The sequence below is a fragment of the Dipteris shenzhenensis genome, chromosome 12 (genome assembly GCF_047967505.1).
Source record: "Dipteris shenzhenensis isolate YYH24624 ecotype China chromosome 12, Dip_SZ_1.0, whole genome shotgun sequence".
In the NCBI taxonomy this organism is placed as follows: Eukaryota; Viridiplantae; Streptophyta; class Polypodiopsida; order Gleicheniales; family Dipteridaceae; genus Dipteris; species Dipteris shenzhenensis.
The window spans coordinates 9030523-9102611 of NC_141607.1; the positions used below are offsets into that span (position 1 = coordinate 9030523).

The 72089-nt window shown below is 40.3% G+C and overlaps 1 protein-coding gene across 1 annotated transcript; it reads right to left on the reverse strand.

Moving 5' to 3' along the window:
• Nucleotides 1-14484: 14484 nt before the first annotated feature.
• Nucleotides 14485-41360, reverse strand: LOC147895775 ((DL)-glycerol-3-phosphatase 2-like). Its single transcript, XM_087382625.1, has 6 exons — nucleotides 41239-41360; nucleotides 40840-41064; nucleotides 40699-40759; nucleotides 40467-40614; nucleotides 39369-39448; nucleotides 14485-14876 (listed from the first exon to the last, which is right to left on the reverse strand). Exons 1-6 carry the CDS (start codon nucleotides 41291-41293, stop codon nucleotides 14741-14743), a joined length of 705 nt encoding a protein of 234 aa, XP_087238751.1. The 5' UTR covers nucleotides 41294-41360; the 3' UTR covers nucleotides 14485-14740.
• Between the last annotated feature and the right edge of the window lie 30729 nt (nucleotides 41361-72089).

A 72089-nucleotide genomic window follows, 5' to 3' on the forward strand; every position in this document is an offset into this window, starting at 1 on the left:
TTTCTATTGTGGAAACTCTAATTAATCTAGTTTCAAGTGTCAAAATTATGGTCTCCATTTTGATAATTCCTAGAATGGTCTCAATCTAATGCTTCCAAGTACCATAGCTCGAGTTATCTAGCTTGGTAAAGGTCTCCCATTTGTCTTGTGGAACAAGAATGGTATCCATTTGATATTTCCATGTACCATAGTTTAAGCTATATGGCTTGGTAAATGCCTCAAGGTTGAGGTTTCTAGGTATAGATATGTTGCAAGCGTGCTCAATAATACCTATAAAAATGATGCCCTTGTAAAAAATGCATCGACTTTGTGAAGATAGAAACTACAATCTAATCCAAATTAATACAAGGATTGGTACATCAAAAGATGCCAGGAATATCTAAAAGATTTAAAAGGCTAAAAATGTGCGCAATATGCTATAAAATAGCCAATTAGGCTTTATAATAAGGCATCTCTAGTGCAATATGAACAATCTACAATCACACACTCATGCTATGACAAAATCTATGCTTGTTGTGAGGTCTCCTCACTTTCCTATAGGTGCTCAAGTTTCAAGATATATGATGAGTGTGAAACCGCATGTGAGCAAAAGCACTAGTGTCGATAGGAACCAATTGGGTGACTTTAGGCAAGGGACTACATAGCTTTGTGGAGTGAATTCCCTCTAGAGATATGCTAATCTATGCTATAATGTCCTTTGTAATAGCTATGAAAAACAACAAATCATTTGTTTTCTTGATTCCTTTTAAAGGGATCAGTTGTGTTGATGAAGAGGCTTCAATATGCAAAGGAAGTGGACCCAATGTAGAGTCTCAAAAGAAAAAGGCATGTCAAGACTCAGTGCAATCCATGTAGGGCTTGAGAAACCAATCACTTTGCCTTTTTTAGACCAATAGATTCCTCGCACATCAAAAGTTATGGCATTTTAGACTTTAATGCCAAACTTTGATCAAAAGAGTGTCCAAAAGAATGATGTGGCAAATTAGGTGCTCATGCAAAGTGTGTGTTTATGAAGAATTATGCTAGTGGAGCACAATTGTGACATAGCAATGGCTAGCCACATGTAGAAAATAATGGAGAATACTATGCTTTTGTGCATTATTGATGATATGGCATTTTGTGTCACATGGACTATCACAAGTCAATCATGATATGGCTTGGTGACATGGGTATGCTTGCGTGTATAATATCACAAGTCACCTTGTTTTCTCTAAAACATTGTAGAATCTTAGGCTCTACCTTATTTTCTCAATGGCAGTATCTAATCGGTGGATTATTTAGCATGTGACCATTTCCATGTGGCCTCCTTCTCTAGAAACTCTATGCTGTGCTGGTATTTATGCTTTTGCATCACTCCATTTTATGTCTATTATTGCATTGGTCATGGTGTGTCTCAAATTACGATGCATGGAAATATTGAATGGGAGACCATTCTTGTACTCTAAGACAATGGGAGTACGTCGATGGGCCGACATCTTGATAGTGCACTAGCAACAACTCCCATCATTGCTACAACTCAAGCAAAAGGGTCTACACCTACAACAACAATATCCATACTAGTAGTAGATCTTTCCATTGCCCACGCATAAGCAGAATGGAATAATAAAGATAAATATGCATATCATTTGGTCAAATAGAACGTGCAAGATGTCATGCTTGGATAGCTCAACACATTGAAAACATATAAAGAAGCATGGATTATGTTCATTGCTCTTTATGAGTCTAAGAACATTTCCAAGATTCTCACCCTGAGAAACCAAATCAACCGGATTTTTTGCAATAGCAATGAAACTTGTCATGCTTATTATAAGTACTCAGAATCAAGGATTGCAACAAACAACTCACTAGTAGGATGAGAGACTAAAAATCTTACAGAGATTGAATGGGCTAGGAGAGGGATACGAGAATCTATTTTGAGTATTGCCATTTAATGGAAAATTCCAACACTAGAAGAATTACAAACATTGTTACTTGGTGAAGAACTTAGAACTCAGGCCATTCAGGAATGCAAAGGTCATTCCAATGATCAAGCATTCATAGCCTCAGACAAAGGCATAGGCAGAGGCCATTCCAATGATCAAGCATTCACAGCCTTATACAAAGGTACAGGTAGAGGTCGAGCATCTCAAAGAAGTGGTCATCCATGTCAAAATCAGTATCAACAACATCAACATCAACATCCATAGCAATATTAGCATCAACATCCAAGAGGAATCGTTCCAACCAAGGAAGATTTCAAGGAAGAGGGAATGCACCATCAACGTGTCAAACATTCAATGCAACTACTATGATAAGTTTGGACACGATGAAAGAGATTGCCACAAGAAGCAGTACGACTAAGGATGTCAATCTAGCAGTAGCAATCAAGGGAATTTTTGTGGAAGAGGAAATCACCATGGTGGATATTCAAGCCATAGTCATTATGCCAATGAACCTCAGAATATGTACCTTGCAAGTGAGGATATGCAAAATACTGACATAGTGTACATCGACATAGATTGTAATTCCAAAGGAGAATGTAGTTATCAAGTTGATCAAGCTGATCAAGATCTCAGGTACATCAACAACAGTGCATTATCACATATGACAATGCATCAAGAATGGTTCACGGAGATGCAACCATTAGAAGGACCCAAGAATGTTATCTACATGGCAGACAACACATCGAAAGACATTATCCCTATGAACAATTTCATTTTGGTATGAAAGGATTGGTGAAAGATGTACTCGATGTTCCAAAGCTCAGCGACGAGAAACCCTTGTCAATTGGACAAATGATAGAACATAGCTATTAAGTTATCTTTGATGGATATGAATACCAATAAAAGACAAATTCAAAGGATATTAGCTGGTAGGAAAAGCAATCAAGGAAGGACTCTTGTTTAGAATGCTATCTTCAATACCGAATTTGCATGGCATGTCATCTCAGCAGCAGCTACCAATGCCACTTTTCGTAGGATGGCACAAGAGATATGGACATGTCAATTTCAAAAGCTTGATGCAGTTACAAAATCAAAATATGGCAATTGGTATTCCAAAACTACTATTTCTTGGAAAATTTTAAACAAGAGAGAACTCTCGAGCAAGAGGTATTCTTGATTTGATACACACAGATGTATGGGGTGCACAAACCCCCACTACTCCATCAACGACTACAGCAAATATTGTTATGTCTATTATGGATTACCAAAGATTATAGTATTAGATTGAGATTCCAAGTTTTGCAGTACCTTTTGGAGGACTTTATTAAAAAATATTGGCAACTAAAGTGGATTTTACTTCAACTTTCCATCCTGAGGCAAATGAACAAACAAAAGTAACCAATAATACTATCTTGGATATGTAGCCATTAAGAGAGCTCAAGAAAAGTATACTAAACAAGCAAATAAGGAAAGACAACATATGATGTATAATTTTGTCCTTCTAGAATTGAAAAGAGGTGTTTATAGAGTGTTGATAAATGCCCTATAGTAAAATTAGCACCAAGGTTTTATGGACCTTTCAAGGTTATCTCTAAGGTAAATTATTTGACTTATTGTTTGGAATTACCCAATCATTGGAAAATTCATAACGCCTTTCACATTCATCTCTTGAAACCTTTAAAAGGAGAATTATCAATGCCTCTTGTTTATGAAAAGCCACCTTTAATTGTGGATGAAGCTGAAGTCCTTGAGCCTAATTGTATTCTAGATGATTAGCAAAGAACAACGCTCAAAGGAAAGACTTATAACTCCTGAAGTTTAAAAAGAAAATGCACAATGGTTTCTTGAGTAGTTTTTCCGAGACCATCCTGATATCCTTAACTCATATAAACAAAATCACAACTGAGGTCAATTGCACCTTAAGCAAGAGGGAATGTTATGAGGAAGTATTTCTCAAAGCTCTTGTTCGAAATGATGTAAAGCATTTATAGGATCGCACCAGACGTGGTGGGGGTTCTATTTAATACTTTGGTTTAGTCAGGGACGCCTAACTAAACATGTGCCATTAATAAAGTATCATGGGTGATGCCATTTAGAAATACTCACATTAATGGATAGTCATTTGTAAAGACCATTACTTAGCATGATTGGCTAATCATTTGATGTATATCATTGCGCTCAGTATTTGACTAATGGTGGATTGGTTTATTGAGTACAGGAAATAACATGGACGGATGGGAGTAAACAAGCTCAAGGGAATAAAGGCTAAATGCCATGGTTTTATGCTAGCACTATGTAATGTATTTGATGGCCAAGGGTCATTACATTTTTTATAAGGGAGAGTGCTTAAAAGCCTTCCACTTTTGGCATGTAATTTTGGATGAGTACGTGAGTAAAGGAGTGACCAAGAAAAAATTATGGTAAAAGGATGCTCAAGAGAAAAGTATGGACAAGGGATGATCAAGAGATGAATACGTGACTTTGTATCAATGTCTCATGCTCTTATTTCAATATTATAAATACTCTTGGTGTGTAATCACAAGCCACAGACCTCGAGAGGGGAGATTGTACCCAGTGATTGCCTCGTCTTTTCTTGCATTTCCATGCATATTTGATTTTGGGTGCTATTGTATGTATTAGAATTATTATTCATGTTTCAGATCATTATCACTTGATAAAATTTGCACCTATGATAGACACCTCTATATGAGCATTTCATGACATGACAAGTGGGCCTAGGAAGAACCACCACTGGTCCTTTTAAAACATTATGTTATAAATTTTTATGCAAGTCTTTACCAAATGCCAACATCTATTAGGATATCTAGAACCCTTGGCTCTCATAAAAGGAGGGATGCTTTCTAATTCTTACATTTCATTGAATGCTAAAAAGAGGGATGCTAGCTAATTTTTATATTACATTGACTACTATAATTTGATACCCTTGCTACAAAAGGAGGGAGGCTAACATTTAGTGGGATCTAGTTAATTTTGGCCTTGATCTCGAGTCCTTTGCGAGATGTCAAGTTTTAATCTCGGCAAAGGAAGCACAACTTGAGATTTTCAAGCATGCTATTGTCCAACCTGTATTAAGAGATGTGTCAGCTTCACACCGAATTGTGAAACCATCTCATTCGGGAGTTGACTTAAAGCCTGCAACTATGGGAGGCCCAACTCACATAAAGTGTAAAGTTTAACAAATTAATAGTTCTACCACTAGGAATTCCCCATCAAAGGGTTAGATAATCCCATAGCAATATGCAATGTGGGATAATTGTGTTTATTTTTTTATTAGAAAGGGTTAGTCATTGTACTTTAAAGAGATTTTAAACTAAAAAGTGTTAACATACTTACTTTTAAAAAGGTCAACAAATAAAAGGGTTAACATACTTACTTTTAATAAAATTGTGATGTTCATGAAGTATTATGTTTGCCAAGCATACATTTTGTAATATTTTAAGTTTATTGACTCCCTAGTTACATGTAATATAAGTGATGAATGAGTTAAGAAAAGACTTTTGGTTGGATATTGATGCTAAATTATTTTTAATATTGACTCCCTAGTTACATGTAATATCAACAGGAAACAAATACTTTTAGTTAGAGATTGATGCTAAATTATTTTTAAAAGTAAAACAATAAAACAATGAGGGGCTTGTGTGTGATAACAAAATGGGAAGGGTGAATGGAACAATATCAATTAGACCCACCATGTGACAAATCCATGGAATACTAGCAATGTAGTGTAGGTGCAACTTCATGCTCTAAACACACCAATACCTACTATGACAACATCTTATGAACATAATACATGTTCTATTTATTCAATGCAACAAGATTGTTTTCCAATTCACACTTGAAACAAATTTCAAATTAGCCTTATTCACAATTTATTTAGTACACACTAATAAAATGGATTTAAAAAAAACAAAGGGGTATTTTGGGGTAACAAGAGGATATTTTGAGTCCCCATGAAAATTGGCCAATAGTCCATCCATTAGGGGCCTTGAGTTTCTTCATCTAAATTATTTCTCAAGTCCAAGTCTATTTTTCAAAACTTGGCTGTCTTTTGCGGCCTTAGGTATTTATGAGAGGCATGACTCTTCTTGGCCTCTTTTGGTTTCATGACATCTAGTTGAGTCATGCTCCCTAGATGATGCTCTAGACTCTCGTTTTACAGACATACACATACCTCATTGGAAAGTTTCTGGGAGATTTTGGTGAGCATTTTAGTAGTGGCATATTTGGAGATCCAGATGCATAGAGGCTTTGATGGCTCCGAAATCCTCTCTTCACACACATTGGCTAGTATTTGGACAAATACTATACCCACCATAATGGCCTTTGGGTGAGCATGCAAGTGTCTTCTTAGGTGGATTTTACCATGAGGTCTATTTTGTCTTAGGGAGTGGAGTGGCTCCCCATTTTTGTCAGAGTCCTCTGTAGGGTCGAGGTGGCACTTTTAGCCTCAACTTTGGGGTTTCTATAGCTCTCTTTGATGAGCATGACTTTTACCCTACTAGGGTGTTTGGCTTCTCATGCTTTGCATGATGTCGTTCTTCCATGAGCTTTGCTCTTGGAGTTTCTTTCATACTTAATAGAAGTTTTATCCTTGGGGGGGGGAAAAGTCCACTTTTAAAATCGCAAGTATCTTTGATCCATTTAGGGCTATCCTCCATTTCTATATCCAAGTCCATGCTTAGATGTTTGAGAATATGGAGAACATGGTGAAGGAGTAGGTTAGTGGAGGGGATCAAGAAAGTGAGCAAACCCCAAGGGGGAGGGGAAATCCTTTACACACCCCTCGCTTGTATTTCCTAAGGCTAAAAATATGACACGACCCAACTACACTATCTTCTGTAAATGTGCTTCGTAACAACTTTTTCTAGATTTCAAGGAGATGGAGGTCGACTCAAGTGGAAAAGCTCACCCACTCCATTCTCTTTCCACTAGTGATCTCTTCCAGGCCATCATGGCCAAGTTTTCTCATATCATTGAAAAGGAAAGAGAGTCTAACAATGAAGTGACACTCCCCTATCAAGATCATGCAAGTCACATCAAAGGATTTACCTCGACTAGGATGAATGGAGAAGACCGTCTTCTTGCAACACCACTTTCTTGGGATAAAGGAGTTGGTTCGCCTGTCAGCTATCCGCCATGACCGTTCAAATTTGTTGAGCTGAGCCATGGACCCAAGGGCCCCTCTTCAAGAACAAACCTTGGGCTACAAAAGGTATTGTACATGAGCATCCTCAAGGCATTCAAGGGTGGATTTCCTGCATTTTCCAATCAGAGAATTCGAGGTGGTAATAGCCTTGGAGTTGCAGCCCAAAGAGGCTCTCCCTAAGGAGGGCATAAGGCTCACTACAAGGAGCAGAGGAGGGTGACAAGGGTTCATACTTGCCTTGAATGGTGAAGCCGCCTTTGTAGGTTTTGTAAGAGAAGAGCATGCAAGCTTCAAGCTTGCCTCAAACAGTGAAGCCACCTTCGTAGGTTTTGGAGAGGTTTTGAAGATGCACAAGATGTGCATGGTTCACTAGTAAGAGAAGCGGAAGTCTTGAAGGCAAAGGAAGACATATTGAAAAAGGAAAAGGCCCCATAGGAAGCAATGGAGAAAAAGGTGCACACGGGCACATGGACCATCATGAAATGCATCTCAACTTTTAGCAAAGGGCCGACAACTTGAGGAGGATGAGCATACAAAAATCTTCCTTACTCTTCTTTTCTCTATGGGCTTTCCACACATACTACCAAGAATTGTTCCAAGAGAAAGGGAAGGCTAAGCCTACTCTAGACACCCCCCTCCACCTACCTCCTCCAAAATGAAATGGGTACACAAAAGTAATAAGGTGAGGATGCAATCTAGATGTTCAAGGGGTAAAGGACATGCAAACTAAAACATCTCCTCCTCCCATGCCTAAGTAGAGCCAATGGTTACAAAGAATGCCTTTGATGCATTGGTAGATCAGGAAACAAAGGACTAGATTGTTGAAAACTCAGATGAGATTGAGGAAATGCAATTCGATCACGTTGTTCTCAAGATTTCAAAGCAGAGCTAAACCAGAGCGATGCAATGGTAACACATTTAGGTGAAAATGATTCTAAAGAACAACTGCCTCAACTTGAGGAGATAGAAAAAGACTCCACTCTCAAATCCATACAAAACAAAAGACTATATAAAGGGAGGTACCCCAGCCCCCAAGAGCCCTACCCCCAAGGCTATAAAGTGAAAAAATAAGAATAGTAAGTAAACCCATGTCTTTCCTCACACTAAATGTGTGTGGGTTGTGACTGGCCCTAACAGAGAGTAGAACTAGCTAGTTGGTTGAGGAGCAATTCTCTTTCTTCAACTTTTCTTGTCTTGTAGAAAGTAAAGGTTATTGGTCAAGTCTTGGAACACAGATTGAGGTCAATTGATAGATGAAGAGTTTCATTTTCTACAACTCATGAGGAGGGTAGAGGAGGTACTACCTTAGGAATCCTTTCCCATTACCAAGAAGGTATCATTAAGGTGATCAAATATAGCAATGCTAAGTGGACAGTGTTCAATGCAAGATGAAAGGAGTGGCATTCTCAATCATCTCTATTTATGCCCCCACTAGTGTACAAAATAGAAAGCAAATGTGGGAATCACTCACAGTTAGATAGCAATGTAATTCTCTTAGGTGATTTTAATATGGTGGAGAACCCTAAGGATAAATGGCTAAAGAAAGGTTTAGTACTATGGGAATCTAAACTACAAACTTGGGATTATCTCAAAGAGAAGTTGTAGCTTATTGACACTGGCAATTTAGTTGTTTTCACTTAGTGTAAGAGATAGTTTAGAGATAACAAATAGAGGCCAGGATGGACATGTGTTACATTTCTCAACGTATGCTGGAGAAAACTATTTCTTGCTCTACTCAGACTTTCTCTAACCTCTTTCTCTCTGATTACAAGCCTGTTCTAATAGTTTGTGATTTTGGTAGAGCAAGAGACCCTCCTCTTATTCAAGGATTACCGATCTCTATTCCAATTGAGGACTGTATAGGAGAAAGTAAAGGGCAGTTGTGTTGCTACTTTTACTGATTCTCTCCCTCCTTCTAAAGCCTGGAAACAGGTAGTGGAAAAATCGCAGAGTGCTCTTCAAGCTGCCTGAGAAAATAGAGCTACAATTAGAGCAAAGAGAAAGGACAACATCAAGCTAGTTATTCAAGATGTTGAATTCAAAGCTAGACAAGGAGATGTGGCAGCACAAGAGGAACTTAGTATAGCCAGAAAGGACTTTCGAAAACAAGAGCAAATCATTCTAGAAGAGGCTAAAATCTACTTCAGGGAATGGTGGGCAGGGAAAATAGATAGGCCAACCAAAAAGACATTCAAGCTTTTTAGGGAAAAGAAAGCTAAGGAATAAGTCCCTCTTCTTTAAAAAGAAGAAAATTACTTCACAAGGTCCACTTAAGAAAACCTCCAGATAGTCCATTCTCATTATTAGTAGAGTTGTCTTTCCACATCTCGTGAAGCAATTAGACTGCTTTAAATGTTATGAGGAAGTGTCGGTAGGTCAGATAGAGATTTGTCCAAATTTTTAATCAAATGCACTTAGAAAAACCACTCTCTCTAGAGGAGCTAAAGGTGGATGTGGAAACTATGGCCAATTGCAAGACCTAGGAGAGGATGGACTCCCAATTGAGTTTTATAAAGCCCATTGGGAATTTGCTAGTCCTTGTCTTCTAAAGGTGTGCTCAGAGAGCTTGAGGAAGCCTGACACATAAATGGAGGTGTTATACAACTCATTCCCAAGGCAAGGACACCCTCCAAAATTGGGCTTGACAAATTCACTAAGATATGTAGATCTTTTTTGTGGGGAGGCACCGATACAAAAAGAAGGATCTTCAAAGTCAAATGGTCTTCTATACCAGACCTAAAGAGGAAGGGGGTCTTGGTGTGGTTGACATGGACAGTTAGGATATAAAACCATCTTGGATAATCAAGGCCATCCTTAACCCTGAAATGGATTGGTCCATTCTCCTCCTCAGAAATTTCTCCTCAGGTAGGCATGTGAGAGTTCTTAAGTGGAAATAGTACCCCAAACTATCAACTCTTTGTAACCCTGAACCTTGTAGTACAAAAGGAAGCCAGCTGTGGAAACCTTTGGGGCATCCTTTGAGGCCCTTAAAAGTTAAATTATTTTCTTAGGTTAAGGAGCCATCATGGTTTTAGATTCCATCAAGGCCTTAGCCATCTTGAAAAACACTCCCTTGGAAGATGATGATTTCCTCAAAGCCAATAGACTCTTGAAAAAAGGATTGTAGACTCCGAGTCAACTTTTGGTCAAAGAGGAGTTTAGATGGAAGTCTTGGCCAAAGATTAGAAGAGAATTCACATAATCGAACTAGGAACAAACACGTGTGATGTCTAGGGTAAGGCTATGGCCAGAAGAGGTGCAGTGGAAAGGAGGCAGCTCCTTAGTGTTGTCGAAGAAATTCAAATAGGTGGGTTGCAATCATATCTTCCCATTCCTACCCCCCCAAATGACATAGAGAAAGTTTTTAGGATTCTTAATAAAAGGTGGAGAACAACTGACAATAGACACAAATGCAAGAATAGTTTTATACACATCTAGAATAAGGAGATCCCCAAAAAAATATCCAAGCTGCTTTGGTTGATTTTACCTAAGGCTGTCTGGACCAACTACAAGGGCCAAATGGTTGGCAAAAGTGATGGCATTTGTAAAACGTGCCCAGGTCTCAAGGAGGATGTCTTTCATCTTTTTGTGTCGTGGCCAAATGCAAGGAAGGTATGGAAGAATATCCAATTCTAGTTAGCGAAACTAGTGAATTGGAAAGCCATTCTACTTGGTGATGCTACCAAAGTCAAAGTCAATTTGTGGTCTAAAGTTAGAGCTCATGCATTGTGGTCCATATGGATTTCCAGAAACAGTCTTCAGTTTAGTGATGCAATCAACAACCTTCAAGAGGATTACGTGAAATGGTATAGTAAAGATAGATTTGCAAGTAAGTTATAATTTGATGTTACTCATCCTTTGTCTCAATTCACTCTGCTAGTGCTATAGGCCCAGAGGTTGGTTGATCAACAACAGAACTTTAACTTCACATTAGGAGAAAAGAAAGCTCATTTTGGGACCTTGAGAGAAAACGATTTCTTCATTTTTCTTTCCTCTAAAACAATAAAATATGACATAACCCCATTGATGTACGATGCAGAATTTGGTATTTCTGACATGACCGACATGTTCGGAGCGGGCCAAAACTCTCGAACAGGCTTTTGAAACGTCGAAAACAGACCGCCGGAGGCCTGAAAAGAAACCTGTACAAATAAAAGCGATTTGACACGGACTGACGTTTCAAAAGACTTTTCGAGGGTTTTGGCCCGCTCCGGACATGCCAGTCATGTCAGAAATACCAAATTCTACATCGTACGTCAGAGATAATAAAGTAGCTCAAGTGTCCTCATTGAATGCAAACTTGGCCGCATTTCTTTTGTTTTCCTTTTTTTAAATTTTCAACATTAAGTTAGCCCTCCTTTGATTGGTGTAGGGCTATTTTATTTCTTGGCTAAAAGGCCCCAATATGGGCTCCCTTTTTTCCTAATGTGATGCCCTCAAATAAGTCCAAAATGAAATTTTGGTGCATGATTAATATTTTGGCACTTGTAATGTTTAGCAGAAGGTTTTGCAGCTTCCAAGGTCACCCATTCTGCACAAGGTCAAGGATAAAGAGAGTTAGTTTGATTCTCCTCCTGCTGCTAGGAACCGAAATTTTCCATATGGCTGTCAAAGAAAGAATGCTTATGCAATGGATCTCAGTTTTCTATAGAGGTATTCTTTTTGGGCTTTCTGATGTTAATATACTATACAAAAAATTTTTTGCCAAAAAGAACATAATGTGTTTTTCTTTTGAGATAAGGTTGTCTTCTTGTAACATTCGCCTTACTTTCCTCACCTCACCAAGCTTCATCATGCACATTAGCTATAGTCAAAGTGAACCCAAGTAGAGGTGGCAAAACAACTTAGTAAGTAGCTGAAGCACAAGGTCCATGTATCTTACTTATGAGTCACTATTCCAAATAAATGTTAGGTGAGAGGTAGTAAAACTTGATCTTCACACCTTGGCATTGGCCTCCAATCATATCAATTGTTCTTCATTTGATGAGAACTTGGTTTTTGAAATAACACCGTTGCACACAAGCATGTGTATGTGTATGTGTATGTGTACGTGTACGTGTATGGGAATGTTTATGCACGTGTGTGTGTGCGTGTGCGTGAAGGGGTGGGTAGCAAAAGCAATTCTTATATATAATACAAATTATCAACTAGAGAAAACAGAGTCCATTTGCATCTCATCACAAGCCATGCTTGGCGACTAAAGCAAGAACCAAATGAACACTTCAATAAATGTTTTAAATAACACACAAAATGCAAATGTGCTCCTTTCAAATGCAACGTATAAGGTCAAGAGAAGCCTTTTATTCTAATTGCAATCCGTCCTTATTTCACAAAAACAAAGATGCTACAAGCAATAGTTCCAAGAACATTGGTCTTTTTAAAGTAAGTGCAATTTCAAGTGTTGCTAATTAAGCTTGGCTCATCAAGCTACTGATCAACTATGTAGTAGTAGTGCCCTCAAACAAAGTTTTGTTCTCATATGAAGCCCTCTAATGAGCTTGTATCCAACACTCGTCTCTTCCAATTATAGATGTACAGACTTTGGAGGAATTCTTGCAAAAAACATGAAACATTGTACTTCCTTAAAGACTTACTACACAGCGCTTTCCATGGTCCATTTGCACATTGACATTGGATCTAAGTAAGTGATAGTTCTTGAGTGGTCGAGTTTTTGACTTTCATTTTGTGACTCATTCCCTTTTATGTGGTATGTGATTTTAATTATTGGCCTATTTGATATGTGGTCTCATATATGATCATAGATATATTTGATTTGTATTGTGCACTAACTATAATGATTTAAACCTTTAATTCCCAGGTTCAAGTGGCAAGACTCATGTTCAAGTATAGGATGGCTCTAGGCACTTCTATTAGATAGCTCTTTTTCCTACGAGTATATCTCCATGTCTTCTAGTATTTTTCAAGTTAAGCCCCCCCCCCCCCCCCCCCAAAAAAAAAAAAGAGGAGTCTCTTGGACCTCTAAAAGTTAAAATTTATTTAGCCTCATATATACCCGCATGTTAAAGCTCGCCTCTTATGCCATATCACTATGGCTACAATGCCATTTTTCCCTTGAAAGTGTTTTTTCACAGACACAATAAAGCAATATTGCTTATGATCATTGTTGCTTTTAATGAGATGCACATTGGCACATTATGAAAAGTCATCTTTCTTGTTGCAAGCAAAGGCTCACTTCGATGGCTATACCTACTATACTTGAGTAAAACTTTTTGAACTTGCCCCGTAGCTTTCATTTCTTTTGCTTGATTTCTTAAATCTTCAAAAGTAGTCTCTACACCCTTCAAGACTAGGTGGTCCATTGCCTCTCCAAAGAAGGTCCCTCTAACGTGTCTTCACTTGAATTGTGTGTTAAAAAGGAATATATTATCACTCTTCTCAAGAAGATTGTTTTTCAACAAAACAAATCTAGCTCCTAGCCTTTTGCATTGCTGTAAAACATTCACTCTGATGGGTGGTGAGTAGCTATGCAAGTTGAATATTTGTGCATTTCTCGAAGAATGATTTCTATTGCATTAGGGATACATATATACTGTTTATCTAGAATATAGTTTCTCATTAAAATTGCACATCTATAATTTACAATGGCTAAAAGAAGGAATGAAAACCATGACAAGGTAAAAGTAATATCATGATCTATAAGATTTACATCAAGGTGGGAAAAGAGGGATCCTTATCAGACTACTTTGTGTGCAACAAAAAAAAGAGAATCAACAGATACTTTAGGATGCCACTTATGTCCACTAAGTCTCCAAAAGTTATAAATCACAAAAGGGAAGAGGAGGGAGAGGGGGCAGTCGGGTAGTGTTGTGCAATTGTAGTGTCTTTGGAGAGGGGCTCCTCACCTTCCCCTAAGTTAAATGTTAAGTATTAAAAGCCCCAACTTAATTGGTGCCTTGTTCCCATGTGTGAAGAAGGTGGTTCTAACTCCACAAACTTTTGTAAGCATCTAAGTGGAAGCAGAGAGCGTTGGTCAAAAGCTAGGTATTTTTAATGGACAATTGCAAGGAACGAAGTAGGAGCTAGGCGTGTTGATTGAGAGCCAAACATCTCCCATGGGGCAAGAGAAGTTTGTTATCTTCCTCACAAACTCGATAGACAACAGGTTTTTGTAAAAGAGATAGGCACAGGTTTAGCAACATATTTTACAGAAAACCTACTTCCACCAACTGATCTGCTGCTTTCACACTGGTTCTCAAGAATGAGTTCCCAAGGAGGAAGCGCCTTATATCTACATACACTGTGAAACTAATTCGTATGGCTTAAATTTACCAATGCTCTGGCAGAAGAGTGATCTTTACAAGCCAGAGATACAATAGGCAACATAATCATTTGCTAAGATTTAAAGTTCCGTTGACCTTGATGGTTTTAGACAAATGAATGCGAGTTAAAGCATAGAGTTCCCATTATGTAAGTTAATTCAAAACAAAAATTTCCATAATCCCATTGTTATAAATGTTTAAAGAGGATGATGTCCTCATTGGATGTATTCTAAGCAGAGACAAATTTCCCCTACCCTCAAAGCCAGAGGGATCGATGATATACATTGTATCAATTGAATATTTCATTTAAGTGACACTTGTTCATTGGCTCCACTAATTGAAAAGTAAATCAAAAGTAGATTCCAATGTGTTCATGATTCTACAGAGGATTCAAAGCAAGGCAGACCCCAATAGGATGGTTCAAAAGACAAAAGTGAACTGAGAGTCTGATGTGCACCTTGACAAAGTGAAGGGTCCAAGTTAGGATCTGGAACCATCACCACAGACCTGCATGTGACACATGATGTAAATCAGAACACAGACTTTAAGAATGGGATTAGGGAATACAATATCCACTCCAAATCAAGGCATCCAAGGCAAGCGGTTAATATCGGAGATAACAGCTATCTCTGAGAGCTGCTCCCCTATGTGTACGATTCAGTCCTTCCAGCGAATCGACTCGGTCCGACAGCAGAACACATCAGGTGATTTTCAAATCCCATCAAAAAGACATGAGAGGTGCAATTTATAGGCTATTGGGACATGAAATCCTAGAATATTTCTTCATTCACAATGCTACATGATCACATTACAATGATATTTGGAGTTTGGACAGAGCTATTTAGAAATCATATGACTTAAAATAGCTGTGTATGAAAATACAATGAATGAAGTCATCAAATATGAAGTTTTACAATGAAGATAACCTTGGGGATTCTCCAAAAGGACGTGTGGAGATGTACAAGCCACAAAATATTTCTGAAACATTGTATGAAGAAAGATTAGATCAAAATATTCAATTGATTGGTGCCAATCTTCTACGAGAGCACTTCTGCCAGAGGATAGTTTTCCTCCAGGAATGGAATGGCTCCTAGCACGCTTTTGCCCATTTAAGGTGTTTTGTTTCTCATGCCTTGCACGATGTATTTCTGCCATGAGCTCTGCTCTTTGGATTTTTTTCATACTTAATAGGAGTCTTTTTATTGAGAAAAAAAAGGCTCTACAAGAGCTTTGCCACAAGGCACTGCCCGATATATGAAACCCAAAATCCAACTATTTAAATGCAAAAATCAACAAATCTCAAACCAAACACCCTATAGTATGTATTGAGTCAATCCAAAGTGCTAGAACATGTCAGAGCCATCAAAAAAGATAGCTAGATCCAAATTGCAACAGGGAGCTCCAAATCAAATCCCAATCTTATCTAAATTCTTGGTTCAAGTTCACATTGATGCCAGGTGCTTAAACCAGCTAATCATCAGTCAGTAGTATTTAAGGATGGTAAAATCGGCAAGCTGCACTCCAGGAACTATTATGGGTTTGCATAGGACGTGATCCCAAGCAAGAGCAAGCGCTAAGAGAGGTTCTTAAGCAAGTTCACAGCCGATAGGTCTCTAAATAAAAACCACAGCAAGCAAAGGCTCAAGCTACATCCATATATGATCACAATTTTAGTCAGGAGGTGGCTAAGTAAGAGAGCAGTCGAAATGACCATGTGGATTCAAGGTTTAGGTGCCAGAAGCACTCCAAGACACTCGAAGTGAAATCACAAACTAGTCTTCTATTCATGTCACACCTTGTGGGCTGAATTTTCATACTGTTGGTCCCTTTGCTTCAACATGTATTGGAGCACTCAAAGCAAGAAATGAAAATGTATCCAAGGAGAAATCCAACAGTGCAAAACATTTTTTTATCCTGGAGCGCAGCAGCCAGTATGATGAAAGGAGCATCATCCATATGCCACAGACAATACTCTCACACTTTCCTGTTGCAAAATTGCAGTTTTCTCTCTATTTTGCAAAATTTTCAGCATCTTTTTGAAGATGTGTAAAGCTGTTTTATAATGCAGGTGATTGGGACGTAACAGAACCACCTACAATAGGCAAAATTAAGTTTGTGTAATCAACACTAATTTTTGTTTGGGGAAAATTTCACATCCCGTTAGAAAAGAGAGAGAGAGCTAGAGAGCTGAACGTTGTGCTTGCAATAGATCCAAGTGAGTAGTACAAGAAGTCGGATAGGTTTTGTCTAAGTGACAAAACCTTATCCTTCACTAACCGTAGTTAGTGAACTAACTGTGGTTAGGGGAAAAAACTTCTAAAATGAGGGAAAGTGCCCCTAACCTTCTACTTATTACATTACATTGGTCACTGCTAAAATATAATAATAATTCTAACACCCCCCTGCAGTGCCAATGTCATGTACAAGGAAATGATCAATCACCAAAAGGAGATAAGTTCAGGGCACTGCGAAATGCCTCAAACTTTTCACGTGGAAGTACTTTGGTGAAGATGTCTGCAACATTGTCGTGTGTTGACACATAGATCATACTGATCTCTCCTGCATGCAACTTCTCTCTGACATAGTGATAGTGAACCTCAATGTGCTTCGTGCGAGCATGAAACACAGGATTCTTTGCCATTGCTATAGCACTCTGACTATCAGTGAGAATCGGAGAAGGACCCTCCAATGAAAGATGAAGATCAGCAAACAAACGACGCAGCCAAACACATTCAACTGTCGCTGTGAAAGCTGCCCTATACTCAGCTTCACATGAGGAGGTAGCCACTGTAGACTGTTTCTTGCTCAACCAAGAAATGCAGCATGTCCTAGAAAGAAACAATTCCCACTGGTGGACTGCCTAGTATCATAGTCTCCAGCCCAATCTGAGTCACTGTAAGCATGCATCTGCAAGTCACCCCCCCTGGGAAACATCAAGCCAAAAGACTTCTTATCTTGCAAGTAACGGAAGATTCGTTTTACAGCCTGCCAATGCATAATCTTTGGGCTGTGCATATACCTGCTCACCTGAGAAACTGAAAACTGAATATCAGGTCGTGTATTGCAGAGACAAATGAGGCATCCAATAGCCTGACTATAGAGTGTGACATCAATTGATTCACCCGCATCATGCACTGTAAGCTTCAGCCCCGAGGCTTGCAATCATGCATGTTGAATCTGTCCAAGAGTTTTTGAACATACTTGGACTGAGACATAACAATGCCACGTTTCTCTTGAATAAACTAGATCCCCAAAAAGAAATGTAACAAGCCCAAGTCTGACATATCAAATGTAGCTTTCAATTGGGCTTTGAAATCTGCAATTACTTCCTCATTTGATCCGGTGAGCAGCATGTCATCTACATAAAGAATGATGACCAAAATATCCCCCCCATCCTTCTTGATGTAGAGGGTGCTCTCAGTTGGACTATTGTGCAGTCCCTTGCTGGTTAGAAAGGCATCAATTTTGGCATACCATGCACGTAGGGCTTGTTTCAGCCCATACAAAGCTTTATTCAGCTTGCATACTTAATGTGCATTTCCTGAAATTTCAAAACCCGGAGGTTGTTTGACATAAACCTCTTCCAACAAGTCTCCATTAAGGAAAGCTGTTTTAATGTCCAACTGATGAACATTCCATTCAAAATTTGTAACCATTGCTACAACTGACCTGATGGTGGTCATTCTGGATGTAGGAGCAAAAGTCTCCTCATAATCTATGCCCTTTTTCTGAGCATATCCTTTTGCAACCAGCCTTGCCTTGTACCGATCAATGGACCCATCTAGCTTCCCAACGTGTACCTATGGAATTCTTATCTGGTGGCAAATTCACAACATCCCAAGTTTGATTTTTATGAATACTCATCGTGCATGGCATTCATCCAATGCACATTATCCTTCGCTTCTTCAAATGTCTCAGGCTCCTCATCATCAAGAAGAGTAACTGCATAAGCTGATTCAACTAAATGAGCTCCCTCCATGTGCCTTACTGCACTACGAGTTCTGCCAGGCAATGGAGCTTCAAGCCTACTCTCCCTGAGAGTCTGAAGCAACCAATGCGGAACTGTTTTGGCTGCGTGTATCTCTTGAATTTCTTGCCTGACAACTTCATCCACACCCTGAGGTTGTACCAATTCAGCTGGGGGCTGAATCTGTACTTATGGAGCTGACGGAAGAGGTTGTAACATCTGAGTTTCAGCGGGGGAACCAAATGCTATAGGAAGCATCCCCTCAAACACATCATCTGAAGAGGCCGGAATCTGAAATTCAGCATGTGTATGTGCAGATATTTTAGAGAATATAACATCTCTACTAACAAAAATCTTGCGTGTAGCAGGATTGTAGAGACGATAGCCTTTGCTTTGTGAACTATATCCCACAAAAATGCATTTGAGTGCCTTATCTGACAACTTGTGTCCACAAGCACGTGGGCATATGCAACACAACCAAAAACTCGGAAATGGTCCACTGAAGGCTTTCTCCCATGCCACGCCTCATAGGGAGTGATTGTCTTCAAAGCCTTTGTAGGATCTCGATTTAAAATATAGTTGGCACACATGAGGCCTCCTAGCCAAAACCTGTGAGGCAGAATTTTAATTGTAAGCATGCATCTGTCCATTTCCATGGCGGTGCGATTCTTCCGTTCAGCTTTGCCATTCTGTTGAGGCGTAAGCCTCACTGTAAGTTGATGCATAATGCCTTTTTCTTTCAGAAATGTCTCAAATCCACAAAGTGTTTGAAATGCATAAACACTTCTGATTTTGCCTTGAGACCATAGACCCAAGTGTAGTTGGTAAAGTCATCTATGAATGAACCCTAAAAGCAGGTGTCCTCATGGGACCGCAGACATCACTGTGAATAAGCTGTAATTTCGTGTATTTTTTACTGCATCATCCTTTTTAAAGGAAAGCCTATGCATTTTTCCAAGAATGCAACCTTCACATGCATGATGAGGAGGCGACTCCAAAGGAGGTAATGCATCAACCATATCATGCCTCTAAAGTGTCATTAAGCTGCCATAGCTCATGTGCCCATACCTGGCATGCCATAACTCCGCATTTTGCATCGCAGCAGTGGGAGTGCTAACTGATAATGCAAGATGGGATCTTTTTTCATATAAATCAAGCTGAAAAAGACCCCGATACAAAGTGCCAGACAACCTCAAAGCATAGTCATTTTCTTTGTCTCTGACTGCACACTTTTCATCATAAAAAACAACATGAAATCCTCCTCTATTGAGGGAGGACACTGAAAGCAAATTCTTCTTAATGCCTGGCACAAAGAGTACATCTGAAATTCTGAAATCTGTGCCATCAGTGGATGTGAGAATAATGTCTCCCACTCCACACACTGAATAAGAAGAATTATTTGCACAAGTTACCTTCTTCTTGGTGGGTGAAGAATGCAGAGTCACAAACAGACTTTTCTTGGATGTGATGTGCTTTGAAGCACCACTATCAAAATACCAAGTATGTAGTGTCTCATCAACACTAAAAGAGCATTCATCCTTTGAAGGATCGTAACTACAAGTTCAGAAAGCATATAGATCATCATCATTAGTGGCTGTAGTATCTGAACTACCCACTGAAAAATCTGAAGTGCAAGACAGAAGGCATAGTGCTCTTCAACCAAGTTGGCTGCAACATCTCCTCCATCATGAGAATGTGGAACTGATGCATCTGACACATCCATACCGGAATCCCTTTTCTTCTCTTTGGCTATGCATTTCTTGCACTCTCCAATATAATGACCTAGCTTCTTGCAATAATGACAGATGCCCTTCTTTTTCTGCTTATTTATATCACCCTGTGCCTTATAAGAAGGCTGTCCAGAATCAGCTTTATGCTGATGTGTGGGCTGATTGGCATGTGGTTTATGCTGCCCTTTACCCTTGGGTTTGAACTTGGAGAGCATAGCATGCTCGCCAGCCCGGGTTGCCATATTTCTACGTGTTTGTTCCTCCTGCAACAGAAGTCCTACCAACTCGTGAAAGGAGAGAGGATTGCTGCCCCCCCTGTTAGAATTATTGTTATAATTTAGCAGTGACCAATGTAATGTAATAAGTAGGTTAGGGGCACTTTTCCCTCATTTTAGAGGTTTTTCTACCTAACCACAGTTAGCTCCCTAACTACGGTTAGTGAAGGATAAGGTTTTGTCACTTAGACAAAACCTATCCAACTCTTCAGTTGTATCTCTCTCTTCTATTGCAACTATTGCTTTCAGCTCTCACTCTCCAACTCACATTTGGTATCAGAGCAGCAAGACCCTGCACCCTACTCCCTGCTCTTCTTGTTTGTCGTCCGTACAATCTGTACGGACTCAGCTCTTGCACATTCCCGTACAGCTCCTACGCTTTGTACAAATCAGCCGTACGAATCAGCGCCGTACGCTTCGTTTTGAATCAGCCACCATGCGTTGATACCTACTCGTCTGTACAATAGGTTTACCCAGCTTGACCTCCAGCTTGCGACCGTACAACCCCGTACGACTGTACGGATCCGTATCGTCTACCCCATACCAGCCTGCATCACCATTCCATACAAGGACCTGGTGCTGCATCCGTCCAAACACCTCGAAATCCATACGCCCTGTCAACGCCGTGTGTACTTGTTCACATTCCGTACCTGTAGACTCGACCGTACAACTGCACCGCACATGTGGCCGTGCAGTCGTACAGTTTCCATACAACCTACACATATCCCGTACAGATTTGCACCGTACTCCGCAGCTCCTGTCCGTACGACGTACAAGCCGTACACGCTGCCATCAAATCTGTGCATTTCGTCGTACAGTCCGTACAAAGAGCTGTACACAGTCCGTACAGAAATCCGTACATGAATCCGTACAATCCGTACAATCCATACATTGTACGGATTTTGTGCTAACAGTTTCGTACTATCAGTTCCGTACAATCAGAGGAGACCGTACTTTCTGCAGATTTTCTCTTTGCAGGTGGACTCTGGAAGGTGTTTCCTGATAGGCATTTGCGCAGAGAGCCATTGTTTGGCTAAGATCTTGCAAGAATTTGGGGCGTTCCGTATTTGGGGACAGACTTTGCATTTGTTGCAGAGAATCGCAAAAATTTGGGGCTTTTGCAATCACACTGCAATTTTGCAGTGAAATATGGGACTTTTGCAGGCAGAGCGCAATTTGTGCAACATTTGGGGCTTTTAGACCATTTGCCCCTTTCTGGTTGCAATTTCAAGCCACAACTTGGGGCCTTTTGTGTTGGGAGAGCAATTTGCAGGATTCAGTTCACACTGCCTTTCTATAAGTGTTTTGAAGTACTTTTGGCAGGTTTTGGGAGAGATTGGATGCTCTGGCAGATTTCTGACAACGACATTACAGAGATTTGTGTTGCATTTTCAGCAAGTGTTTGGCTGTATTTTTTTGGGAATTGTGCACTCCATTCCCAGCAAGGGAATTCAGATTTGCATTTACTGTATTTTCTTTCTCAGACATGGCCCAGCAAAATCAAAATGATTTCCACTTCAGTGGTCTCTCACAAGAGGATAAGCTGGATGGTACCAACTACTCCCTCTGGAGTTTTATGGTACGCAACATTCTAATTTCCCATAATTTCTGGGACTATGTAAATGGGGATGAGATCCGGCCAGCAAATGTGGCACCTAATACCCCTCCCCAGCAAGGAGGAGGCAGAGGTCGTGCATAGGCTACAGCTGCAGGGGACAAAATATTGGTGCAGCTATACCTACTACTCCAGAGCAAAAGAGATGGGATTCACGTGATGCTTTAGCTTTGTCGTGTATTTCTCTTTCAGTGAAAAGATTCATCATTCCGCATATCCGGTCGTGTAAGACCTCAAAGGCAGCATGGGATATTTTGGAGAGCATGTATGCAGCTCGGAATGATGCCACGGTGTCTTTTTTGAAAAGAGAATTGTCTCATACACATATGGAAGAGGGTTACTCCATGTCCGTGCACCTCACAAAGCTACAGGATTTACGAGAGCAATTGCTGAATATTGATGAGATCATTCCTGATTCAGAGATGATTACCACTACTCTGAATTCTCTTCCTGAGTCTTATCTCAGCTTTCATACCTCGCTGAATTTGTCATTGAGGAGGGATACAAATCCTCTCAATTTTCACGAGTTGATAGGACTTCTGTTGCAGGAAGAGCAGACCAGGAAAAACATGGCTTCACGAGCAGGTGAACATGCCATGCTTTCAAAATTCAAGCCTAAAGGAAAGGGACAAGCAAAGACATCAGCAAATCAGCCTTCCAGTGGTTCAGGACAGCCTTCTCAAAAGGCTAAGGGTGATGCAAGTAAGCCCAAGAAGAAGGGTATATGTCATTACTGCCAAAAGCCAGGTCATTACATTGGAGAATGCAAGAAGAGGCTTGCAAAAGAAAAGAAAAACAGCTCCAGTATGGCTGTTTCAGATTCAGCTCCTCATGCATTCGACAATGAGCAAGCTACAGCCAACTTTGTGGAACATGACTATGTTGAGAGTTCATGCTCAACATCATGTGATCATGTGTGCATAGCACCATCACGTGATCATATGTGCATAGCACTAACCTTATAGAGTGCTATAAAGGAAAGGGTTAGCTCCCCTAACCCTAACCCTAAAAGGGTTTGTATATATTCTATTTTTTCAACTAATTCTAGTGTACAGTTAGTCATTTGTGGTGTGCTCTCTAGCTGTGCCCTCTCTCCTCATCTCCACTCTTCTCCTCTCCCCTCTTCATATTTTGTCATGGTATCAGAGCTCCCTTGTCTTCCGTTGAGACATTGAGTTTCTTGAGAGTGTGAGAGAGATTGTGAGATTGAGAGTTCTCTTGAGTGATTGTGAGATCTTTCCCTTCACTTCCGTTGAGAGAAATTTCCGTCATTGAGAAGAAATTTCCGTCCATTCTTCTTTCTTTGAGTTCATTCTTGAGAGATTTTAGTTCCTTCCTTTGAGTGTTTCTTGAGTTGAGAGAGAGAGAGAGATTCTTCATTGATTGTGAGAGTTTCACTCTTGAGAATTGTTATCTCTTTGTCCTTGTGGGAGAGATTTGACATTCTAGTTTGAGGGAAAACTTGTCTCCAAAGAGCTACGACACAGCAAAGAAAGTGTTGCGCTACAAGGCTTCTACGCCAACGGGATGGCGACGTCCTTCTTCAGCAAAGCTTCCTACGAGCCTCCAACGAATGCCCACGACCTCTCTAGCATGCTTCGCAAGCAAGGAAGCAACTAAAGCGCACTACAACGAAAAGCTCTTGGCCATCGACAGCCAAGAGTTGCAGTCAGCTTCAACGCTTCCTCCAAACGACTGCATAACGACCAAGTGGAGCTCCTCAACTCCTCAAGGGACGAGCGATCTTCACGGTATTCTCGCTGCCGTTTCTTGGGGTGTTCTTCTCATCGTGGAAGCTATGGCGGCTCGGTACCTTGGTCAATGCCTTCAACAACGGCTCGCCCACACAAATACCAATCGATGCCGAAGAAGTTGCTGTGCCTTGAATGCGATCCAGCAAACACCGCTGTTATTACATGACACAGATCTGTGAATCGTGCTGAAATAGTGCTTCGTAAAACCACTGCCGAAGTTTATCTGCAGGCGATTTATATGAAAGTAGACATAACTATCGTTGATAAACCTTGACTTTCAAGTTGCCGTTCTTCTTGTCAGACAACGCGCCAGTAAAAGGTGGACTCAGTCTGCAGAGATCTCAGCTCTAAGAAAAAATATGTACATAGAGCTTTCGATCTGCTATGCGCTCTCATTTCTCCAAAATAAATTATGAAGGCTTTGCTTGTAAGGCTCAAGCAATATCCTCCCGTCGCATTTTCGCACCCCACGATTCTTTTGCAAATGACTCCGATTGCTGTCTTCGACGAAGGTTGCTCAGTTGCGCAGCAACGCGCGCCTCCAAACGGCTGCTTGCTTTGCTTCGACTCCAAGGAGGAGTGAGGACGTAACACTTCGATTCGCTGTGATGAGCCGTGTTGGCAGAGCTCTTATCGCCGTCGCCAAGCCACCATAGCCAGCAGGCGCAGAGCCCGTAACGCAAGGCGCACACAACGGCCTCCGCCCTGCACAGAACCAGAATACGCATTGCCAGGTAGAAAGCGAGAACCAGAATACGCCATCTACTGCAACACGGGCGCCACCAACGAGCGGAGATCTCCGGAGTGCCCCATCGAAGAAGAAGACGGAATCTTTGAGATTCCGTCAGAATCTCAAAGATTCCGATCGTCCTCCTTGTGACACGTGGCCCTTATCCATCTGCCACGTCATCAGCCAATCTTATCTGCCACGTCACCATCGGAGCCACGTCATCAGCGCCACGTAAGCAGTCCACGTCATTCTGCCACGTCACCTCTGCCACGTCATCACTGCCACGTCATCACTGCCACGTCAGCTGCCACGTCATCACTGCCACGTCAACTGCCACGTCAGCACTGCCACGTCATCAGGCCACGTCATCTGCCACGTCATCTGTGCCACGTCATCACTGCCACGTCATCAGGCCACGTCATCTGCCACGTCACTTGTGCCACGTCATCTGTGCCACGTCATCAGTGCCACGTCATCAGTGACACCTCAGCACTGCCACCTCAGCACAGAGCTTCACTGGCACACCTCTTGCTAAGCACAGTGCCACATCATCACTGCATGTGACTCACAGTGACACATCATCATTGAGCACCATTTGCACTCCTTTTGCCCCTCCACCTAGATCAAGTCATATCTCTTGATCCAGGAAGAATTTGAGGGTGCTCCAAAAAGGAAAGTCGCTCGATTTTTCGTGCTCTACGCGCTCGTTACATCACGCGCACATTTCGGCGCAAGTTACACTCACATTTGAGCCTCGCCAACAAAACCACTTCCTTCACGCACATTTGCCTCTACATCGACGCATCTGACCCAGCACTTAAAAGGAACAAAGGAAAAGGAATTATTTGCTGCTCTTTCATCGATCGACGGTTGGTTTAGATCTAGATCAGAGTAGACTAGATCGCCATAGAGGGGACGCTTTGAATTCCCCAAGTTGCCAATCTAAGCCATGCCCGAAATTCCCGACTAGTACCTACTCGGAGTCAGTCCATACGCTCACATCCGATTTCACATCATTGCATTACCTGAAACCTTACGTTCATCAGTTCAGTGAGCAGACTTCAGAGTTCAGAGGCATTGCAGATTGACTCAGTGGGCAGATAGCACTTGATTTCACACACACATGCCACCATTGTAAAGCCTATTTGGCTATCTCACGGCATCGTGCACATCATTTTTCAGCCTTGTAAAGCCTCTTGGCTATTCCCGGCATCATTGCCACAAGCCTTGTAACACAGGTCAGATCTTATTTACTGCAGTTCTATCTTCACCGACGGTACAGAGATTTCACTTGGCATCTTCAGTGTATTTGCAGTTGATTCATACAGAGTTTTCCAGGACACTTTTTGAGTACATTGTTTGCACCATGTCGACTAGCAACCTCAATCTGGAGGCATCTGCTAAGTTAGACAACTCCAATTACGGTACATGGAAATACCGAATGGAGACCATTCTTGTGCTTCAGGACAAATGGGAGTATGTTGATGGTTCCATACCTAGACCATTGGCCGATCCAGCCACGAGTAGCTCTACTCCATCTGTTGTCACAGCACCAGCAACGGGATCTACATCGGGATCTACATCTACACAAACAATTTCCGCACCAGTAGCAGATCCTGCCATTGCCCGAGCTCAAGCAGAATGGGATAAGAAAGACAAGTATGCCTATCACCTGATCAAGCAGAATGTGCAAGATGTCATGCTAGGACAGCTCAACACAGTCAAGACATCAAAAGAAGCATGGGATATGTTCGCAGCTCTCTACGAGTCCAAGAACACATCCAGGATTCTCACCTTGAGAAACCAGATCAACCAGAGTTTCCGCAACAGCAGTGAAACCGGTCATGCTTATGTACTCCGCATCAAAGACTACAACAATCAACTTGCAGCAGCAGGAGAGACTATGAATCCCGCAGAAATGGTTCAAGTAATCCTGAATGGACTAGGAGAAGGATATGAGAATCTGGTCCAGAGTATTGCCATCCAACGGCAAATTCCAACACTGGAAGAACTTCAGTCAGTTCTACTTGGTGAAGAACTCAGGACTCAAGCCATTCAAGCACGTAAAGGTCATTCTAATGATCAGGCATTCACCGCTTCAGACAGAAGCAGAGGCAAAGGCAGAAACAGAGGTAGATCATATCAGAAAAGTGGTCAAAATCAAAGTCAGAATCAGCATCAGCATCAGCAGCATCCTCGGCAACATCAAAATCAGCAAAGAGGAAATCATTCCAACAGAGGAAGATTCCAAGGACGAGGGAATGCATCCACCAATGTGTCAAACATTCAATGCAACTATTGTCACAAGTTTGGACACTATGAAAGAGATTGCCGCAAGAAGCAGTATGACCAAGGCGGTCAATCCAGCAGTAATCGAGGGAATTCCAGAGGAAGAGGAAATCATCGTGGTGGACATTCTAGTCACAGTCATTTTGCAAATGAACATGGAAATATGTTTCTTGCAAGTGAGGAATTGCATCAGACTGATACAATGCACCTAGACACTGATTTCAATCCCAAAGAAGATTTCAGCTATCAAGTCGACCAAGTGGAACAGGATCCTTGGTACATCGACAGCGGTGCATCATCTCATATGACAAATCATCAGGAATGGTTCACAGAAATGAAGCCATTAGAAGGTCAAAAGAATGTCATCTATACAGCAGACAATACACCGAATCTGGTTCAAGGGACAGGTGTTATCCCTATGAACAATTTCACTGGTACAAAAGGATTAGTCAAAGATGTGCTCTATGTTCCGAAGCTCAGCAAGAACCTTTTGTCAGTAGGTCAAATGACGGAACACAACTACAAAGTCATCTTCGACGGTGATGAATGCACTATCAGAGACAAATCCAAAAGAGGTCAGCTAGTAGCAAAAGGTGTCAAGGAAGGACGCTTGTACAGGATGCTAGCTACAGTACCAGATAAACATGCCATGTCAGCTCAAATGCAACAGATGCCACTATCTGCAAAATGGCATAAGAGATATGGTCATGTCAACTTCAAGTACTTGTTAGATCTAAGGAATCAAAATATGGCAATTGGGATTCCGAAGCTACAGTTTCTTGGAAAGGTTTGTGAAGCATGCTGCTTCGGCAAACAAAAGCGAACCAACTTTATCAGAAGTACCTCTCGTGCACGAGGTATTCTTGATTTAATTCATACAGATGTATGGGGTTATGCCCAGACCCGCAGCATCAATGGTTCACTTTATTACTTGACCTTCATCGACGACTACAGCAGATATTGTTGGGTCTATTTTCTGAAAGAGAAATCTGAAGTGTTTGCCAGATTTCAAGAATTCAAAGCCATGGTAGAAAACCAGACAGGCAGAAAAATCAAGGTCATGAGATCAGACAGAGGAGGTGAATACATGTCTTCAGCCTTCATGAACTTTTGCAAAACTCACGGCATTCGAAGACAATTCACATGTGCAGATACTCCTCAGCAAAATGCAATAGCTGAAAGGAAGAATGGGACTTTAGCAGACAGTGCTAGAGCAATGCTTAGTGAAAAGCATCTTCCGAATCAGTATTGGGCAGAAGCAATAGCTACAGCTAACTACTTGCTTAATCGGCTTCCTACCGAACCGATACAAGGTATGACTCCTTATGAAGCATTCACTGGACACAAGCCACGCATTGGGCATCTCCGCATATTTGGTTGCATAGCATATGCCCACATACATGATGATCATCGCAGGAAATTGGATGCGAAGTCACGCAAATGCATCATGGTTGGCTACAGTGAAGAAAGTAAAGCATACAAATTGTATGATCCCATCAACCGCAAAGTCATTATCTCCAGAGATGTAATCTTCGATGAGGAATCAGAATGGAAAACCTCACCTACACAGGAGATAGAAGCATCGACTTCACAGTCATCTACAGAACAGGTTGATGAAGAAGAGCAAGAATTGCCAGCAACACCCCAATCAGCGTCACAGCAGCTCAGACGGTCTACTAGGAAAAGCAGACCACCAGCCAGATTGACATATGCTCAGAAAGGCAAAGCAATTCAGGTGGAAACCACCAACTATGCTCTTATGACTACCATCATGGCTACAGAAGAGCCAGTGTACTTCGAAGACGCAGTAGATAAGCCAGAATGGCAAACTGCAATGAATGAAGAAATGGATGCTTTGTATAAAAATAACACTTGGGAATTATGCGACCTTCCACCAGGAAAGAAGGCCATAGCCAACAAATGGGTATACAAAGTGAAGTACAATCCAGATAACAGTATTCAGAGATACAAAGCCAGATTAGTTGCAAAAGGATTTGCACAACAATATGGCCAAGATTATGATGAGACTTATGCTCCAGTAGCAAAGATGGATTCCATACGGTTCTTGATATCACTAGCGACACTCAGTAAATGGAATGTGTATCAGCTCGATGTCAAGAATGCATTTCTCAATGGTTATCTAGACGAGGATGTCTACATGCAACAACCAGCAGGTTATGTTGAACCAGGAAAAGAGAACAAGGTTTGCCATCTCAAGAAAAGTCTCTACGGCTTAAAACAAGCACCCAGAAGTTGGTACAGCAGAATTGACAAGTATTTTGCTGATCTGGGATACATAAAGTCCAATGCAGATCATACTCTCTACTACACAGTTCAAGGGGAAGATATTACTATTGCACTTTTGTACGTAGATGATCTGATTGTGACAGGAAGCAAGGATAGCTTCATCAGAAAGCTAAAACAAGACTTATCTGCAGAGTTCGACATGAAAGATCTTGGACTTATGCACTATTGTCTTGGAATTGAGTTCTGGAGAGATTCAGATAGCACATTCATGAGTCAGCTCAAGTATGTTGACAGTCTCCTGAAGAAGTTTCATATGGCAGATTGCAAGATTGCAGCCACTCCCATGGAACAGAGTTTGAAACTTACTAAAGATTCAGAAAAGCCTACAGTCAATGACAGATACTACAGGCAACTCATTGGATCTCTTATATATCTGACAATCACACGGCCAGATATTTGTTATGCAGTAAGCTCACTAGCACAGTTTATGGCAAATCCAAAACAGTCTCACTGGAATGCAGCCAAAAGAGTCTTGAGATACATCAGAGGTACAAGACAATTTGGGATAGAATACAGAGGAAGTCATCCACGGTTGCATGGATACTGTGACAGTGACTATGCTGGAGATCATGAGACCAGGAGATCGACACAGGGATATGCATTTTTCCTTGGTCACGGTGCTATATCATGGTTGTCAAACAAACAACCAACTGTTTCTTTGTCTTCGACTGAAGCAGAATATAGGGCACTCACTACAGGTGCATGTGAAGCTATATGGCTCAGAAGACTATTGTCAGAAACAGATTACTTTGATAAGTCAAAGCCAACAATAATATACTGTGATAATCAATCGGCTCAAGCATTGGCCAAAAATCCAGTATATCACTCCAGAACAAAGCACATTGATGTCAGAGAGCACTTCATCAGAGAAAGAGTGTTACTTGGTGACATCACACTGCAGCATTGTGATAGCAAAGAAAATGTTGCAGACATCTTTACCAAACCACTCGGTAAAGAGCTATTCGAGAAACACCGACTAGCTCTTGGTTTGATGCAGAGGAAGGACATTCCCATTAAAGGGGTGTGATGGAATGTAATGCTCATGTAATGCTCAGTCCTTCTTCGATTCCCCAGAATCATCATCTTGAGGGAAGGCCTACTTCATGATGTTGATCTTGAGGGAAGGTGTTGAGAGTTCATGCTCAACATCATGTGATCATGTGTGCATAGCACCATCACATGATCATATGTGCATAGCACTAACCTTATAGAGTGCTATAAAGGAAAGGGTTAGCTCCCCTAACCCTAACCCTAAAAGGGTTTGTATATATTCTATTTTTTCAACTAATTCTAGTGTACAGTTAGTCATTTGTGGTGTGCTCTCTAGCTGTGCCCTCTCTCCTCATCTCCACTCTTCTCCTCTCCCCTCTTCATATTTTGTCAGACTATGCCTTCTTGTCTTGCATTTCAGACTCTCAGTTGGCTGCTCTGGATATTACAGCCACTTGTAATCATGACTCTTATGCTTTTCTGACATGCAGTTATGATTCTTCCAAGGATGCATCAGCTTTCAGTGTCAATGAGACACTACATACATGGTATTTTGATAGCGGTGCCTCAAAGCATATCACTTCCAGGAAGTGTCTTTTCACATCTCTGCATCCACCTCCCGTTGGTAAAAAGGTCACATGTGCCAACAACTCCTCCTATTCAGTTCGTGGTACAAGAGAAGTTGAACTTACAGCCATTGATGGCTCAACATTCAAAATTTCTGATGTCTTGTATGTGCCTGGTATCACAAAAAATCTACTTTCAGTGTCGACTCTTAACAGAGCTGGATTTCAGGTCATTTTTGAAGATGACAAGTGTGCAGTCCATAACAGAGAGAGTGACCATGCCTTGAGATTGTCTGGCACTTTATTACGTGGTCTTTTTCAGCTTGACATGTAAGAGAAAAGACCAGCACATGCTCTTGCAGTTTCCACTCCTATTGCTGCTATGTAGAATGCGGAGTTATGGCATGCCAGATATGGACGAACACATGCATTATGGCAGCTTGATGACACTTCAAAAACATGCTATGGTTGATGCATTGCCTCCTCTTGAAACACCTCCTCCACATGCCTGTGAAGGATGCATTCTTGGTAAAATGCACAGATTTCCTTTCAAGAAGGATGGATCAGTAAAAGATGTTCGAAAATTACAGCTTATTCATAGTGATGTCTATGGTCCCATGAGGACTCCTTCATTGGGTGGTCATCTTTACTTTGTCACTTTTATAGATGACTACTCCAACTACACTTGGGTTTATGGGCTGAAACACAAATCAGAAGTGTTTATGGTTTTCAAACACTTTGCAGCCATGGTTGAGAATGAATCAGGACTCAAGATACAAACATTACGCACAGATAGAGAAGGGGAGTATTTGTCTACACATTTTGATGCATTTTTGAAAGACAAGGGCATTGCACATCAGCTTACAGTGAGCAAAATGGCAAAGCTGAGAGGAAAAATCGTACTCTTATGGAGATGGATAGATGCATGCTAAAAACCAAAAAATTGCCTCACAAATTTTGGCTTGAAGGTCTCATGTGTGCCAATTATGTTTTGAATCGGGCTCCTACAAAAGCTTTGAAGACCAAGACTCCCTATGAAGTTTGGAAAGGCAGAAAGCCTTCTGTGGATCACTTTCGTGTTTTTGGATGCCTTGCATATGCTCATGTGCCTGTTGAGTTTCGGCATAAATTATCTGATAAGGCAATCAAATGCATTTTTGTTGGGTACAGTGCACAGAGCAAGGGCTACCGTCTCTACAATCCTGTCACACACAAGATTATTGTCAGTAGAGATGTTATATTTGCAGAAAATTCAGCTCACACTCAAGCTGAATTTGAAATGCCTACTTCTTCCGATGATGTCTTTAAGGGATTACTACCCATTGCCTTGGGTTCCCCTCTGATATATCTGATGCAAATCACAATTTACAAATACCTCCACATGCTCCGATTCAGCCACAGGATGTCTTACCACCTCCACAAGCAGTGGAAGAGGTTGTTCAGCAAGAAATTGCAGATATACATGCAGCAAAAACAGTTCCAAATTGGCTGTTACAAACTCTCAGGGAGAGTAAAATTGATGCTCCATTACCTGGTAGAACTCGTAGTGCAGTAAGGCATGGAGGGGGAGCTCTTTCAGTTGAATCAACTTATGAGGTACTCTTCTTGATGAGGAGGAGCCTGAGACATTTGAAGAAGCACAGGATAATGTGCATTGGATGAATGCCATGCACGATGAATTGCAGTCCATTCAGAAAAATCAAACATGGGAAGTTGTGGATTTGCCACCAGGTAAACATGCCATAGGTACACGGTGGGTTTTCAAAGTCAAAAGAAAGCCAAACAACCTCCGGGCTTTGAAATTTCAGGAAATGCACATCAAGTATGCAAGCTAAATAAAGCTTTGTATGGGCTGAAACAAGCCCCACGTGCATGGTATGCCAAAATTCATGTCTTTCTGACCAGCAAGGGGCTGCACAATAGTCCAACTGAGAGCACCCTCTACATCAAGAAGGATGGGGGGAATATTTTAGTCATCATTCTTTATGTAGATGACTTACTGCTCACAGGGTCAAATGAGGATAATATTGCAGATTTTAAAGCTGAATTGCAGACCACTTTTGACATGTCAGATTTGGGGCTGCTATACTTTTATTTGGGGATCCAGTTCACTCAAGAGAAAAGTGGCATCGTTATGTCTCAATCCAAGTATGTGCAGAAACTCTTGGACAGATTCAACATGCAGGATTATAAGCCCATAGCTACTCCCATGGAGCTGGGGCTGAAGCTTACAATGCATGATGCAGGTGAATCAATTGATGTCACACTCTATAGTCAGGCTGTTGGATGCCTCATTTATCTCTGCAATACACGACCTGATATTCAGTTTGCAGTTTCTCAGGTGAGCAGGTATATGCACAGCCCAAAGACTATGCATTGGCAGGCTATAAAACGCATCTTCCGTTCCTTGCAAGGTACAAAGTCTTTTGGCTTGATGTTTCCCAGGGGAGGTGACTTGCAGATGCATGCCTACAGTGACTCAGATTGGGCTGGAGACTATGACACTAGGCAGTCCACAAGTGGCAATTGTTTCTTTTTGGGCAAAGCTTGTATTTCTTGGTTGAGCAAGAAACAGTCTACAGTGGCTACCTCCTCATGTGAAGCTGAGTACAGGGCAGCTTTCACAGCGATAGTTGAATGTGTTTGGCTGCGTCGTTTATTTGCTGATCTTCATCTTTCATTGGAGGGTCCTTCTCCAATTCTCACTGATAGTCAGAGTGCTATTGCAATGGCAAAGAATCCTGTGTTTCATGCTTGCACGAAGCACATTGAGGTTCACTATCACTATGTCAGAGAGAAGTTGCATGCAGGAGAGATCAATATGATCTATGTGTCAACACATGACAATGTTGCAGACATTTTTACCAAAGCACTTCCACGTGAAAAGTTTGAGGCATTTCGCAGTGCCCTGAACTTATCTCCTTTTGGTGATTGATCATTTCCTTGTACATGACATTGGCACTCCAAGGGGGTGTTAGAATTATTGTTATAATTTAGTAGTGACCAATGTAATGTAATAAGTAGGTTAGGGGCACTTTTCCCTCATTTTAGAGGTTTTTCCCCAACCACACTTAGTTCACTAACTACGGTTAGTGAAGGATAAGGTTTTGTCACTTAGACAAAACCTATCCCACTCTTCAATTGTATCTCTCTCTTCTATTGCAACTATTGCTTTCAGCTCTCACTCTCCAACTCACACCCCCTCAATGACAGATTCAACGAGGTGTGGAAACCGAGATAGGACTCAGGAAGAGAGTTCAAAGTGGTGGTGATCATCTCTGAATCCGGAATGACTTCATCAATATTCAGCAATTGTTCCCTGAGGTCCTGAAGCTTTGTGAGGTAAGAATTCATGGAATCTCCCTCTTCCATATTTGTATGAGAAAGTTCTCGCGTCAGAAAGGAAACCCTGGCATCATTTCTTGTTGCAAACATACTTTCAAGTATCTCCCAAGCTGCCATAGATGTCTTGCATGACCGAATATGAGGTATAATGAACCTCTTGACAGAAAGAGAAATTACTGAAAGAGCTTGTGCATCTCTAGAGTCCCATCTTTTCTGCTCTGCTGTGGGAGCTCCTGGAGCGGCTGCTCCAATCACCTGTGCTGTATTTGCACCTCTTCCCCTACCTCCAGCAATAGGAGTGACAGGTATAGGCGTTGTATCTGGTCTTTCTTCATCCCCATTGACATAATCCCAAAGATGTCTGCCAACCAAGATATTGCGAACCATGAAACTCCACAAGGAGTAGTTGGTGCCATCCAACTTATCCTCCTATGTGAGAACCCCGAACACCTCATTTGAGTTGTTCTGAGCCATTTTCACCAGATAATCTAAAAAAATACAGCAGGCTGACCAAGTGAAATCCTTTCCTGGGATATATAATGCACAAGTAAAATCTGCAAAGAAAAATTTACCCACAGTGACAAATACTGTCACAGCCTGTCAAAGGCTAAGAATGCACTTCAATTTGTCCTGCAAATACTCTCAAAAACTTCCAAAAAACACTGCAGAATTTGCCAATGTCTGCAATGTCACTCAAAATGAGTCCAAAATTGCCTGCAACAGTCCCAAAATGCTTGTACACTGCCAAATTGCATCAGAATGCCAAAAGCCCCAATTCCTTCAGGAAAATCGCATCCAAAAGAGGGAAAATTGCCTAAAAGCCCCAAAAATGCAAGAAATTACTATGTAAAGCAAAAAGCCCCAAATTTTTGCAAGAAATTGCAACTCAAAAAGGGACAAATTGACTGAAAGCCCCAATTTGCAATTTATATGCAAAAAGAACCAAATTCTACTGCCTATGTGTGCAAACGAGCACACCCTCAATCCCAAAATGCACCTGCTTGAATCCACAGCCAAACAATGGCTCACTGCACAAATGCCTGACAAAGATAAAAACACCTGAAAGCCCCAAAAATGCAAGAAATTACTATGTAAAGCAAAAAGCCCCAAATTTTTGCAAGCAATTGCAACTCAAAAAGGGACAAATTGACTGAAAGCCCCAATTTGCAATTTATATGCAAAAAGAACCAAATTCTACTGCCTATGTGTGCAAACGAGCACACCCTCAATCCCAAAATGCACCTGCTTGAATCCACAGCCAAACAATGGCTCACTGCACAAATGCCTGACAAAGATAAAAACACCTGCAATGAGAACTCTCCAAATGACCAATGCACCCTTTTGCAGAAGGACTAGAACAGCCCGTACAGTACGGATTGTACGACTGTACTGACAGCTAACGAGAGTTGTACGGCCCAGCATAGGTATGGTTGATCAGAACAGTACGGATGACCGTACTATTGTAGGGCCTAATACACGTTGATGGAGGAGCTTTTGCAAGTACATACAGAAGAACTGTCAGGAGCAGTACGAACAGCGCAAGAAAGCAGGTGTACAAAGTGATGCAAGTGTACGGTCAATAGTACGGTACGACAGTTGTACAACGAAGGTACATCGCAAGTACCTGTACCAAACAGCGCTGCTCAGAAAACAACGAGCATACAGCGCTTGTACGACAGTGTACAGACTGCTCACTGGAGCAGTGTACGGATGGGCACTTGTACGGACAAACTACAAGCAGAAGGTATGGACTGTACGGAAGAGTAGCAATGGTATGTGCAGGTCGTACAAACTGTACGTCGGGTGTTGAGCAAGGAGCAGGAAGCTGTTGAGCTAGGAGGAAGGTCTTGCTGCTCTGATACCAAATCTTAGAAAAAGAGAGAGAGAGCTAGAGAGCTGAACGTTGTGCTTGCAATAGATGAAGTGAGTAGTACAAGAAGTTGGATAGGTTTTGTCTAAGTGACAAAACCTTATCCTTCACTAACCGAACTGTGGTTAGGGGGAAAAACCTATAAAATGAGGGAAAAGTGCCCACTTATTACATTACATTGGTCACTGCTAGAATATAATAATAATTCTAACACATGCACGGGTTCATACAATCTAGACAGGACCCTCATCGCAGACCAAATTCACAGAGTGTGAATTCCACGTTAGTCTTACTGAATTTTCTGGAGCTACTCTATAAAGGCTGCTTCAGTTCTGGATCAGTTCGCCTCTTTTTGGGTTGTTTTTGGAGCTGGTCGACTAGAATTCTGATGGGTTTCGGTACTTTGGCAATGGATATTTTCGAAAAGCAAATCTCACAAAAAGGCTTTGCGACTACTTCCCATGCAGTCTGTTTGTTCTCCTAAGACTCATGGGGGACTAAATATTCTCAATCTTCAGTTTCATATGTTGGCAAGAAAGAGCACTATGATTGCTGATTTTTTTCAGCAAAAACAGCCATGGGCTATTATGTTAGCAGCTATGTGTGGAAACATGAAGTCCCATGCATATGGGCATTGGATTACAGATCACTAGGAAGCAGTCATGACCACATTTCATGGGAAAATTCCTGGCTGTCCTGTTTCTACTGCTTTTATTCATGATTGGAAGAGAATTCTCTCTTATGCTAAATGGTCAGGTGCTTCCTCCCATCATGGTAATTCTCTTCGCTTGGAAAGCATCCATTGGAGCAAGGTGTTTGAATCGCCTCTTGCTTTAAAGGCACCTATTAAAGCATATAATCTTATGAAATTGGGCATAAGATTTGTCGGAGATGTGGTGGATCAACATGGTTATGTGCTTTCATTTCCACAAGCTTGCAGGACATTCCCCTTGGGTCTGCATCATAGGCCCCTTTGGAGAATACTTACAACTATGTTGCAGCCCTTTGTTCCTGTTCCTCCACTGTTTGTACAGAACAGATTACTGGACTGGAATCTGACTTCCTTATCTCCTGCTACCTGTTCACTATCAATGCATAATTTGGCATCCTCGATGGTCTACAGATTTCTTCTTCCACCGCCATGGATTGATAAGCATGCCAACACTCTTTGGAATTCGGATAGGCCTTTATCTTGGTGGCAATCACAACTCAAGAAAATTTGGAAAGCTAAATTGCCATTGAAACAGAGGCTTTTCTTTTGGAGATGTATAGTGGGAGCTTTTTCCATTGGGGTGAAATTGGAAGCACGTCGTATTGCTTCCTCTTCCTGCCCCCGTTGTTCTCATCACCGTGAGACAGTTCCCCATTTGTTATGGTCTTGCCCGCACTCTCGGATATTGATCACTCATGTCTCTCTTTTGCTGCGGCTTCGGTTTCCCTCTATCAGATTCGTGAAACTCTTCTGGATGTTTGGATGCTTCTCATCTCAGATGTCTCCATTCCTCCTTTTCTTTCACTGGGCTCGTTTTTTGGTACTATGGACTATTTGGACAAGCTCTCATTATCGTGCTTTGTGGCAACAAATTATTTAATCCTTTTGGCTCAACCTTGGATTTCAGAGAAAGGCAATTCTATTTGGCGAATGCATCACACAGCCAAGTGGTGGAGAAAGAGATTAAAGCAGCTTTGGGCTTACAAAACTCCTCTTCGACAACAAGTTTTCTTCTGGCGAGTGCTTCTGGGGATTTTTCCATCTGGACAGATGTTGGCCCATAGACACATTGCTCCTGCTCGTTGCCACGAATGCTTGAGTCCTCAGGAGACTTTGCCTCATTTATTCTGGTTTTGTCCATGTTCTCGTGCATTCATCGATCTTCTTCGCCAGCGCCTGCGAGCGAGATTCCCGACTAGTCTTTCTGGAAAGTCTTTCTGGCTCTTTGGTTTTCATCCACCCAAATCAGAGTTTCATCTTTTCTTTGTTTGGGTTTGCTATTGGTCACTCTGGACTTTATGGACAGACAGGAACTGTAAAGTCTTTGGTGATTCCATATTTTCTTTGTTTGGTTTTTTTAAGCATTCTCTGCAGCAATCCTTCTTTGATTGCTTACAGACGCACTGCATAGATCATGATGTATATTTAGCATACACTGAGATTTTCAGTTGATGTACTTTTGGCTGCCTCATTTTGAGGTTGCTACTCTTGTAATATAATCAATCAAAAGTTTTCACTTTTTAAAAAAAAAAAGTGTGTGTGTGTGTGTGTGAGAGAGAGAGAGAGAGAAATATTTTGCTTGGGATTTAAGAGTATATAACCTTTCCTTTTGTGAGCCCCCAAATGAGGAAGGACAACATGAGGGAGGTAGACCAATAGCAAAAGAGGGCTATGAGGGAGTCCACGTGGGCTGCCATGTGGGCAGATCTGAGAGCTGTGGTCGTAGGGCTGCCACATGGGCAGCATGCAGGCTGTCATGTGAGCAGAATATATGACTGCATACAAGGACTGCTGCAGGGACCAGCAGCACCTGGAGCAGGTCAGCAGTCCAAACAGGTCTTTGGTGGCAGATCTGGGACAGGGCAGAGCCTAGAGGTTCAGAAGGCAGCAGAACAGGGTGGGCTAGTAGGCACCAGGTCCAGGGCTATTTATAGGCCTCTAGACTGGTTGGCTGATCAGAAACAGGGCCACACTGGGTCAGCTCAGTCTGGGTGGGCTGACAGACTGCTCGGCCAGGTCAGCAGGGCAAACAGCCCTATAAAAGGGCCCCATTGAGGGCCCTGCAGATTATCCAGCAGTCTAGTCTGCAGATCACTTCCAGGTGAAGAGCAGTGCATTGCAGTGATTCATTCAGGGTAGCTTGCACCTCATCCAGTGGCTGCAGACAGTAGCAGCAAGGAGGTCAAGGAACAGTACAGTGCCTCAACAATGGCTGTCCATTGAAGCAGCATGGTTCAATAACTAGGTCGGCATCTATCTCTATCTACATTCACTTGTGTACAGTAAAGGAAAGGAGTGAGATGTGAATTAAGAACTGTGTTTTTCCTAGGCTCCATTTATACACAATCTTCCTCCAGAAGTGTTGGCATGTCTCTTTTCTAACAGGGAATTCCACACAGTGGAAGTTGACATAGTAAACAGGAAAAAAGCACCAATGCACAATGTATCTCTTGCAACAAAGAATGCTTAGGGGGCACAAGAACACTTTCATTGCATGGGAACTCTGCAAGATAATAGGTAATCCTTGGTCTCAATTGCCCCTCTAGGATCCACACATTTTGGACAGGCATAACATCTAGAGATTCAAACAATTTGGTCAGTGCACATGAATGTGCAAGTCGAGGGATCAAAGTCTTCCTCATGACTCCGAGATGATATGACTTTGAATCATTCAGACATATTAGCTTTACTAAATCCAACGGTACCATCTCCTTCTACGCTACCATCCAAAGAGGTACAACGATAGAGACAGGAGAATTGTTTCAATAAGTTTACCTAGATGAGCACCCCTAAAACTGTTTCCAAAGACAGCAAAAACCTGAAATCAAGCTTACAGTTGAGCAACTTACATTCCGGCACTCGAGGCAGCTGCTACACCGGTAGGTGCATCCTCCAAGACTAGCACGGTTTCCAAGGCGGCTGGTGCACCCTACAAAAAAGCTCTTCATGAAATGTTAAAATCCAAACAAGGGTGCATATATGCACAAAAGGACTTGGCTCCAACTTGTGGGTTTTACAGGTCTTTAGACACTGTCGATTGTTTAGTAAGAAATAATAAAAAAGAAACGCTTTGAGGACTCGCAAGATCCATTAGGATTTGCCAAGGTTCTATAGTTATTTGCATGCTCTCACACTGACTGCAAAGCCACTACCTTTTTTTAAAATATATATAAATTAAAACTGGAAGGTAAATCGGTGTTATTTTTCCTTGAAGGTTTTACGAATAATACCTGCAAAGTTTTGATGTCAACTTTTTGAGATTTTTTGGCTTTATTTTTATAAACAGATCCAATAGACGACGATCTCTTCACCGGAAGGCATAAAGCCCGTTAGGCAGACATAAAGCCCGTTAGGCAGGCATAAAGCCCATTAGGCAAGCATAAAGCACGTTTGGTTGGCATGAAGCCCTTTCAATAGGAAAACGGGAAAAAAATTTACAGGCAAACCTGCTTTCTGGATAGCAATTTTTTTTTCAAGCAACGGCTTCAGCAGTTAACAGGCTTGCTCACAAACGAACACGCGAGACTTGGATGAGAGATCGAAAACCTTGAAGTGACTTGAAGACATGTAGCTGGAGGAAGCCAAGGCACGTTCTAAGGAGAGCTCAAGCTTGGAGGGAGAGTGGAGCCCCTGAATTGATTTATAGCCATGTTGGAGGGGGTAAAAAGCACACACAAGCTAATGAAAAGCCAACAGCCACATACAAGCTAAAAGTTGAAAAGCCTACAGCCATCTAAAAGTAGAGGTTAAGAATTTTAGAAATTCCTAATAAAAATTCCTAAAAAACTAAGAATAATCACAAAACTCCCACTCAACTCAATCCTAAAGCACTGTCTCTAGGAGAGCCATTACTAATAAATTAATCTCAAATACAATTTACAAAGTTGCACAAACAAGCTCACCTCAAATCTCAAATACAATTTACAAAGTTACACAAACAAGCTCACCTCAAATCTACTAGCTGCAACTACAAATATGTCGGGGGCTGGCTTTCCTCGCTTGACTTCTGGATCATCACCGACAACTACATGATGCATAAGGGAGAAAAGGTCTTTATGCCTCGTGGTTTTGAGATCATAATGGCGTTTGTGAGAGCTGCATCATCGAAAGTAAAAAGTGTGAAAAAATTTCAGTGAGACGGACGAGTCCTTTAATTCAGACAAGACAGATCGGGCCAACCTTGTTGCCACCGCCATGGGGACTTTGTGAGCATATAAATGTCGAACTAACCGTTCAGCACCTGGATTGAAGAGGCAAAAATGTCAAATCGTCCTTGCTGTATACTGGCAAAGTCACCTATAACGGCCCGAGAGAACTAACCAGGCAAAAGTTCGCTTTCAGGAAACATAGATAGCAGCATTTCCTCTCTTTGCCTTATGAACTCTTCCGGCGTGAGGACGCCGTCAAGATTAGTCTCCTTCACAAAAATCTCAGCCGCCTCCATTGCTTTCTTGCCCATCATTTTGGCTTTCAGGGACCAATCGAAATGCTTGCCATAGGATGCAAGTATTCGCTCTTGTACGTTGGTGTAAAATCTCTCTGTATCTGCTCAGTAAAAACGTGCACTCGCTGAATTACATCTCCACCAAGAGAACTCAGCGATCAAATTTTTCGGACGAAATGTCGTCGTTGTTTTAGCTTATGTACTGGAAACATACAACGTGAAGCATGCAGCGTAAGAGAAAACGTTCCGTACCCCGACAAGGAGAAATCACTAACCGAGCAAGAGACCATCCATGTCGAACACAACATGAGTGATACGAGCACGCCCCATACTGTGGCCTCTCACGTGGCCTTCCAGGTGAACTGTGCGCCCTCAAACTAATTCTAAAAAATTTCTAACTTTGTGCCCGAGCATCTGATTTGCATCAAACTTTTTGCATTTGATTTGTAATTTTTTGCTTCAATTGTCTTGGCATTCAAAATTTGGATTGGATTAACAAAAGTTTAAATTCATTGGTGATTTAAGCCAAACATTAACCTAAGCTAAAACCCCCTAATGTAAATTAATCTAAATTAACCATCTAATCTAAGCTAATCTACATTAACCCTCTACCTACGCCTCGTTGGCCACCTCCCTCTCTAGGAACCTTCTCTATCCACGAGGGAAGAGTAAATGGAATCAGCATGGGTGGAAAACTTCTTGACATCCCTGCAAGTACCTTCGATATCCAGCCAGATGGAAGCGGTGGCCTCGTGATAAATTTAGGCACCACCCTCACAATCATCGTGGACACTACCTACACTCCCCTGCGCAACGCTTACAAGGCCGTAATTAAGCTTCCACCCAAAGATGGCTCGTCTGTGGGGCTTGATCTATGCTATGACAATTCCGGGGACGTAACGTGACCATCCCTCCTCTCATCATGCACTTCGAGGGTGCTATAACGATCTCCCTCCCGAGAACATCTTCTTTGATTACCAGGAATTCTACTTAGCATTTAGCATGCTCCCATCCGGCATCAATATCAACATCTTGAGGCAACGTTCAACAGCAGATTTTCCAGTTTCTCTACGACAAGGGTACGAGCAACCAGCTCTCCTTCAAGCCCGTTACCTATGACACAGTCTGAATCCTAACATTGCAAAAGGGGATGGAAAGTTAAGAGAGAGAGAGAGGGGGGGGGGGGGGTGACCCTCTTCGTGAACAACTCAGCAGTCTAGCCCACCTTAGCCCCCCCCTTTTGCATCGCTCAAGCTCACTCCCTTGTGCATCTCTCCTCCGTTCAGCCCCCCACCCCCCTTCTTGCCTCCCTAGTAGCAGCGGATCTCCAAATAATAAGCCATGGAAGCTGTGTCTCCTTGCTTTCCCTTAAATCACCCAAGAGTTGGGCTGTCCTGAACGACGCATCAAGGTGTTGCCTTTCAATTTTCCATCCACAATTTGGATGGGAGATTTGCGACTATTGTGATCCGCCCGCAAGGCATTATACATTTGGGGGGAGGGCAGGATGCTTCTGATTCGCGACAGGAGGAGAAGCAGTAAACAATGAGCAAGAGCAGCGTTTGTGGAGTGCAGAGGACGGTCGATGGTGTAGAGGAAGATCGATGGCGATAAGAGGTCAGGGTGGAGGTGGATGACAAAGGTGGCTATGGCGGAGGGTGATGCATCAAGCAAGGCGGAGGCGATGTCGTGATCAATTGTGGAGGCCCTTTAACGAGTTTTGGACATGCATCTAGAAATATCTTTTTTTTTCAATACCTTAGGTTATCAATGTTTCCTTTTCACCCCTCTTGCTTGTCACCACTAATTAATGGTATTTTTCAACAACAGAAAGGGGCCCCTATTTGGGTGAGAGTAATGGACGTCTTGGCTTCCTCGAGTTGTATAGGCGTAGGGGAGATGTGTGAAATCAATTAGAGGGCGCTTTCTTAGGGAGGCTAATGAGACTAATGTGATCCCCTCTAGGAGGTAGCCGAAGAGACCGTGATGTATTGATGAAGGGCCTCCACTCAATAACACTTCAGCCAAGGCCTTCTAAAGGGCTATGGTGAAGGGATTGTCGATGGTGGACAAGTGTAACCAAAAATGGAGTATAAGAAGGAGTATGGGCTAAGTTCTTGGCCTCGTGTCTTCCAATGAGAGGAAAGATTGCATAGTGCTTTGGCATACGCACTTCTTCTAGTCTTGTCCCATGGTAATGAAGTTTTGGTGATGCCTAGCATATGCTCTAGATTTTCGTGCTAAGCTCATGTGGAAGGCAGCTCTGTTGGGTGATGTTGAGTGGTGTAAGTCCACAGTGGTGGCTGTTTGGTTTGCGGCGATCCTTTTGGTACTCTCGCATATTCACAACGAGGTGGTGTTCAAGGATGGTTTTGTTGTTGGAAAGTTGGGGTCAGTTTTGTTGGGGCTGCTAAAGAAATTTCTGTTGGATTTTAGTATGCTCTGGCACAAGAAGAACTCCCTTAGGAGTTGTTGTTGTCTATAATGTAGGTGGTTTTTGGGCCACAAGTTATGTCCTACAATAATAGCGTAGGCCACGAGTGCATTTACTCCTTGTAGTTGGCCTTCATGTACTAGTTCCATTTTTTTGTAATCTAAGCCAACTTCTTTTGTGTGAAAAAAAAGAAAAAACAAGAGAGGCAATAGCTATTTCCCTTATGCTGTGCAATATGCACCATGCAATATAGAGGAGGACTAGTAGTAAAAATATATAGAAGAGCGTAGAAATACATTGTGTCAATCTATCAGTGGGGGGGAGTAGGTGCATGTATCTATATATAGATAGTATGACTGCATAAAGTGTCAAGGAGAGACATCGAGCCTCCTCTTTGTAACTTATAAAGGTCTCCATGTTTCCATGATTGTCAACGATTCTCGATTGGCAATGATGAGAAGGGCTGCAATCTCAAAAGTACCTTCTAGTTGAATATTACAATCATCAAAACCAACGTGGTGGTCGGTCTACTTGTTATGTTCTGTTGCTAAAACTACACATGTCGCGAGTAGTTTGCCCTTGATAGTTGGCCCCTTTTGTACTTGGTTTTTCTTTTGGGATTAACCACCGTCTAATGAAAGCTATTTTATTCCCCTCACCCCCCAAAAAAAAGCTACTCAAATGAGCATGTGCATATGAAGGTGTACATTTGTCAAACTTAGAGATATTCCCATCAAATGAATGCCTATGTATTGGCATGAGGTTGATCCAACTCTTCTTAGTAGCTAGAGAGACTATGGCTACACTCATGCTTTAAGTTATCTCATGGTGGTTTCTTATATAGGTATACTATCTCGTCCCATCAAACCAAGCATTCCTGAATGACTGTTTTATTGATTAGATGCAATAATGTTTGGTGGTCCACGTAGAAAATAAATTGGCTTGCTTCCACACAAAATGAATGAAAGGGAATGCTCATAGCTTTAAACACAGCAAAATAGGCCCCCATGATGACTTTTAATCATTAATTAATTAAATGACAGGCAAGAGGGTGGGATTAACATAAGCCGGCATATATTAATTGGGGATACGTGATTAACCAAAGTGCAAGTGAATGTAATCAAATGTTCGAGGATTCCTGATTCGAGAGCCTTCTGGCCACAAGTATATAGAGCATAAATGAGGGGGAGGGAGATGGGGAGTGGGAGATGAGAGGTTGTAGAAGGAGCAAGAGTAGAGATGGGACTAGAGAACCAGATGACGAGATGGCCATCATGGTACAAAGAAGCCTTTATTCGATAGCATAACCTTCGTGATATTTGCTTGAGCTAACACATTTGCCAATATAGATTCCTTGTCCTAGGAATTGTCAGATGGCATGCAAAGCCTCATCTTTAGGCCCTCTGCGGCATCGAAATTTAAGAAGCTTCACTGGCTTGCTATAGTCTAGAGTGCAGCACGATGAGAAAGTTTGTGCATAGCATCAATCCAAGCCAAACCCACATTGCAAAGAGGCGTAGGAAGGGAAGGAGGGCAAAGAGGGAGGAAGAGGTGAGGAGTGGAAGGGGGGCCAAAGCGAGAGATGCGGAGCGCAGGGAGGGAGGGAGAGGTGAGGCAAGAGAAGGTTGAAGAGGTGAAGCGGAGGGAGACGTGAGGGATCGGAAGGCAGTGCAAAGACGTATCCCTAATTAATATATGCCAGCTTATGTTAATCCCACCCTCTTGCCCGTCATTTAATTAATTAATGATTAAAAGTCATCATGGGGGGGAGACGTGAGGGATCAGAAGGCAGTGCAGGGAGGGAGGGAGAGGTGAGGGAGTGAGAGACGCATGGAGGGAAAGAGAGGTGAGGGAGAAGGGGAGGGCGGGGGGGATGGTGATAGGTTAATTAGGTAATTCGGGGAGATTAGCTTAGGTTAATTAGGAAATAGGGGAAGTTAAATAATTAATTTTTAGGAGAGATGAGATGGAGAGGTGAAGCATAGGGAAGGGGGCAGAAGTTTAGTGGATAGGAATTTTGTGCAAGAAATCAAGTGATGTTTGCTATTCGAGTTTGGGTAGATGTGTTTCCAAGTAGATGTGAATTTACAAAGTTGGAGGACCCAATAGGTTAATAGTAGCAAAATATAATCTAAGGAAGCCATCGATAATAAATCGCTTTTCTTGTTTTATTGGACTATCAATGCAACTCAATTTCAATTTCAAAGTCTAGAAAGTACATATCAAGAGCAGCTAAGCTATGATGATGAGTAGCCTAAAGGAATGATTTTACATTTTAGAGAACTGGATTATAAGGAGTTATCGCTTGTCTTATGTAGTAATGAACTAGTTCTAATCATTCAGGGTGTTTGAATTTTGCAACTTTCAGTAGCATACTGCAACTCAAAATATGGGACCCTCAAAACTGTCAAAATCTACCATTTTTTTAACACCAAATTTGTTGAGCAAAACAATGCTCTCAATAATAGAGGCTAGAAATATCTAGATGTTTTGTGTTAAGATAAGTTCCTATTTGATAGCATGTGTCAAGAAGTTGGTTGCTCCACAAAAACATTGTCCATTTGTATTTTGGAGTTGGTGATTGGCTAAGTTTGATTTTTGCAAAGGTAACTGGAATTGTCACTCTCCAATCATAGGAAAATTTCATTGGGTAAGGCTAGTGATCAAATACTACAAGTGAAGGAGGGAGAGTGGTAAAGCAAAATTAAATACCTTTCTATGGCCAAGGCAATCCATAGTTCTTAGAATCCAAATTGCTTACCAAAAACATATTGAGTGTTTCGATGACCAAAAGATTGACCAGCATGCAAATTAATGATTTGTTGGTTGCATTAGCAAAACTAAGAGGGGGTGGGTTTTTTATGAGTTTTGTTATAGCGAGTTTGAGAGCTTTTTTTCATTTATAAAGCAAACATCATTGGTGATAGCAATTTTAACCATCAACCTTACAATCCATATAGCCTATTGTAATAATATGTTCGAATAAAGCTACAAGGACCCTCTTTTGCATGTGGTTGCAATGCAATGTTCAAACAAAGTCCATGATCTTTCATACCCTACCATTGATTTCTTTGATCCATAAACATAGTAATTTTGACAACTAGAAGCTTTTGATAGATATAGTAAAAACTATTTCCTATTAAATGTTTAAAACATCCCAAATGTATCAAACATATAATCCATGTAGTCTATGGAAATGAAATGTTGAAACAAAGTTACAAGTGCACTCTAATTTGATAGATACAATCCAAAAAGTATTACCACCTAGCATTTACTATATCAAAGGTTAAAAGCATCCCAAAATTATGTGAAGTGTCAAGTGAAAGGCATAGCTAGCATAACAGATAGCCTCAATAATATCAAGCTATGTTGTCATGGTTACCGCATACACCCTTAAAGAGGTCAGTACCTAGAAGACCTCTCTCAATATGAGATATGGTTGGTGTATCACCATGTAGTCCATATTTTGTCCCACTACATGAAAGTAGACAAGGTACACATGCTTGCAAGGCACAAATGGAACTTGTAACATCTGTTGTGTGAAGTCTTTGCAATTGCATGTGGGTTCATTACAAATTGGCACTGTATATGTTTGCCCTATAAGGTTGGAAGCAATTGTGACTAATAAATCTTCATCAACATCCAACTGATGTTTTTGTTTTTTATTTATCCTGGTTAACACTTCAATCGTGAAGGTCTCTATTTTGGTGAATCTTTTATAGATTCTTGTGATGTTAACTGATTATGTAAATAATATACAACCTTTTCCTATGCAAAAAACCCCTCCCGCCTTGCCAATGTTGTCATCATTGACCGGCACCACTTGTCCACTTCTAGCATTAGAGGTGCCACCGTCATTCTTCTTCAACGTCTGTCATTGACTTGCCTATCTATCAACAACGTCTATCATGGACCAATCTATCAACCTTCAACTATGACCTCCATTGACCTGCCTATCTATCAACAATGTCTATCATGGACCAATCTATCAACCTTCAACTATGACCTCAATGTAGATGAGATAGTAGATCCAGCTTCAAGTGGGGTGGTCAGTGCATAGCAGATTTAACTTCAGGTTAATGGACATCAAAGGCAAACAAGTGGGGGCAGCATGCTCAACTACAGACTGGTGGATATGCCTCACATTTCCAATTAATTTCCAAGGTTTAAAAAAAACTCACATTGGTCCTCCAACCACTATGTGCAGTGTCGCACACAGTCTTAAGTCTTGGGACTATAACTTTAGATCCAGACGGAGCTTTTTTGCATTTATAAAGTCAAACATCATTGGTGGTAGCAATTTCAACCATCAACCATCAACCTTACAATCCATATAGCCTACTGTAATAGTATGTTCAAATAAAGTTACAAGGACCCTCTTTTGCATGTGGTTGCAATGCAACAAAGTCCATGATCTTTCATACCCTACCATTTATTTCTTTGATCCATAAACATAGTAATTTTGACAACTAGAAGATTTTGATAGATATGGTAAAAACTATTTCCTATTATATGTTTAAAACATTCCAAAAGTATCAAATATAAAATCATGCGTCTTGTTGCTACTGTGAAGTTGAATGTCTTCATGCATCTTGTTGCTACTGTGAAGTTGAATGGGGTCCCGTTCATGTGTGAAGAAGCACAAAACTCAGATATTTGACGTAGAGTTTGTGGCAATTGGAGTCTTCAACTTCTATATCTCTCAAGTCATTTTTGTAGAGGGTGTGTTCAATTCATTTATGGAGGTCAAGTTGCGTTACTTTGAGTTGAGAGGTTTTTGTGGGGCAAATCACTATAACGTAATGTGATTCTTTTGATGTGAGTGTTCCAATACATTCTAAAGCACTTCAACTTCTCTATTGTCCACCCAAGCTCCCAACAATCTACAAAAGATTGTGAAGAATTCATTGAAGGGAGAGCTCATTTCTCTCAAGTATAGCAGGGCTCACATCTGAGGGCCTCTACACTCCCTTCAATTGTGTGCGATACCACACATAGTCTAAAGAAGTGCAACGGCACTTGCATCTCTACACATTCAAGTTAAATTGTTTTGTTGATCACATCTTGAATAGATCATTTACAGTTTTTCTCTGTCTCACGAAGACGCCAAAACACTCACCACAAATTGTTCAACATTTCTCTCCTTCAACATTGCTCTCCTTTGACCCACATAAAAAAATAATCCACTTCACTTTTCTGAAGACCTTGTCTCTGTTTGACTAAACGACTAGTTCAAATTCATTTGGTCTATTGCGGGTTTAACGCTACATATGTTTACCAAATGGATAGCATTGATAGATTTCTCCAAACTACTATAAGTGAGCTTATGGGTGCACTGTGCTTCTAAATAAAGCTTATGTCTTACATGAATACCTGATGCTTTCTTATGTGTATATTAGCAAAATACTTAGTAAAATAAAACTTTCTTGTGTGTACATTGGGGACATAATTAAATGAAATGCCTTGCAAGCATTAAGAAGAGCTCAATTCAACCACAATGGGCCACACCATCTTAAATTGTGTGCATGCAATTGAAGGGAGTGTAGAGGCACTCGTATCTCCACACATTTTCATGAGTGGTTTTCCTAATGAGAGTACCTCAGACACAGAGGACTTCATTTGGGCCTCTTCATGGCTGCCATGCTGTGTTTGGGTAGGTTGCCCCAATACAATGTGGTGTAGCGTCTCCTTCCAAACTTGCATTCATGAGAGAAGCTCATCTTCACCTCATCTTCTATGAAGAGCATGGACTGTAACTTTGTGCCTCTATTCTTATGGAAATTATATTCCCTCTATTGCTTCCATTTATAAGCTTGTCTTGATCAAAAGAATATAACAATTATATGATGAGGATGAAGGATCCAACAAAACCTCCTACACAAGGTAATTAATGCAATTGTAAACCTTTACACAAGGTTCCACAACTATGTGCAGCGCCGCACATAGAAGAACGAGGTTGAAGGGATATCTTGCCTTCCCTCAATTCACATCAACTTTGTGAATACTTATGAAGGTTCCCAATGGCATAGGGGGTTGCACTACTACTCTTCTTTTGCTTCTGAGCCAGCCACCACTTTGGCCATCGTGTACTCGTATATAGCAAGATTTGGGGTAATCTATGGGCTAAAAATTGAGTTGGCTATCTTGTGGATTGGACAAGCTTTGCAGTAGAGACAGGGTTACACAAGGAGATTGGCCTCTTGTTCACATGATTGTTCTTAGTCTAGAGTAGAGTAGGCAGCCTAAAATAGCTTCATTCTCCTTTGTAATATTATCATGATCTAATCCACAAGGGCCTTTTTTCTAGTAAAAATGTTAAAAGATTGTCACATATTACACAAATTCCTACAAATTTAATTTTGCTCCTTCAACTATGTGTACCGCTACAGAAAAGTCAAAGGGTAGGCCAAGCCCTTGCTCATTGCATAGTAATACATTGTATTTGGCACATAGATTATTTTCATTTATATGCTAACAAATCACGGTCATAAAATAGGCACATAAATCTAGCTTTCATTTTTTGTTTTGGTTTTGAATCTCACTGTAGTTTCAGTCCTCATGAACTTGTGTTGCCTTTCAACATGAACTTGGATAATGTATTGACAAGGTTTGCTAGAAAGAAAAACCTCAATTATTGTTGTGGAATAGCTAATTCATACATGGAGAGCATGGTAAGATCGTTCCAAATGTTGTTGCCACTATGACAAGTTGTCAAATACAAACACTATAGTGATTGCAAAATGTGTTAGAACTTCCAAGCCTTCCTTGAGTTCAAAAAAACAAAGATAACGACGATGATGACGTGACACTTCAAACAGAGTTGTGACAATAATTTTAAAGAGCATGTTGGAGAAGGTTCGAGTGGTGAGACCTTGTCCTCCTCCTTAGGTTCGTCTATGTGGAATCATTACAAATCCATGGATTATAACCATTGGAAGGAAATCAAGGAAGCTTGGATTCGATTTGAGGAGAGATGGATATACTGAGGAGAAAGGGATTTTCATTGTGGATATGAATACAATGGAGGGTATATCAAATAGTTCTCTCTCTCTCTCTCTCTCTCTCTCTCTCTCTCTCTCTCTCTCTCTCTCTCTCTCTCTCTCTCTCGTGTGTGCGCATGCACATTTGCCCGCCTGCATGCACATGCACATGCACACATGCATGCATGCACGCACGCACGCACACACATAATAGCCCTATACATGTATGTAATAAAAAGCTCCCTAACCCTTTGCAATTGCTCAGGAAACGGTTGGACCATGTGTGCACAATGAGCGACCGAGTAAGAAGCACTTTGAAGACTTTGAAAGGAATAAAGAAACAATGGAATGAGAGAAGACTCAAGGGAGGTAATCTGAAGTGAGCTTCATTTCCAATAAAGTGATACTCTACTCAAATGCAACTCCATATGCTATACACCCAAGGGAGAAAATGAGGTTTCATACATACAAGAGGGAGCGGGAGCTCCAAGACTACTCAGAGAAACAGAATAAACTAGAGAGATATGGACTCAAGAGTCTACATAAGAGGATATCTACAAGATAGATAGATAGATAGAGAGAGAGAGAGAGAGAGAGAGAGAGAGAGAGAGAGAGAGAGAGAGAGCTCATGGTAGATGCTTGATAAGACTAGAGCTACAACAGCATGAGGCTCAATGGTGGAAGAGATATTGAACAAGGGATAGGAGGGCTCCTTTTATAGAGGTTTTGTCACCCTCCACCCATTTAAATTGTTGCCTGTAGATTTCTTTCCCCATCAATCACATAAGCCTATATGTCACCCTCCATGTCCTTTTTGGCTACTCTTTCCATGTGTCCCATCAAAAGATGCTCGAGACTCTTAAAATATTGAGAAAGTAAAGAGTCTCCCCACATGGAGCCCATAGGGACCCTCTCTTTTCCATATGTCCACATCCTCCTTATTCCACATAGGAATTCTAGAAATTCCTCTTGACTCCAAACTCTTCCACACTTCTCCACATGCCTTCCACATGCTTGGCATGTGATCTCTCTTATATTATTGGAACACATAGACATGAGACCCACCTCTTTATATGACTCACTCCTGCTATTTTCTAAAAACCCCATAATATCCCATACACAAATAACTCTCACCCCATACCAATGTATTTATCATTCATACACATGGTATTTAGAGTGATCCATTCCACTCATCCTCTCAATCGCATACAATATCTTAGAAAATAGAAATAAGCGAGAGCCACTAGGCCATCACTTCACACTCTCATCAAACATAGAGAAAAGCAATACCAATGCCCAATAAAACATATCAATTTTTGGCGTCACATCTTTTACCCCCTAGCAGATCCTCTCTAGTAACAGAGAGGATCTTCCAAATGGCTATCAAATCTCATTACCAAATCTCCTTCTTCTTGCATAATTTGGTGTCAAAATGGGCCTTGCGCCTTTTTTGAGAAGCTTCCAAGTTTTGTAACGCCTGTAATCTGCATTCATTCAAGGCTTCTAGCTATACCAATCTTTGAGCATAGGCATCCTCTTGTCCTTCTATTCTTGCAACAGGAGTACGAAGACTATGTATCTCCAATTCAATGGGCAAAATGGCTTTTATCCCATACAGTAATTGGAATGGTGTAAACCTAATAGCTAGCTTGTATGTGGTTCCATAAGCCCATAAAACTTCTACCAAGTGCCTATCCCAATGCCTTTTCTTGGTGTCTGCAAGCTTTCCAAAGGACAACCAAAGCATGAACAAATTTGATCAAAGAGAAATTTTGCAATTGTGCTTGCCTTACTATTGAATGTGGCCTTGGCCTCTGCCCACTGAGTCGCATAACCTATGGCCACTAGTTAATAATGCTTGCCTTGAGATGAGTGAGGGAGTGGTCCCCCAAAGTCCAACCCCCACCTCTCAAAAGGTCCATATGCTAGAATAGGCTTCAAGGGCCTAGGAATCAACTATCGCCTTCCAAACTTTTGGCATATTGTACAACTTTGACACCATTCATATACATCCTTATAAAGGCATGGCCAAAAGTAACCTGCATTAAGAATTCTTCTAGTTGTGCTCACTGAAGCAAAATGACTGGAGCATGCATGACACATTTTCAGGATTCTCCTCATCTCCATTGGATGGACCACCCGATAGAGCACCTTATCTTTTCCCAATTTATAAAGAATGTCATCAACAATAATATAGGGTCAAGCCTTCCTTATCAATCTCCACTTCTGTTGTGGAGTTAACCCTTGAGGAAACATGCCTTCTTCCACATTTGCTGAACATCTTGCAATTTTGGCCATCCAATATCTACCAAAGAAACCACCCTCGTGTGTTGTACTACAATGGCTTGAGTAGCTAACTCATCTGCCCTTTGATTTTCTTTTTTGTTTATATGAACAAACTTGCAAAAATTAGACTTACTACATAGTGCCATAGCCTTCTATTTAAGTTCCTTCAAAGGAGGACTTCTTGTCTTGTAATGCCCTTGCATTTGCTTTATAATAAGTTGAGAGTCTCCTCTTACTTCCAATTCTTTAACTTGACTTTGGAGACAACCCTCCAAACCAAGAATCAAAGCATTATTAGTTGTGATACCTGGAAGCTCTTGTCCTCTTGCCCATACCTCTTAACCTTCATAATTAATCAAAACCATCCCCCTACTCCTTGTTGGCATGAAGGACTAAAAGCCCCATCAAAATACAAGACAAAAGATGGTGGTGGTGTCTCCCTTTCATCATTAATGTCCTCCTTATATTTCTTTTATTCTCTTAGATCCTCCCTTCTTGTGAGCAAATCTGCCATAGTGGACCTAGTGGTAGTTTCAGTGACAAAAGAGAAAGAGAACTCTCGAAGCTCTGGCAACCATTTTGCAAATCTTCCCCCAGGATTAGGCTTGCGAACTAGATATGCTAATACGGATTGAGAGGTAAGCAAGAAAAATGGTCGAGGTAATAAATAGGAGCGAAACTTTCTGACTAAAAACATCAAAAAGAGAGCTTGCTACTCCATTTCTTCATACCTTGTTTCCATCTCTTTAAGCTATCGAATCGCATAATAGATGGGTTACATTCTACCTGCTTGTCCTTTTTATAGCAATACAACACCGATTGAATGCAAAGATACACTTGGATTTACATAAAAGTATTGAGACCAATCAAGGGGCTTCAATATTGAACCCTTACTCATGGCCTCCTTAAGTTGCTGAAAAGACTCTTATTGCTCCACACCCCATAGGAAAGAAACTCCTTTTCTTGTCAACAAGTTCATGGGATGCACTATCTCTATGAAATCATCACAAAAGCGTTGATAATACTTACTCTATCCTAGAATTATACAAACACCGGTCACACTGTCAGGACTTGGCAATGACATGATTGCTTGAACCTTGTTAGGATCCATTTGCAAGCATTCTTCAGACACAATATGCCCCAATAAGACTACTTTTGTTTGAGCCAAATGACACTTGCTAGGATTTAGATACCCTTTTGCTTCATCAATCCTAGCTAAGGTCATCTTTAACTTCTCCATGTGATCTATGCGCTGAGAATAAATGCAAAAATCAGCCAAAAACACCCTTATGAACTTTCCCAAGTAAGGCTCACGCACTTGAATCATGAATCTTTGAAATGTAGTTGGTGCATTGGTCAACCCAAAAGGTCACTCTATAAGTAAGGTGTGACAAATGATGTCTTCTTTTGATCTTCCTCCCGAAGGTGTGACAAATGATGTCTCCCCAAGGTGTGACAAATGATGTCTCCCCCAAGGTGTGACAAATGATGTCTTCTTTTGATCTTCCTCCCAAATGCAAATTTGAAAGTACCCATAATACCCACCATCACATACAGAATACATCTCATGCCCTGCTACTTGGTCTAGTATTTCATATTTGGAATGGCAAAGAAAAATGATCCCTCTTAGTGCATGCATTCAAAGGACAAAAGTCCACATAAACTCGCCACTTATTTTCTTTTTTTGGTGTGACAACTATAGCAGATATCCATTCTGAATCATCAACAGGAAAGATGAATCCAGCCTCAAGTAGTTGTGTTACCTCTTTCTTTAGTGCATCAACTTGGATCACCCCCAATTGCCTTAAGCGTTGCACAATTGGCTTGCTTTCTGGCTTCAACTCACTCTTGTGCTCCACAAGCAACACTGGTCAAACATGTGAATAGCTTGTTGCAAAGAGATATGGGAAATACTAGAGCCTCTCACTACCTGATAGAGAATCACCAATAAGCTCTTCATTCTATTAGCATCGTTTAGTGTGCTCCACATCCTCCACATGAAGTGTCTCTACAGGATCTTCTCGTACCACCACCTTGCTCCCGCCTGACTCATCCTGATTAGGATCAAGACAAAGATCGAAGGCCACTCCTTCCACCTCACCCTCTGAGCTGGACTGCTCAGAGCTACACCTTGTCTCTTCTTCTTTATCAGTTAAGTTAGAGCTCGAACTCTCTGATGTTGAAGACGACTCCTTGACAACTTCCTTTTTGTGGCTTGTGATGTTATAGCGCACCTTCTTATCATTTCCCTACAAAATCAATTCTCTAGTATCCCACTTTTGAACAGCCTTCACCTTGCATATCCAAGGCCTTCCCAAAATCAATGGATAGGCACGTGCATCTTGCTTGGTAGGGATCACTTGAAAAGTAGTTGGCACAAAAATTCCACATACATCCACTTCTAGATTCTTCACAACTCCCTAGGTCTTTACCCTAGTGTTGTTAGCCAATTTGATGCGATAAGGAGAGGTAGTATTAGAGTATTTTAAATCAACATCTATCATGGTCTTCTCACTCATGACATTAATCGATGCACCTCCATCAGTGTAAACATTAGAAATCACTTGACCATCGATGATCACATCAACCATAGGCACATCATACCCAACATCTATATCTACCTTTTGGATAATAGGAATGGCACTTTTCTTCTTTTTCTTCTTTGACACCCTTGTGCTTGCTATCTTTCCCCATTCTTTTAGTAGTTTTGGAGACAAAGCAAGTAATTGACCAAAGGTGATATGAGCTTCCTTTTCTTTAAGGTCAGACAACAAGTCATAGCTTTCAATGCCTTGTCTTAAAGGAAAGTCTGGCTGGCTAATTCTCTTTCTAGATGCCTTCTTTTTCTTTCTACAGCGTTCCTCTTCCTAATGGTCCTCATCTACTTCTTCTTTTTCTTTACCATGCCCTCGTTTAGCCATCATTACCTCTCTTTCCTCATCCCCCAAAGAAGCTTCTATCAAGGATACTCAAGGCGATAGTGACCTTTTTCATTACATTCATTGTAACTGACCCCACTCTTATCTCAAGGCCTATCCTCACTCTTGGGTGCTCTAGGTTGTCATGCATTAACCAAATGCAATTTCAAATCAGCAAACTCTGCCATCAATTGGGAGATATTATGATCTAACTCATAGGACTTTGGTACCTGAGGAGTGCCCATTACCTCCACATTAGAAGTTGAAGCTATTAAAGACATAAAAGAGAATTCAAGCTGTAGAGAAGCTTCTTTCTTTGTTGCAATGGGAAGTGGCTCCATGTATGTTGTTGGATCTTTACTCATTACTTTTGAGCAAAGACGAGGCTTCAAAGCCATCACAAACTTGCTCATCTTTGAGTGCTTCATCCTTGAGAGACTTTGAGGGGCCGATGATGTAGATGCCACAGCTCGCAAAGATTCTCTTTCATACTTTGTCCATAAAGTTTTATATCGGATTGCCAACACAGAGACCATCTCACCCTCTCCTTGATAGAACCGTTCCAACTGCAACATCAAAGCATTTTGTGACTCTACTGCCCCAAATGTCTACTTCATTGTAGCCACAACTTGGTCCCAGTCCTCCTTGGTAGAGTTCGACAAGGCCTCATGCCAACTCAAGGCTATACCTTCAAGAAAATCGGGCAAAATCTCCGCTCGATCCTTCATGGACCATTCAAAAAGCCAGCATCCTTGAACAAAATCCCAAAGATAAGACTCCAAGGCTTTCCCTTGGGTACCTCAAAACACTGGAATCTTCACCATGATGAAACATAAAAAGGAAGCCCCAAGATCCAAACAATATCCCAAGCAAGATCCAAACAAGCTCCCATAGAGCCTTAGTATACCAAGACCAACTTATTATGCATAACCACTTGTTGAAAATCCTTCACAATGTGATCCTCAGCCAAATCTTCAATAATAAGTGACCAACCAGTACCCTGAAAAGATTGTGTACATTCAAGAATCACCCTTCTCACAATTGGAAGTGCACATAGCAGCTTCAAGATATTGTATTTTTCATCATTTTCATAGCAAAAGAAGTCGAAACCATTGAGAATCACCAATCCACTATTATAGTCAAAAACCACCCAAAGACTCAACTCTTCTTCACACTGAGCTGCTAGTGCATGAGTCAATTTCCAATTAATCATTGTGCTTTCTGATGGCATTGTCAATTCACTAACATATTCAAGAGTGCAAACATAACTGATATGATGATGATGACTATGCAAATAGCTTGAGCATCACCTTCACAATCTTCTAGTTCTCTTAAATGAGCTACAATCTCTTCTAATGGAGTTCTTCTAGGCATCCTCTTTATTACATAAAAAATACATGCTATACTAGGCCTAACATTCAATCCATTACACTTGAGACCATCTAGTAAAGTGCGATGAATCTTATACCAAACATACCCGGTGTCTCCACCAAAAGATGTGACATGAAGTTGGGGGTAATAAACTTCATGCACCTCTTCACTTCCTCCTACTTTCAAACTGAGTGAGAGAGATCTTTATCACTGGGAAAGGGGAGATAAAACAAAGCTTTCATGCCAAGAGACCACACCATACTTTCCTCCCTTAGATGAGAATGCGGATGGTAACATCCCAAGTGATGTTGTACTCTAGCATAGGGAGAATGAAAGGATCAACGGAGGCCATAATCTCAGCTAGCCGGTCTATGCCAAAGAGAAGAGTGATACCTTGTTGAAAGAAGATATTGCAGCTCAACATGATATGAACTGATATATATTGAGGAGTTTGAAGGGGCTGATTGGGTCGGATGGGGAACATTGCACCTCCTTCATAGATACCTCTACAAGTAGTTCAAAACACTCTGTAAACTATTATTAGACACAAAGGCCTATAATATGAAAGATTCAAACACATATGAGATGTGTCTTAAAATGGACTTCGCATTGATATAAGTTTGGTAAGAAACAGAGAAGCGGTCAAAAAGATATGGGCAGTTTATGGGGCGGGGATTAAAACTATCATAAACACAGACTGTCTGACACAAATACTCATAGCTTTTTTGGTTTGTATAAAAAACAAGATCTATTCACACAATACCATGCTACTTAAAGAGAACTTTGTGCTGATATAAGTTTCATCAAAATTGGACCATAGAGAAAAAAGTTATGAGCAAAGCACTGACAGGGGGTCAAACAGTCATGACACACTCCTTCTACTAGTGCTGACTTGGGAGAATACTCCCTCCATGCTTAGACTTTATCAATGATCCAAATCCCATAGAGGTCTCCTAGGAGAGAGGAAAGAATGCCCTTCTTGGTTCAGGTTGAGAGTGATTGAAAGGCAAAATAAGTCCCATCTAAGTTTTCTATGTATCTAGATCTCCAAATTTGCCATGTTGTGATTTTTGCAATGATTTGCCAAGGCGAGTCTATAGAAAGAGATTGAGTTAAAATGGGCACTACATCTAGAGTGATAACTAGGGAATCCTTTAGCAATTAAAATAACCCTATCTGAATCTACTCCTTTATAGAAAACTTGAGGAATAGATTATGTAAATCAAGCTGCCAATCCCCAAGTGATGTAACAAGTGCCTCACCTTGTCTGGCAAACACAAGCACACCATACCTACCCTTTGGACACCTTGGCAACCCTAAATGCAATGCTAGATGTAATCTAAGGATGTGAAGCTTTGTGGGAATCTAGAATCTACACCAAAAGTCTATCTTCAACTATCAATCAAGAATCCACTATGGTGGAAGATCTAGAAAAACAATGGAGATCTATTTCTTTTAGTAGGATCTCCGAATTTGTCTCCACAAAATGGGCTTGCATGGTTTCTTATAGAGAGATATCATGTCTATCCAATACCTCATGGGTCATATGCTAGGTGATAGAGTGGGCATCTATCATGTAGCAATAGACACCACGGGTAACCAATGCATTTATCCACTATTGGCCACTACTAAATCCAACCACTCTAATCATTTAAATAATAGCATCCTCAATTGGTGCTCTATTAGTCTAACTAGTCTTCAAGCCTCCCTAACCTTGTAGAAAATAGTCTCTCCTCCTTGATCCCAAAGGATGAAAATGGCTTGTAAAGGATAAAGATGACCTATAAAGGAACAATTGTGCCTGAGAAGATGCCAAGCAAAATACACCTAGCTAGTGAACCTATAAACTTATATTCACATATGTTTCGTATGATACGTTGAGTATTTTTGGAAAGGTTTTGTAAGCTTTTGAGAAACAACTTTTGGCGGAGATTTCTAGAGGGACGGTCCCCCTCACCACTCACTAATACTCAGGTGTGGTTTGATTATGCACGCACACTCTATGATTATACTCCTAGCCTCGATCTTAGCAAAGCTATTCAATGAAGCTGTTTGCTTGGGGTTTCCATGCACCTGGACCATTAACACTATCTCACCCATTCACAAGGTAGGGATTGAGAAAAAGTATTAGTGATAGAGAGGTATCTTCTTTGAGTGCTTCTTATAGTGCAATGACATAATTTTTCAAGGAAGAGTGGTCCTAAATTTTTGGTCAAGGCTTTCAACCTTGTCTACTAATACTATGTGTTGCGAGTAGGCTTTTGCTACTAACTTCAAGCGTTTCCAAAGAATCCATAAAGCGATGAGCCTACAATCCTTGAGAATATCCTAAACAAATGCAATGAAACATTTAAGAGGCTGTTCTAACCCAAAAAGCTTCAATATAATTGTACATTGTAGGTTTCCATGGTCTCCTCTCACTTTAACATGTTATCAAAGCCCAAGAACCAATGAGGCCTATACACATGTTGATTTGTTGGAAGTTGATTGTGGTAGGAGTTGAGCTTGTGTATGTGTTGCCTTCCATATGAGGCTTGTTTGCACTCTATTCTCACATGTCTTTCTTATTCCATGGGGTATTGCATGTATAAGACTCCACATCTCTTCCATCCATCTTGATAGGGTGATGGCCCCTCCATTTTGGATCAATAACCTTCTCATCTGCTTCTTGGAGCTTGAGATATTGCATTTTATGAAGGTTATAATGCTTGAGATATTGCATTTTATGAAGTTTATAATGCTTTGTATGAAGCTTATGAAGCGAGAGACTTCGTATTGAACTTATCTTCACATAATTTTGTGTGAGACCATCATGAGTATTTTGGGAGAGGTTTTGCAAGATTTTGAAAAGCATTGAGAAAAAGGATTACTAAAAGAGATGTATCTTCTTTGATTGATTCTTATAGTACAATGACATAAATTTTCAAGGAAGAGTGGCCCTAAATTTTTGGCCAAGGCTTTCAACCTTGTCTATCGTTACTATGTGTTGTGAGTAGGCTTTTGCTACCAACTTCAAGTGTGTCCAAAGATGCCATAAAGTAATGAGCCTAGGATCCTTGAGAGTATCCTAAACAAATGTAATGAACCATGGGGTTTTTACCGAAAAAGCTTCATGCACTTCTCAATCTCTTGAGGTCACAAATAACATGCTTTAAACTACTTGAGGCTCCAATCCACTCCTTCAATAGCAAACTTTGTAGTCACAAGCTTTGACCCAAGGGCATTCTCCTTTAATGTTACAACAAGTGAAAAATAGATGCAAGTGAAAGCCATGAAAAATAGTGAGTAATGAGAAATCACAATCCTTTGGACGTCTACAAACTATAGCACCAAGATGACTTACACAATGTAGATAACACACAAGCTACAACAAAGTAGTCTTGTAAGTAGAGATGTAATTAGGTGCAACAAACACCACCAGTAAGACTATAACAAAACACAACATCAATGATACCAACCTATGTAACTCGAATGCATACACAAAGACAAAAAGTATTATCAAATCAAGAAACTTAGCAGTGACCCACAATAGACAAGTACAAAGACTCTAAACATAACATATCATAGATGACAACCAAGTAACATAGCACAAGCATAAAAGATACACAACCCACTCAAAGCACATGACAATGACAAAGCAAAAGTAAGAGAGAGAGGCATAATCAAATTTTTATCTAAAGTTACTCTATTGAGAAGCACAATCTCAACATCATGTAAATACCATGTGCACATATTGTTAATAGTGTTGTGTAAGGCTAGAGGTATAGACCAAGGTTCATATTTGGACAAGGAAAATGGGGAGCAACCCTAAACTTATTCCTGGGTTGTATATAAGTGTGTATTCCTTCATTTCAATATAGTTGTGCATTGTAGGTTTCCATGGTGTGCTCTCTCATTCTCATTATCTCCCTATCCTCTCCTCTCCTCTCCACTTTAACATGGTATCAAAGCCCAAGCACTAATGAGGCCTATACACATGTTGATTATTGGAAGTTGATTGTGGAAGGTGTTGAGCTTGTGTATGGGTTGCCTTCCATACGAGGCTTGTTTGCACTCTATTCTCACATGTCTTTCCGATTCCATGGGGCATTGCATGTGTAGCACTCCACATCTCTTCCATCCATCTTGGATAGGGTGATGGCCCCTCCATTTGGGACCAATAAGCTCCTCATCTAGTTCTTAGAGCTTGAGATAGTGCATTTTTTGAAGGATGTAATGCAAAGCGAGAGAGTTCAGATTGAACTTACGTTCACACACATTTTGTACAAGACCTTGAGTATTTTGGGAGAGATTTTGTAAGCTTTTGAGAAGCATTATGGAAGAGGATTACTGAGAGAAAGGTATCTTCTTTGAGTTCTTCTTATAGTAAAATTCATAATTTTTCAAGGAAGAGTGGCCCTAAATTTTTGGCCAAGGCTTTCAACTTGGTCTACTACTACTATGTGGTGCGAGTAGGATTTTGCTGCCAACTCCAACTCTGTCCAAAGATGCCATAAAGTGATGAGCCTAGGATTCTTGAGAGTATCAAAAACAAATGCAATGAAACATTTAAGATGTTGTTTTTGACCCAAAAATCTTCATGCACTTCTTCATCTCTTGAGGGCCACAAATACTATGCTTTAAACTAGTTTTGAGGCTCTAATCCACTCCTTTAATAGCAAGTTTTGTAGTCACAACTATGCCCCAAGGACAAATCCTTAAATGCTACAACAAGTGCATAATAGATGCAAGTGAAACCCATGCACAATAGTGATTAATGAGCACAATCAGCCTGATATCTACAAACTATAGCACCAAGATGACTTACACAATGTAGATAGTGCACAAGCTACAACAAAGTAGTCAAAAGTAGAGGTGTAATCAAGTGCAACAAACCACACTAGTAAGACTATAACAAAACACAACATCAATGATGCCAACCTACATGACTCAGAAGTAAACACAAAGGCAACAAGTAATAGCAATTCAAGAGGCTTAGTAGTAGCAATAGACAAGTACAATGACTCTACACACAACATTGCAAAGATGAAGTAAGCATACACAACCAAGTAACATAGTATAAGCATAAAAAACACACATAACCGACTCAAAACACATGACAATAAACAAGGCAAAAGTAAGAGAGAGAGGCATATAGGGGGGGAGAGAGAGAGAGAGAGAGAGAGAGAGAGAGAGAGAGAGAGAGAGAGGAGGGGGGGGGGAGCACATGGTAGATATGTCATCATTTTTCATAGCCACAAGTAAGGTTATCCCCACGTAGTAGATAAGCTACCACCTCCGATTGACATTTGACATTACCACATTATCTTGCCACATCATCAAGGTTAAATTAAACCATTGGTCTTTCTCAACCATGGTCTTAGACCAAGTGAAAATGGGTTATTTTTGCCCTATTTTTATTCAAACTTTAAAAGGGCATAACTTGCCCAAGTTAAGCCCAAATTAAACCGAATTAGAGCCCTTATTTCACACTCAAAGCCCATATTTTGCAAAAATATTTTAGCTAAGTTGTATTTTAAAACATTCTTAAAAAGGTCAAAACATACATTGGTTCTAGGCACATTTCATAGGAAAAGTAACCATAACTTAGTCATTTGAACCCCAAAATCTTCAACGTAACAAATCCTTAATTTGTGAAGAAATATTGAATATTTTTTACAAGAACTCAAAACCATAATTGAAGTTTGCACAATTTGATGCAACTTGAAGCATATGATATCCAACAACATGTCAACATCAACCTAGAGTCTTCAACAAAGCTAAAAAACAATAACTATGGTACATGGAAATAAAAAATAGAAACCATCCTTGTCCTTTGAGGTAGATAGGAATATGTTGATGGCAATCTAGACATCTAGACCGACCAGTTATGTAAAAACTAATCCTACCATTGCACAAGCACAATAATATTGGGATAAAAGGGATAAATATGCATATTTCTTAATCAAACAAAATGCACAAGATGTTGTTCTTGGACAATCAAACACAGTCCAAAGATTTAAAAAACATGGAACACGTTTATGACACTGTATGAATCAAAGAATACATTAAATATTTGTATTCTTTGAAATAAAATGAATCACAGCTTCTAACAAGCGAATGAGACTGGACATGCATATGTGTTAAGGATCAAAGATATCAGCACCCCACTTGCTTCAAAGAAACATCAAAACCTAAACAATAAGCTCAATATGATCAAGGAGTATAAAACAAGAATAACAATAAAGGAAATTTTAGATGAAGAGGAAATTATCATGGACAAAATCAAAGTCACTATGATTTTTTTGATCAAACCGATTAAGAAAATATTTATAATATAATTGAAATCATAGAAGAACTAGATCAAAAATTGTGTGAATACAATTATCATGCCAACACTATAGAAGAAGAAAATCAAGACCCATGGTATCTTGAGAAAAATGAAATCAATGGAGGAACAAAGAATATAATCTACACTATTGATACTACCCTATTCAAGGAAATGGAAATGTACCCATGGAAATTTATTTGGGCAAGATTGATAGATGATGGACTCCCTTTATGTAGCTCAGCAAGAATCTTGTTAGTTGGATAGATGACAAAAAAGCATTATAGAGTAGTCTTTTATGGAGATCAATGCACTATTAGAGACAAATCAAATTGTTGGGAAAGTCTCCTTGCATAAGAAAGACGATGTGCTAGTTGATATAGGTCTATAAATTGGTGGGAATTTTACACACACACACACACACTTACTATTCTCCTTTTTCTTTTGCATCCACTTAATTTCTTAATTTTCCCTTTTCTTATTTTTTCTAATTCTTTTTCCTTCTATCTCACAAACAATCCCTAATTTTTCCTGATTCCTCCTAATTTGTTTTAAATTTTTTTCTTAAAGCTCTAAAATTTTCTCTCACTCCCCTCCTCCCCTCATCTTTAACCTATTTTCTCCTATTTTCTTCCCTATTTTTCCCTCTTCCTTCCCCATAATTTGCCCTAATTTCACTTGATTCCCCCCCAATTATTTTTATTAATTTTTTAAAACTAACTTTGTAAATCCTTTTTCCTATTTTTCAAATTCTCTCTAAGCTGTTTAAGTCTATGTTTAAGCCTCTATTTTATTGTGACCCTGATAACAAGGGAGGGGTGTTTATGACACCTGTCTTCCCAATTAAAGTTAAGCTGGTTCTTATCATGTTTTCTTGTTGGATGGTGGCAGGTATGCAAACTCTCCTCTTCAATAAAAGAGATGCTTATCAGGACTTCACAAAGCTCCTTTTTTTTTTGCACAAATGTCTTTTGCAAAAACATTATTGTCATTTCTTATCAAAGCTCTTATATACTTTTTATGTAATTTTGTAGGCGCTTTACCTACATACTCAAACTTTTCCTTAATTCTATGATGTTCTCTTTCTTTTCTTTACCCTAACTCTTTTTTTTTTTCACTATGCAAAAGGGGTTGTTGTCTTGTCTTCCACACACATGTCCTTGCCCCTGCAACTCTGGACGGTTGCACATAGTACACTTAAGTCATTAAGGCCTTTTTTGGCTTCTTGACTCCTTTCTCTAACTTGTGTCCTATTTTCCTTTCAAAAAAATTCATGGGATGTTCTGCTCCAATCAGAAGCTCTCAACAACCCTCTTCCGGGTCTTCTCCCTCATCCCAAGCATCTTTGGATGGTTACACTTATTACATTGAAGTCATCATGGTGTTGCCTTTTGACTCATTTCATTGCTCGCCGAGCAATTTTCTCTTTCTTTTGGTTTTTTCTTCTTTCTAAGAAGCCTTCCACCGCAAAAACTTCCTAGATTAGCCCACTCCATCCTTGTTATGGCTTTCATATAAACTCTTTTTTCCCCTGGTTACTTGTAAAACCAACTATCCCATAGATCTAAAATTGCATGTCTTACTCAAGCACTTCTCTTACTATTTTTCCACTGCTTATTTGACACTTCTGAAACATTACTAGTCCTTTTCGGGTAGAAAGTAGGTCATCACACTAGGTGATGACCTACTGTCTCACCTAGTGTGTTGTATCCTATTGGGGCAAAAGTGGGTACACACACACACACTTACTATTCTCCTTTTTCTTTTGCATCCACTTAATTTCTTAATTTTTCCTTTTCCTTATTTTTATAATTCTCTTTGCTTCTATCTCACAAACAATCCCTAATTTTTTCCGATTCCTCCTAATTTGTTTTTAATTTCTTTTTTAAAGCTCTAAAATTTTCTCTCACCCCCCCCCTCCCCGCATCTTTAACCTATTTTCTCCTATTTTCTTCTCTATTTTTTCCTCTTCCTTCCCTATAATTTTCCCTATTTTCACTTGATTTCCCCCCAATTATTTTTATTAATTTTTTAAAACTAGATTTTTAAATCCTTTTTTCAAATTCTCTCTAGGCCCCTTTTTTTACACCTTTAAAGTCCACATCGAGCTATTTAAGTATGTGTTTAAGCCACTATTTTATTGTGACCCTGATAACAAGGGAGGGGTGTTTATGACACCTGTCTTCCCAATTAAAGTTAAGCTGGTTCTTACCATGTTTTCTTGTTGGATGGTGGCAGGTATGCAGACTCTCCTCTTCAATAAAAGAGATGCTTATCAAGACTTCACCAAGCTCCAATTTTTTTTGCAAAAACATTATTGTCATTTCTTATCAAAGCTCTTATATACTTTTTATGTAATTTCGTAGGTGCTTTACCTACATACTCAAACTCTTCCTTAATTCTATAATGTTCTCTTTCTTTTCTTTACCCTAACTCTTTTGTCTTTTCACTATGCAAAAGGGGTTGTTGGCTTGTCTTCTGCACACACACACACACACACACACACACACACACACAAACACACATGCACACCATGCATGCATGCGCATACCCATGCACACACATATGCTAGGAGATGACACATGCACAAACATGAATACACATATGTACACATTCTCTCTCTCTCTTTGTCTACACACACACACACGCACACAAACACGTACACACACGCCTTGGTGTGTGGACACACACAAACTCACACACATATGCATACACTTTAACATACACATATGCACGAACATTTATAAGTGCACATTTTAGAATTATTTAGTTAATTTTTGATAATACACAAGTGCGCACATACATTAGTTAGTTTTTTTTAAATTATTGACTATGGGTAAAACCAAACAATGAGGGTATATCCCTTTCTAAATGGGCTCTATTCTTGATTATTTGGACCTATAGAACAGGTTTCTTGTTGTTTATGAGGTTGACCAATGCAGTTATGATAGTTTGTAGACCATGCATGGTTAATTTTATAAAATTTTCCCTTAATATGGAAAGGGTATGTGTTGCTCCCTTGGGCTAAAGTACTAAAAAGTATGGAAGGTTTTATGATGCTCTTCCCTTATGTAGTTGCTTCTTCTTGCCAAAAAAGAAACAGGCTTGATTTGCAATATGCATCGCAGCATCTGCAACAGATGCAAAATGACGGCAACATTTATAGCATTGAGGACATCCCCGTCTTTGACTGCATATCTTTTTTTTGTAAAGTATGCTTCCAAGATTCTAGAGACAGTCCTCTCTCATAATGTTCTTCTCATAAGTATTCAGTTTTGTATGTGGACTGACTTACCAATCTTATGTAATGCTCCTTGCTCATAAAACTGTCTCCCATCTTTTCTATTAGCTTATGTTTTGTTCGTCTAGCCTATTCCTTTCTCTTACAAAGTTGTGCTTTCTTTCCAACAAAGACCAAAGGTTGGTCGTGGCTAAACTCTTTGTCTGCGCACTACATTCTTAGAAGGGAGGAGCTATTATCAGCGTAGCTATTCGTCAATGTATGCAAATCTATTTTTGTTCAAGCTTAGTGTAGATCCAAGCTAGATTAGCTTCTTTTGCAACCCGTTCTATACTCAACTGATGCAGGCTAGAGAATCATTATGTAATTGAAAATCAAAATTGTAGGATAGTTATGCATTTGATTATGATTATAGTGACAGTGATAATAAGCTTATGAAGGATAATCTAGATCAAAAGGCACGTGCGTGCACACACACACACACACACACATTCTATGTATAGCATAGGCACACATGCAACATATTTCATATACAACCTAGTATTTAGCATCATATTGATCAAAGATTTAGGAGGCTGAGATTAGATCTTCTAGTTTAGTTTTTGGCTCTAAGATATCAAGAGAAGTTTAAAATCATAAATTTTTTTTGATATTTACAAATATACCGAGTTGAATTTTGGTCAAAATGTCAAAGTATTGGTCAACCCTAAAATTTGACTATCACGACAAATTATATAAAGTAAACTTTAAAAAGCAATTTCTATTCGCCATTAATATAATTATATACACTTTCATCACAAGCCTGCTCTCTCTCTCTCTCTCTCTCTCTCTCTCTCTCTCTCTCTCTCTCTCTCTCTCTCTCTCTCTCTCTCTCTCTCTCTCTCTTTGTCTCTTTCTCTCAATTAAAACTTATCTCTAAAGTCATTAAAAAAGAATGTTACCAAAGACAAGAAATTAAACTTTGCACATGCTTCTTCGGGGCACGTCCTCACATAGGCTTCTATTGCATATGAGATAGAGCGGTATGCCAATTGCCATGCTCTTGATCATATGAACTTGGTCAAGAGCACAACAATTGGCATTACCACCCAGAGGCCTATGCAATGGCAACACGGAAGAATCAAGTCTTCAAAGCCCAAACCCTAAACATAAGATATTAACAATGCACAAGGAGACTATTGCCACCCATCGACAGCATGTGAGGAGACAATACTATACAGTGCAAAATTCTTATCCAACCCTAATCCTGCAATCAAAAAACAAGAACACATTCAGAATACAATGAGACATTCAAAACCCTATTACCATCATTGCCACAATTCACGAGTCACTATCCTTATCATGTTCGTCATCAATATCCTCATCTTCAGACCCATGTGGAAGGTGAATATTATTTCCTTCATCTTCATCAGATTCATCCTCCTTGTCGTTATCCTTATCGGATGTTGCACCATCAGTCCCAGTTTCATCCTCTTATTGGGGTTCTAGAATCTACAACGATGGGACTGCTTTAGGTTGTACAGCATCATGCAGGATATCATAGGTCCATTTTGGAACTTTCTCCTCATATCCCAAATCTCCTAATGTTTCCAGGATTTTATGATTGGCATAGATGTACAATAACTTCTTAGCCCAATCCTCTAGAAGTCTATTTCATAAAGTACTATGAATGTACTTGTTTCCCTTGATTTTCATGAGATTTCACCTATAATCAATAGGGGCAAAACTCTCTTATGGAATGTCAAGATCAACACATAACCCTAGAAGCCAAATTGCTTAATATATACTTGGTTTTGTTGCCATGTATTTAGTATAGTAGGAGAAAGAGTAATAATGATTTCCTTCTTTCTCACCACACATGAGATACTACTAGAGCTTAGTGATAGGGTGTAACCCAGTGTAGACTTTTGGGAGTGCTAGTTGCCTAGTCATGGTCATGAAAAGGCATGCAGCTGTAAGGTTTTGGACTGCCCATTAAAATCCATAATGCATAGTACCTTTGGATTCTTTTAGCTACCAAGCCTTAGATGTGCCATACAATGACACAACTGCATATAAAATTTAGGCCTAGTTACCATGTGATAGATCAAGTTGCCCACAAACCACCTATACAAATTGGAATCAACATCTTGCTCATCTATATCAAAATTCCAATTCCAATCCCATCCCCATGGGGACATATTCCCGCAATCATTTTGCAATTACTTTTATACCCCAAAAATAATTTAGTTGTCCCAAACTTGTCATCTCAAACTCTTTGATCAATGTTGCCTTCAATTTATGTATGATAATAATAAGATCATGCACATAGATTATTTGATAAAATGCTGCTTTTAATTAATTTATGACAATAATAAGATCATCGACATAGAAAATGATAAGAATGAAGTCATACTCTGTAAAACAGTGAGATTTGGAACCGATCAATCTATATACCTACCTACCTACCTACCTATCTATCTAGATTTTTTCCTACCCATCATTTATGTATCTACGTCAAAAAGTGTTTGGGTATAGTCGGTTGTGGAGCCATTTTGGGAACACATATTGACAAGCACTTATGGGTGGGTGTAGTCTTGATGTAAGAACATTGATGATAATGAAACAAGGTCTTGCCAATGTTAGTTGTCAACAATATTTGGTGCTCTAGCAAAAGTGCAAGCCTTAATTTTTTACCTTTAGCTCAGTTGCTCCACCAAATTTGAAACCTCGATGCATGCCACGACCACATAGACTTAGTTTGCAAGTCCAAGTTTGAGCCACTCATTGATTTTACCTCGCCCCCTTCATAAGCATTGAAATCTCTAAGAACAGACCACCAACTAGCATATTGCAACATTTTGCAACTACTTGTAGGATAGACATATAGAACTAGCCATGGCTTTCATGCTATCCTTAAGCAGTGAGCACACTACTCATGGCCTTATAGTAGAGGAGTGTCACAAACTAACCTTCTTAAATGGACACAGCTTGTTGTGCGCACATGTTGTGTGTTGAGAATTGCATTTCCAACTGTGTGAATGCATTCATTGGCTGGTGCGTTTGATTGCATGCATTTAGTGAATGCATTTTGTACTACGCCGGGGGTTTCTTTGTCCATTTTAGTCATGTAAGATGTGTAGTATGATGCAACTCCATGTGGATTTAAGATGAATTGAAGGACAGTGTTTGCTTCCCATAGCTTTGATATTGTTGGATTGATATTGTTTGTGAAAATGTTCTTTGGTTCGAGTTTCAAGAAGATTGTAAGTTGGCTCATAGTTGATCGCAACACGGTTATGTATTATGCTTCAATGAGGTTAAGTTGTGCTAAGAACTCTTCAAAGGTTAGCTGAAGTGGCTCTTTGTTCTCTAAGAATGTGGTGATATTTTTCACTTGGTATATGAGAACCTTCTATGTCTTGCATGTTCAATGTAGTCAGTAGCGTGGTTTTACGCATGGGTGGATGTGGGAAACCAAAACGACACTTTTTGCTTCTCCTTTTGCAAGTCTTCCTATGCTTATGGCATTGGATTTCAAGATTATGTAGTAGAAGATTTGTTTTGTCACATCAAATATATTTTTCTACGAACTCCTCTATTTCTTTGTTAGTTGCAGCACCGTACGTAGGTGCACCTCTAATCCAAAGCAAGCCATGGTCATGTTGGCTTTTGTGATTTTGGAATTCTATAACAAAGAAGAAGTCCATGACCTTCCCTTTGATGGATTAATCTTGTTTTAGGAGGCGTTTAATGGCTTGGAATCTGTGAACATAGTATTGTGCTGACGTTAAGAGATCATTGCGTATCATGTTGCGTACTTCCGTTGGGGGAGTATTGTGAGTCTCATGTTTTGTTGCGTTACATAGTACTTTCAAGCATTTGATTGAAGGCTCCCATAGTCTTTCCTCTACTAAGAAAGTAACAAAAAAAGTTGGCGATCCTAGTTGGCGTATCATTGCAAACAAGTTCTTTTGCAATCTCATTTTGTAGTTAGATGACGTTCGCATGGAAGAAAATCATGGTAGCCAATGTTTGAGTGCAAAAGACATTTTATGTCTATGTTTTTTATTGCGTCTTTTGCCTTCAAGGTGCGCCCACAATTGTGCCTTATGCATATGTATCCATGTTGATGATAGAACTTGGCAGACCAATATTTTCATAGTTTGGAAGAAGAGGTTCTCTATGGACAATGTGAATCTACGATCACGGTTAGTTAGCTCCCACTATGCAATATCTTGGTATTTTATCCTTGAAGATGCTTAAAGATGAGAACCCTTCTGAAGGAGGGACAATAATAGTTTTGTCCTCAAAGTCGATGACTTGTTGGCTTGCGTAAATTCCATGTATTAATGTATCGGTTATAAGTATCCAATGATAACATTTGTTATTGGGGAGTGTTCTTATAATTGTTGTGTTTGCAATGAGTGAATATGTTGAGACCACACGTCATTTTATTTTATTTTCTCTTGCTTGTACAGTGGGGTAAGCAAAAGATCATTCATTGCATGCATTGTGAGAGTAGGCCTTACTAATCCACTTATGTAGTAATGTGAATACTCAAGTTTTCTTTTGATAGCAACCATGGCCGTTGCACCATCAATAAGAAAGTGAGGGGAACACGCTAAGCTCTATCACATCTACAAATACATTGATAATGCTCCCTTTGAGGCCGAATTTCCCATCGAAAGATAGTTCTCGTATTTGTGAAAAAGAAATACGAATTGATATCAAACGTGCTTCAATATCATTTAGAGTTTTTGCATGCTTTGTAGGCTTTGCAAGGGCCATGTTCTTACAACATTCTTTTTTATATGTTTGAAACAATTTGAGCACAAAGCATTTCTCTTTTGTAGTGACTTCCCTTTGAATGATACTATTTTGTAGCAAAAATATTGTCATGGATGGTATTACTCTCCTTAGCTTTGAAAGAAACGTAAAACTTGAGCAACATTTGCAAGCATGTTGTGGGGAGTCTTGTATAGTTTTTAGGTACTTTGTTTGAGCAATGTTGTTAGTCCTTTTTTGCTTATTTGTTTAATTCTTGCCATTTGCTTGTATTGGTTGGTTTGAAACACAATTGTTATCCAATCCATTAGTTGTCGCAAAATTTGCATTTTTCATCCTATAAATCTTATGTGTGATTGCTTGTATAGTGTAGCCTGCATTCTTATGTGTGTTTATGAAATTTGTAGCAATTTCTTTAGTGCTGGCAATGGGGTTGCTTTGAAGAAGCGAAATAAGGAGGTTTTCATGTTGCTTATCCCAAGTTAAGTATGCACATGACGAGCTTCAAACAAAGGTGATATTTGCATAGGTATAGTTGTTTCATCTAACAAAATTGTGTGAAAGCATATGTTTTGAACCTGAAATGATTTGTATGCATGAGTAGAAGTTTGGCAATAGGTATAGTTGTTTCATCTAACAAAATTGTGTGAAAGCATATGTTTTGAACCTGAAATGATTTGTATGCATGAGTAGAAGTTTGGCAAAAACTTCTACTCATGCATACAAATCATTTCAGGTTCAAAACATATGCTTTCACACAATTTTGTTAGATGAAACAACTATACCTATTGCCAAACTTCTACTCATGCATACAAATCATTT

What these genes read in the sequence shown, in the direction of transcription:
- LOC147895775 (XM_087382625.1), bottom strand. Translation starts at nt 41,293, where the DNA reads ATGGGGCGTGCTCGTATCACTCATGTTGTGTTCGACATGGATGGTCTC. An exon ending in CATGGATGGTCTCTTGCTCG is followed by an intron (nt 41,065 to 41,238) that starts GTTAGTGATTTC and finishes TTTACTGAGCAG; the next exon opens with ATACAGAGAGATTTTACACC. An exon ending in CCCATGGCGGTGGCAACAAG is followed by an intron (nt 40,615 to 40,698) that starts GTTGGCCCGATC and finishes TCGATGATGCAG; the next exon opens with CTCTCACAAACGCCATTATG.